Raw genomic sequence first — 72089 nt, 5'->3', positions numbered from 1 at the left:
TGTTAAACCAGAACAAAAAGCGTACTTTTTATAAATAAGAGTTTCTTTTTATCGATGGCATCCGATTTTTGAAGGGAAATATGGTGCTGTTTACTTTTTCGATTCAACAGAAGAAAAAAAAAGCGGAAACAATGCCTCTATAGAAGAAATTCAATTATCTCCTTTAAATCATCCTCATTTTTCTCTCAAAAAGAAGGGGGAAGCGTACAGAGGAAAGTAAAAAAAAGTTTTCTGGTGTCATTTATGGCTTATCAAAGCTTTCTTACAAAAAGAAAAAAAAGATCTTAGGCATTAATTTTTCTGGAAAAAAAAACAAACATCTTTTTCACTATAATTGCATGAACTTTTAAAAATTAATCTTTCGAGCGAATATAAAATTTTGAAAATAAACCGACAAATAAATTTTTTTGCTACAAAATACTTATATTAAACATTCATCTACTGTTATGGCTTATATGAAGTTAATGTAAGGTTTAAGTAATTTATTTATTTTCTTTTTTCTCTTATTTTAAATCCAAAATGTGTTTTAGTAAACTTACTACTTTCGTTTTCTTACAAGCCAGGAAAAAAAAAAATAGGGAGAACATCGATAGTCTCCACAGTTATTTTGAGTTAGTTCAAAGGTAAAAATTTGCAATAACATTGCTCTCTAAACTCAAGGTGAAATTTTAACAGTATTAAATTTTCTTAAGCTGCTTGATTACACACTAAATCGAAGTATTTAGTGCACAAAATGAGGAACAAAACACGTGAATAAATTCACACACTAATCAGATGCAATTTTAATAATACCTTAAATATTATATTTGAGCAAACGATAGTTTAAATTATGAAATCAGAACCAAATGCGTACTTTCTATGAATAAAAATACTTTTTTTATGGACAGCATCTAATATTTGACGGAAAATAGGGTGATGTTAATTTTTGTGTACCTCATGGTAAAAAGTATAACATTAAACATAAATGAAAATGTGCACATAATTATAAAACGTTATCCATTCCATAACTCTCGCTGTAAAAAATGTCATTTTTATTAATTATTTGTTATTTCTTACTGTTGAACTTAGTAATAATCAAAAGAGTTTACGAATTGCATACAAATGTTTACCTCATTATAAACTATGAAATTTATAAGAGGGAATTCATCAAAAGTGGTATTAAGTCGAAATTTCATTGAAATTTGTTAAAAATTTACAGAGCAATTAAATTATAAAAAAAAAATCTAGTTTTTAAAATTTTCATGGTTGAAAAACTGATTTTTTCAAATTTTGGATTTTCTAACTTGAAATTTAGTTTGAAATGTAAAAATTTGTGTACTTAAAAAATTTTAAATGAAAAAAAAAATTCTTTAAAAAATATTTATTGAAAAAAAAATTCTTTACTAATAGTGTTCAAACATTTTTTTTTTTTTGATTCATGCAAAATGCACAAAAAGTAAAATTAATATAAAGAGAGTTAAAATTTTTGTCTGTTCTTCTGACTCAACAATCAATACCATATTTTTGAAATTATGGTTACCCCTCACGTTTTGGTGGTCCAAAATTCGAATTCAAAAGAGAAAGAAAAAAAAAAACTATGATTATTTAGAAAAAGTGTGCTTTTGATTCGCTTTTGTAGCTTATAGTCAGAACTAAATAATTAGCATATTTCATAGGTAAATTTCTCAACAATGAGGATTGCATCTTAGTACTTGAAAATTGAATCATTAGATTAAAAGTTATTCAGATATTTTTTTACTAATCTTGTGTTTTATCTTGAGCACTGTACACAATAGAAAGAAGAAAAAAAAGAAAGGAAAGACCAGTAATTAAACCAAGACCCAATCTTCTCACAAAAACGCTTTTATTGATAATAATTTGACTTGATGGATAATAAATTTCTCAAACATTGATGATTGTTTCCTAGTACTGAAAAATCGAATCATTAGATAAAAGTTATTCAGATGTTTCTTTATTCTTCCTTTTTTACTAATCTTGTTTTTTATCTTGAGCACTGTACGCAATAGAAAGAAAAAAAAGGAATAAAAGACCAGCAATTAAACCAAGACCCAATCTTCTCACAAAAACGCTTTTATTGATAATAATTTGGGCATTAATATTTACAATAAATAAATAACAATTGAGATAAAACTCATTGTTATAAAACTGTCTAGATTTGTTTTCTTTTTTTATTACATATATAATTCAAATGCATAAGTGAAAAATATATAAATATAAAAATCTCCTAAAAAGTAATAAACTCTATATTAAATTCTGTTTTTAAACTAGTGTTCAAGTAATAATTTGTTTTGAAAACTAAATTATTTAATATATCATACATTATTATTAATTTATGATCATTAAAATTTGTGACACACAATATTAGATGAATTAAATCTGGCATTTTAAGCAAAAGCACATGGTTGGAAAATTGCAATTTAGAAATGAGGTTATTAATGTGCAAAAGTGCGACTGACATTAAAATGTTTGCAATTTCAAGAAAATTTTCGTGCTCAGAGATTTAATTAAAAAATTTTCTAAACCAAAATGGTTGATAAGAAATTAAATATTTATTGTTGTAAAATTTTTAAAATAAAAATATTTTACTAAATTGAAAAGATATTTTTTTGTTCTCTTTAAATATATTCAAACGTATTGTTTTAAAATCATTATAAATAGTATGCATAAGAAAATATAAACTAAATCAAAAGCTCTATTTAAGTTTCACTTATAATTAGTTACAAACAATAACACCCTACAAAGAAGATTTTTGATCTGTAATAACAACTAAATACTATATAAAAAAAATTCTCTTTTAAATTTAACAAGATTTTAATACAATTCTAATCTTAAGATCAAAACATGGAACAGAACAAAACAGCAATATTCAATTTCAATTCATAATAATAAAATATAGATGATCACATTTCAAATTCAAAATATAAAACAATACAATACACAACAATATCCCAGATCAATTCATAATGATAAAATGTAGATGATCATATTCTAAAGTATAAATAACTATAAAATAACAACAACAAAAGAACAATAACATTTATCAACTCTGTTTAATGCTCACATTAAATAATAGTTAAAACTTTCATAAAATAACAAAAAAATGGATACAATTATAAAATGAATTCAACAATAAAATATTCTTTTTCACTCTTTGTTGAACATTGAGAATTGAATCTTGAAAACTAATACAGCATTTAACAAGCTCAATTGAAGGGTTTACTGCAAAAAGGATCTATCTCCATTTTATTTTTTTTTCAAAAAAAGAAAAAAACCACTCCATTGATGACCAAAAAATGTTATTCGACGTATTTGTTCTCAAAATACACATAATTATATAACAGTTAACATAATAAAAAAATTAGAAATGTAATAATAACAAAAACATCAATTGATGTTTAAATAAATTATTATGATAGTTAACATATTTTTATGAAAAACTTGATAACTAGTTACTTAAGAAATACAGAGAATTTACATCTTATGGCAATGAAATAGTATCTCCAATAATCACATATGCATAACATTATTCGGAAGATTTTTTTAAAAATTAGTCACATAATAGGAGACAATAAGGCTTAATGATAATTGTCTAATAATTTATAATACATATTAACGCCTTAATCCCACCAGCACCAAAAAAATTTAATGGATCATATATTTTTAACGAACTGAGTAAGAATTAGCAGAGAATAAGGGTAAGTAATTGCCTGATCATTTATAATTATAATCCTACAAATTATGCAGTGATTTGGAAAACCGCATAATTTACAATTGTTACCATAATCGTCAAATATCAATTTAATTTTTAAACAAAGTACATTTCAAGCATTTAACAAAGGTGGTTCTGTTAATAGGGAGCTTGCCTTCCATTGTGGTGACCAGGTTCAAATCCCAGCGGTGTCAGCTTGATACTGCTCCTGGCTCACGCTGACAAAAAATATTATAATGCAAATATGGGTTAGTTCTATTATAAGGTCCTCCACGAAGGCTAGTTTGTCCCAATTCTTGATCCCAGGATGCTTTCGACATCTGGGTTGGGTTCAAAATTAAAAGGCTACCGAACATTGATAGTTTTAGAATCAGAATTAGGTCAGCTGTTTAACTAGTTATAAAATAAAATATTAATCATTAGATTTATTTTTTAAAAATTCTGTTCTCTTTTAACGATCTGGCAAAATGCATAAATACTTAATATTATTTAACATAACTGTAACTAAAGTTCTTAATACCACTAATAAAAAAGGGATAATATTATGAACTAATTACTGAAGAAATGAAGTCATTTTTTATCAAATTCAAAACATTAATGAATTGCAAAGACAGAAAATCAATTTGTCGAATGAAAAGTAGTAAATTAATTTAAATTTAGATCATAAAGCATTTATAAAAATAAATTATTTTTGGCAGAACAAATCTTTATTCTTTATTTATAAGTAGATACCCGTACTGCTATTTAATAAATTTTCGAATGACTTGTATTGAAAAAAATGTGAAGGGCTGTCAATTACTACGCTTTTTGCAAATTAACTTATTAGAGTGGTAGACAAAAACGTTTTGAATTTTGGGTATATTTTTCAACATTTCAACTTTCTGTGAGAAAGCTGGGGGAAAAAGTGACGTTTTATATGAAAATCTGAGTCATTTACATGTAGTGGTGTGGAAAATAAACCTTAAAATCAGATTTGCAAAACAAAGAATCATATATCAAAGCATAAACTTCACTAGAAGAAAATTTCCCAAAGCGCCTAGAAAGTTGGCAGTCCTGCATGTGCATAAATCTAAATGGGTATAATCGAAATATATTTTTATTGATAATAAAACAGCAAATTATATTTTACATAACACAATGAGCAATTTAAAATATAAAATGAACAATGAAGAATTAAAAGTTACACTCTTATCTACATTCAAGCTCTTGAATAAAAAAAAGAAATTTCTTTTCCTTATTTATTAACTTATTCCTCAATTCTATCAATATAACATTTATTATCAATGAGATTTGATATCAATTGTTTATTATTACTGTCTTAAGTATAATATATTATATAAATCAGTACTGTATAAATAATATTTTCCACATCAATTGCTCATTGACAAACTCTATGCAGTTCCTCTAGTACTATGATTTAAAAGAAAATCATGCGATTTAAATCAATGATTATTTTTAAATTAAGTATGTTTAAATTATGCCAACTCGCAAGAATAGTTTTTTTTATTTTTCTTGATATTTTCCGCTGCAGTTCTCAGGGGTTGTCCTCCGTTACACACACACATACTCAAAAATCAGCAATAGTTGAAATTTTCAATACAATTCATTTCTATGACATAAAAGTTCAATTCATGTCATTTTAAAAATTGCATTACTGATGTAAAAGGACATTGAAATGAAATTAAACACATTTGGAATTAAAGAACTCGTATGAATATTAAAAATAAATCCAAGATTTAATAAATGTAAAAAAAAATAAGCTTGTAATATAACCACTAACCAAATTTTGGTGGCCCTACGCGATCACCCACCCCAAAAAACAGATCTGCTTACTTTAATATTTGAAAAAATTTTATAAAGTCATTAAAATAAATAAAATGCATATTTTTGAGTACAATTTTATTTTTCAGTTGTTTTCTGGCTATTTTCAATTAATCTGTATAATTTTAAAAAATCGTAGCATTTTTGTCAGATGATTTATAGGGCCTTATTTGCAATACATAATAAAAAATAAAAAAAATAAGGCCTGATCAAACAGATAACACCTAAGTAACAATTTTTGTATAATTAGCAACAAAATACTAAGACAAAATTGTAAAGAGTTTTTGCATTGCTTCAATTATTTTCAAGTTTTACCATGTTTTTATGCATTGCATAATTTCACGAGTTACATCCTGATTTTCCTATATTCTAACATTAAAACAAGCAAGAAATTTTTCATGTGACGCTGTGGGGTTGTCTTAGTTTTTGTTAGTACTTATTGCTTGTTGAAATTTGGGTCAGGAATTTCTTATTCTAATATTTAAAATGATTTTGAAAGTTAATTAATATCAATAATTTCTTATAACTTAAAACTTTGAAAAGACAAACACTGTTAACCATTCTCTGAATATGTGAAAACTTGGAGAAACATCCTTATTGCAGTTAACTCTTCAATTGTTTCTTTATACAGGCCTGGATAAGTTCAAATATATTTTAAGTGGATGAGGTATAGGTAGCTGATTTATTTTTTGTTTCAGAAAGTGTGTGTATCTAGACAAGTAGCTCTTCTCATCATATCTAGGTAAATTTTCATTAGTGTCGGAATCACTATCGATTTCTTCTAGTTCGTCGCTGTCGGGATCACTGAAAGCGACTCTTTTGAAAATGACAGAGGAACCTCTGCAATGTGGGTATCTTCGTCTGGGGGCAACATTGTCCGAAATCACTGCTAAATCCTCTTCCGCATTTTCTTCAGCACTTCTTTTCAGATAACTGGAATTACCAGGCCTTCCATCGCTGTTTCTTTCAGCAGTTGGATCGGGAGACTCGTCGTCTTCAAATTTATCACTATCTGAAACACACTCTTCTGGTAAAGAATCATCACTGATATTGTCAATACCACTGTCGCCATTTGCAGTCAATGTTCGACGCCTGCCACTTTTACAGGCACTGCTGCACTCTCCATTTTCCTCCTGCCTCATCTCGACATCGACTTCCTCGTTTTTATCGTTTCCGGCATCTGCCAGTTCTGGGTTGCAATCCTGATAGTCAAACTCTAAAAATATTTTCTGAGTGCCTGGGTTATTTGCATGAGCAGAGTTGTCAGAATCAACTTCTTCAGCATTTTTGTCTTCACTTGTACCAGCTACTTGTATGTCCTCATCATTTGAAGCTAAATCCTCTTCCCTTCTGTCAACAGCAGGAGGTTCTGGGGTTTCAGCCCTGGCTTCTTCAATAAATGGGATGACAATCCTTCTGAAGAACCTCCTATTCTTTTTATGCTTGCTTTTTTTGATGACTCTCTTTTCTGTTAGAAATGGATTTTCCACTTCAACCGTCTGACGCAAAATCACTCGAATTGCAGTTCTGCAAATTTCTTGCAAGAGCAGAGGACTTTTCTCAGCTAAAAAAAATTTTAAAATTTAAAAATCGGACAATGAGTTTTAAGAATTGCTTATAATACTTTCAATGAATTCACAGTTCCTTTAAATCGAAAATCAGCATCTACAATCTGATATTTTTTTCCAATTCTAAAGATGAAAATTAATAAAGAAACATGCATGGGTTATCAAATAAGTTCCTATCCTTTTTTCTATCACTAAGTCAAATTAAACAGGCGAAAAAATTTTTTTTGTTTCCTGTTGCATGAGATTTTGTAATTGATCTAATATTATGTATCATGGATTTCAAATCTGTGATAGGTTTCTCTATCCAAACTAGTTCTTTTTTTTTTAATAACATTTCTAGTCCATTTTTTAACAAAAAAACGTTAGATATAACAGGGGTCACATAAATGTTATGACTTTAGGGGAGACTTTCAGGGGGAGAAACATTTTTTTTACTTAAAAATTATTAAAATTTTATAGGAACTTATTCTCAGAAATGTAGACATATCTTGCTAGTGGTGCTTCCCTATTATAAACTGCACGTCTCTATTATGGCTTGTACAGGTCATAATAGGAATGCACTAGCCACAATGACATTTTCGAGCATGGGTTCATATACAATTTTAATTCTGATGATGTGTACTAACTCTCTAAGAAGTATGACGAAATTTTTAAGTGACCTCTTGTTATATACAACATTTTCAAACAGTGTGTTCCGTAAATTTAATTCCCTGCAATAAACAAAAAACATTTTTATGCATTCAAATTAATTTACTTTATCCTTTTAATAAATGTAGATACATAGAAATTAGAATTTTAAAAACAATGGCTGTGTAATAGCTTTTGATATTTCAGATACAAATTGACATATACAATTAACTTGCCGATTGACAGATACAATTAACAGTCAATTTTTTTAATGGTAAGATCAAATTACATTTTTCAGTTTTATATAAACATCTCGTTTTTTTTCAACTGAACCTGTCCAAGAAAATTAAATTGCAGTTTCCCTTTTTCCTGCCTGTTACCATGTCCATAGTAACTTTATATAATTTAGTATTAATATATAATTAGTAAGATTAGTGCTTATATATTAGTACTTTATATATTAGTAATTATATATTAGTAATTATATATTAGTAAGATTAGTACTTTATATAATTAGTAAGATTTATTTCTCTATACACTTTTAACGAAAAGTAATTTTAGTGATTTACATTGTAAATTTCACTAGAGTGCAAATTGTCTACTGCTTCAGGTAACTTAATTTTCTATTCAAACACTTTCGAACATACACAACAGAGGGTAACATAATTGTTTAAAAAATTGTGATACCAAGATAGTGTTTTTAAGAAACACTATCTTGATAGTAATTATTGAGGTAGTGTTTATGATCCAAATAAAAAAGTGCATGACTGCTTTAAGTTTTACAGACAAGAAACTTTTAATCCATGAAGTATACTTACGAAGTTTAACAGAAGTTAATATACCATCATCAACAGTAGGAACTACTAAAGATGCAAAGGAAACAGGTAATACATTTCTCACATCAAAAGTTGTTTCTGAAGTTCTGACTATTTGCATAAGCTTAAAAGGAAAGAATTATATTTATATACATTGTAAAACAGAAATTCAAAAAAAGTATAATATTTCAAACAATTTCTGTAAAAATGTTACGTTTTACCCTATTACTAATCAATCGTACATTCTATGTTTCTTTAATAATAACATTGTGGTTTCAGATTGATTAGATTCAGAATTTTCCCGTAAGCTGATGCTGTGATCGACACGAACATCATTATGTATGTGAGGTTACGAAAACAAACAGTATTTTCAACAAAGACAAATATAAAAAGCAAAAGTAGTATAATAGGAAGAAATGAAAAAAATAAGAGGAAGAAAGATACTTAAGGGGTTTGAGTACATCTATGTAAAAAACATTCTAGATATATCTAGATTCCTTATAAATTGAAAGAATTTATATTTTAAAATAAAGTTCCTTATAAAATTTTTAAACTTACAATTGAAAAAAAAATTTAAAAGTGATCACAAAAGGATGTAATATTGCAGACTACAGTACTTATCATAGTATAGGTTATGGTACCCTACCTTTTGCACACTATATATAAATTGTTTGACAGAGAAGAGTTCAAATGTGCATCTAACTAAAACACTATATAATATATTTAATTAATATTTATGTAATTTACCTTTTTACTCAGTGCCCTTTATCGCTAAAGTAATATTCAAACAATAATCTAGAAGAAGAAGAAAGTTATTAAATAGCAACATCTAGGGTTGGTCCTGAATTTTGAAATAATTTCTCTGGAACATATATTAAACAGCTCCGAAACCATTAAATTTAAATAACCCTACTTGCTATCATTCCAGAGCAACCGATTTTCACAGTTCCTTTTCAAGTATTTTTGTAGATCCGTTTGCATTGCTTTGCAATTGGTACTCATTTCACTTAGGAGATACTAATATCACAGTAGTCTAGCGATCAAAATTGTCTGGCATTTTGACAGAACTCTGATTAAACCTATACATCCTATTGAAAGCAGCAATGCATATAAGAGTTAAGAATGAATATCGACATTTCTTTTTCATACATAAAGGCTGAACTCTGCTTGGTAAAATGCACTGCCTTTTACTTATTATGCCTTTTACGACATTTTACTTATATATAATGAGTTAGGTATATTACCTATTATTTTATCATTAATAAACTGATGTTAATATTTAAAATTGCTGCTGGATTGTATAATTCCTATCATTTCGTGAAAAATTTTAGGAATAAATATAATTTTATGATTACTAATTTTTCAGGCATATCTAATACAGGTATTAAAGAATAAGGTTCAGAGTGTATAAGGCAAAATAAATGCAAGTAGTTAAAAAATAAGCGCAGTCTATACCCATTAGTACAACGATGCTTCCATTATAATGATAGTTACATTAAGTTCTGCTTGCTCTTTCATAGACACAAAGTTATTGTAATGCCACAAACAAGCATATTATTTTTATTGCATTTTTCACCAATAAAACTACTATTTTAAAGAATATTTTAAAGTTCACAATAACATAAAAAAGTTGTTTTATTATTCTAATTAATTACCTAATTTATATAAAAGTCAAACATTGCTTTGTTAAAATAAGTCTCGTATTTTTTAGTTATAAGTAAATATTTACAACATATTTATGTACTCACAATATAACAACCTCATGTTAAAAAAAAACAAAAAAAACAAAAACAAAAAAAGCACTCAGTTCAATTATTTACACAAAGCTGAAGATATACAATAAAAACAAAACATACTAAAAAACAATATTTTAACAAAGCATTGCAAGACACATAACTTTATAAGCCTTAAACTAAGCAACAACTAAAGGATATTATTAAATTAACCCCTTCCTGCCGAGGAAAATTTCGCAATTCACCCTCATAGTGCCACCAACTTCTATAGAGTGTGCATAGTTTTGGGGTGTATTAGACAAAAAGAGGCACACTTTTCAATTTAAACCCCCCCCCCCTGTATAAAATCCTTTGAAAACACTCTTAAGATCATTATCTTGCACTCCAAAGCTGTGGGAGTAGTTTTACTGATAGCAGAACATGGCAGGCGCATTGCACACTTCACAAAGGCGTAGATATACACCAGGGGTAGTTAATGCATCGGCTTAGCAAAGCCTACAGATATGCCCATGGCAGGCAAGGGGTTAAAGAAGTTTGGATACTAAAAACTTAATTAAAAAATGATTGCTTTAAAAGTAAAAAATTAAAATTTCAATTAAAAAAATATAAAACTATTACAAACTAGAGATAAAATTATGGAACGCTGAGGTTGATAAGAAAAGAAAAAAAGCTTATAGATTTGGTGCACACGAATACCTTAATTTGAAAATCATTGAAATACTTACACTATCATTTATAGGCATTACTAAAATCCCACCCACTCTCACTAAATTCTTGATAAAATTCTCATGTTCAGTAGGGCAAGAGGCACCACAGTATACCCTGTCATACTGAGGAGCAGAGGAATCCAAAAGTAAACAATTTCCCACAACAAAAGAAGGTGGGCAAAAATCATATTTGTCCAAAGCTGGAGAGTAAGACTGAAACTCGTCTAAAATATTCCTTGCATACTCAACATTACTTTGATGTAATTCAACACCATGGTTTGTTCCGTAAGGTCCTAAAAGAAAGCAGATACTTAATAAACTTGTATAGAATAAAATCAAAAATTTATAAGTATGTATGCATATATATACATCAATTATTACTATTGTTAACAGAATGTCTCTTGAAATAAAATTCGTTACAAACTCTTCAAGACGTGAGTATTTAAGCTAGTTCCCCTAATAGTTAAGCTAAAAAATTTAGAAAAGTTTTTTCATAATTTTGTAGGAAATCGTACAAATCGCAACAAATGATAAAAAGCTTTATTTGAATATCTTAAAAATTTTAAAAGTTTCAACCAATTTTCTAAGTAGTTTGTATACTTTTTTAAAAGAAAGCTAAAAACAATAAGGGGTTATCCCCAAATTTCATCTTGTACTATTAAACAAAATTTATTAAAAATGAGACCGGCATTGTCGGGGATCACCCCTAATAAAAGTATGTTTTTTTCTTCATACCATCCAAGTTTAGTTTCCATACGATTATTGTAAGGTATAATCATTTGTTATTAAATTTTGTTTGTGATACAAAATAAACTTTTGGGAACAACCCCTCATCGTTTTAAACTTTCTTTTGAAAAGTACAAAAACTACTTAGAAAATTGCTTGAAACTTTTAACATTTTTAAGACATTCAAATCAAATATTTTTTTATTTATTTCCAAATATGATTCACAACAAAATTATGAAAAAAACTTTTAAAAATTTTTTCAGTGCATACGTAGTATAAAAGAACTAGCTTAAATACTCAAAAGTTATGCAGTTTTTCGCGAATTACTTTAAAATTTTAAATCGACGATTTTGCAATTAATCTTAAATTGCAGCAAAATTTTTTTTTAATTCCATTGGATATCTATAAAGTTATAATGAAAATATGTAGGGCGAAAAAATTAATATTTTATAAAAATGTCCATATCTCCATAAATATTTACTCTAGGTTCAGGAAACTACAGTTATTAAAAATAAGAATTAAAGTAATAGTAAGTTACAAGTTTATTGCTTTATTTTCTGGCATAGGGTGTTCAAAAATATTTGTTTTCCTTCGTAATTTATTGTACGTCTCTCAAACCTCTGAAAGCTTTAAATTTTATTGCTAAGTATGAAAAATTGCATGAAGTAAAACATCTCTAAAGTTAGAAAATAATCTTTTAAGCATTTCTTGAGAAATTTAAAAAAATGTCATAAACTGAAAGTGTCTCCTCCTTTATTGTAGGGTAGTGTATATAAATATATATACATACATTCTTGCATTAATGTAGACTTTATGAATTATGTTAATCTTCTAGATCAACTGAGTAAAATTTAGGGATTTTTCAAAAATTACAATCATAAAACAAAAATTATATCTTAATCTTTAAAACAAGAATTAAATCTTAGAAACATGTTAAGTGCAAGACAAAAAACCAAATTTTTATCACTAACAGCTTATTAATTACAACATAAAGTCTGAATAAAAATATTAAGGAGAACAATTTAATAAGTAATTATACTTAACAAAAACTAATGAAGTTTGCCTTTAACTGTCAAGCCTGATCAAAATGAACTTTCTTGACATAACAAACAAGTCATTCACAATATTTCAAAACGAACAAATAATGCTTTCCTAGAGACTTTTTAAGCAAATCTGCTTTATGAGCTTTCAAGCTCAAAAAATAAGAAAATGTAAGTGAATTAGGCTCATTCCTTAGAAAGTAAGAAAAATGTACCTAATTAAATAAATTTCTTAACAATTATTCCATAAATAATTTTTAATTATTACTGTGCTTGGATTAATTGAATATTCATGAGTTAAAGAGATCGGAATAAACATTTTTTTATATACGAGACTGTTCAATAAATAATAAGACTAATTTTACTGTCACGAAACTACTCATCGGAATCATGATTTCTGAGGCATAAAAAAAGTTTGTTGTTTGTGTTAGCAAAAGCTACCAATAGATGGCTTGTACAGACTCATGTTGCTGAGTATCACGTGGTTGAAATGAAGCATGTTTGTGGGCACCTACAAGACGTGGCCAGTTGCTGAAATGCAAGCATCGATGGAACAACGTTATGAGCAACGTTATATGCTATTAAATTTTTTGTTTGTCAGCAAAAATCAGCATCAGAAACCTTTCACGTGATACGCGAAGCTTTCAAAAATGAAGCAATCTCGAGGGCAAGTATTTTTTGCTGGCATAAAGTTTTCAAGGAAGGCAGGCAAAATGTGGAAGATATTGAACGTGAGGGTGACCTTCCACGTCTATCACAGAGACAATGATTAACACATCTGCCGCTAACACACCACAGAATGACAGTATGTCAGCTGCATGCTCTCCTGAATATTTCTGTAGGAAGTGTTCACTTAATCATGGACGAACATTTGCAACTGAAACGTGTTTGCACATGATGGATTCCGAAATTGTTGACACCTCAGAAAATGCAGCATCGAGTGGATGTGTGTACAGAATGGAAAGAAAGAGTGGAACAAGAAGGCGACAATTTCTTAAAGCGCATCATCACAGCAGACGAAGCTTGGTTGTACCACTATAACTCGACCATGAAACAACAAAGCAGTGAATGGAAGCATACGTCTTCGCCTACTCCCAAGAAAGTAAAAACTGTGAAATTGGTTGTTAAAGTTATGATCATAGTTTTTTATTATTATGAAGGAATTGTGTATCAACACGCTGTCGAACCCGGTAATACCGTAAATGACTCATACTACACGAATGTGCTACGAACAATGGTACAGCACGTTCAAAGGAAACGTCCATTGCTCCGGAATGGCTTCCGATTGCACCATGACAATGCCCGACCACATATTGCTCGTTGCGTACAGGATGTTTTGCAGCAGAGCAACATAGAGATTTTACCACACCCTCCATACAGTCCTGATCTCGCTCCATCCGATTTCTGGCTGTTTTCTAAGATTAAGAAGCCATTACGAGGCAAAAATTTTCCAAGCAATAAATCATGTGTAAAGGCTGCGGAGACGGTTTTTAAAACACTCTCAAAAAACGGACTTCTCCATGTTTTTAAGAAGTGGGCAAAAAGTTGGGATAAATGCATTATGTGCCAAGGTAGTTATTTTGAAAAAGACCATGTAAATGATGATGATTGAAGGTATTCTGTATTTTTTATAATTTTAGTCTTATTACTTATTGAACAGCCTACATAGAAATATAGATTAGAAACTTAATTTTTTAAAGTAAAATACAAGCTCAAGTCAATACAAAATACATGACATTTTTATCTGTATTCTTTTAATCCAATAATATTGGACTGAAGGATAATTTTTATGATAAACTTTTCTTGTAATCATGAAATGTATAGCGCAAGAGCTATAGACAACTATAGTGCACGTAAGGGTAATACTTCATTATATACATTATTTAAGATAACAAAATCAATAACAATGTGACAAAATTAACAACATGACTAAAATTAACCTGGACAAAAAATGTAAAAAGGCAAAGAGAATAATGATAAGAATATAGGTAATTCTAAAGCATTTTTGCAATCTTTGAAGCTGGACTTGTGTGAAGATAAGTTCCCAAGAGATTTTTTTCAGGTAGTAGAAATCAAATAAATACTTCTGGAGAAACACAAAGTTTATCACAGTAAAATCATTGTGCAAATCTTTTTAAACAAAATAAAATAAAATGTGTTGAAGAGTCTATTTTTTCGGCCTACTTTACCTAATAAAAGTCCAGCCATGGTGCTAAGATAGCCAGTACCACTTCCAAGATTCAAAAAAGACAAACCAGGACCCAATTTCAATGACTCCATTACTTCTGAATAAATGCAAGGGGCAGATAAATGAATATTTCCATTCTTCCATGCTAGATCTCGATAAGCATTCTCCCGGCATTCTTCCAGAAAATATTTTCCCCGATCAACAGCGCGGAAAGCTTTTTCAATTACATATGTCTTAATGTATTCTCCATTTACAAGATTATCAATAAGTTCATCATTATCTTCACCGGCACTGACTGCACCACCCATATCAAGAGGTCTCCAAGTTATAGCTACAAAAAATAAAAATTATGAATTCAAACAACATTTGCATTATCAAAACTAACTAACTCTCTGATCATTGAGCCTCACTGCAAAATTGTATTGAAATTTCCTTACCAGACACTTTATTATTGAATAACATGAGTGAAACAGTTTATTTCATTAAGGAAATTTAGCAACTGAGGAGTTAAAAAGCTGGAATTAATGCTCAGAGAGTTTAAGAATATCAATGAAAAGGACTTTTTTCAATTAATCTAAACTACTGTTTATCTCGGTGTATGAGTCAATCCACTATTTTTGATTAAAACATTGCAAATTTCTGGTATGTCGGGCATATAAGTCAACCGCTGAGAAAGCCTAATATAAAAAATATTAAAATTAAAAAAAATGGAATTCTAAAACTTAAAAAAAAATTTTTGTAGAGAAAAATATTTCACATTGTTTTCACGGAATATGATACATTTGCTCTCAAATAACAATGCATAACAATTATTGAATGTGACACAGATTATGTTCTAGATTCATTAAATTAGTAGTTTTATGGTATGTTTTTAAAGTTTTCATTATGTTATATATTTAGCAATAATTGTGAATAAATTATCTTTACTTTTTTTTATTCTTATTTTTCTTTTGAATGTAATTTAAAGTTCTTCTAAAAAAACATATATGTTAAGAAAATATGAAGGAAAAGGCAAAATTAATTGCATATAACTTATTAAAAATAGATTTTTAAAGGGGTATATTGATACAGAGTTATTCATATCACATTATTTATATGGCATCAACATTTCATGAGCAACAAATGTCCATGAATTTATTACCAGTTTTTAAGTCTACTTCCAAGTTCTCATAAAATTTTGGAGGTGTGAAAAGTTGACAAATATACCGATATTTATGCAGTGCCTAATTGTAATTTAAAAGTTATTATTATTGCAATGCTTCAGCCAATGATCTTTTAGTAAATCAGTGTAAATGTTTCTCCTCTTTACAGTTTTTCAATTTAAACCCGGTTTAATTAAATATGTTGACCCTAGTATGGCATAAACGTCACATGAATTATAAAATTTGATGAAAATTCTTCTTTACATCAAGCAAACGTTTTTTATTCTTTTAAAAAGCAAATAATAGCTATCCGAAGGACATATTCATTTAGTTAAAAAAATAACTTTTCAAATAGGAGCTTTGTTGCATCACAGCAAATAAATTCAGGCGTTAATGCGTTAACATGAAAAATACATGATTTTCTAACAGCAGGATTATAAGAGGATGAATATGAGAATGATACAAATTAACACATGTTTAAAAGAGTCATAATATAAATATATTGGGATTTTAAAAACACATGGTACTTTTAAATGCCAAAAAAACAATCGAAACATGGCTTGGATTTACAATGAATCGACAAAAATAAAGCAAGTCAAAAAATTATTAGTAAATTTGTCGCATCAGAATATCGTATTGAAAATATTGAGATTTTTAAAACCATGCAGAATTTTGTAGAAATAACCATTGAAAAAACGATTGATAAGCAACATAGATTTACAATAGAGCCCGTGCAAGTTGAGCACATCAAAAATTGATAACTCAATTGGGAGATTCAAAATGCTCTACATTGTCTTTTATTTTTCAAAAAAAAAATATTTAAAAAATTGTGTTTTGAAAGTGGGTTGCATGTTGTGCACCCACCTATGTTAAGCAATATAAAATTGAACTTTGGCCTATTCAGTTACACTGTTATCTTGCCTACACTTTAGCCAAATTAGACCGCTGATTAGACTTGATTGTCGAGAATCAACTGTATTTTTAACCTTTCCATATTCTATATAAACCTCTTATGTTGCGTTATGTTGTTGTTTCAGAAAAAAATTGAACAAAATGAGAAGTTAGATTACTACTTCATATTATGATTGGTATCCATTCATTTGTAATAATTTTACTCTTACTTTGAACTAAACTTGGTATTAGATTAGTTCAATGCAACTAATTAAACACCGTAATTATCTGAAAAGAAAAATTAATTTTTATAACATTAAAATTAAATATTTAATACAATGATCCAAACATTTTTGAATGAAGATTTAGGTAATGAAGTTGAAATTAAGCAAGTTATAAAATAAATTTACTTTAATAAAATATATATATATATATTGCTTAAATACATATGATGTTGATGAGCGAGATTACGAGCCGTAATTTTTAGTCTTTGATGTATTTCCTCATACAATATACTAGAATTTTATGATCTTATCAATTAGAGACAAATGGAAAAATCTTTCCGAATTCACTTAAATTCTGTATCAAAGTGATAAAAATTGTTTGAAATCTAAAAAATAAGACATACATTCTGAGTAATAAATCTAAGTTTTAAAAAAAAACTTAAACCATGTATTGAAAGATGAAGTTAATACATAAGTTTAATATAACTTGATGTCCTTACCAAGAATGGTGATTTTTTGTATTCCTTTATCAAGTAATTAATTCATAATAACCAAAGGATTTAAACGATGATTCAAATCAACTGCAAAAATAAATAATTTAAGTGCAAATAAAAGACAAACAAATAAAATATTATAACTAGCAAAACAAACTCAACTAATTTATTTTATTGATATTGTAATAAAAATTTTGATTTGCTTTTGTTTGATAATTAGCATAGATAATTTATTTTTCAGTAGAATATTATAGATTATAGCTTTATTATGATTCTTTAGTCAAAGAAATTATAATAACTAGTTTAAACTTTAGAAGAAAATTAATAAAAAAAAACTATTTCATTATTGAAAACATCTTAAAACTCCATATATAATTACGTATTAAATAAAACTCCTCATTCTTATAATTGCATATTATTTGGGAGCAAAAATATTTCAAAAATTAAATTTTCAATGCTTTCAATTAAATTTTCACTGTTGGAAGGGCAATTCAGAAAAGTATAAACATAAATTCACTGAATATTAAGTCAGCTGTACTAAATGATAAAAAACTAATAAATAAGTCAATAAATTTCAGATTGAATTATATACAAAATAAATTTTCAAGTTAAAAAACCAGTATGCTTGGATAAATTAATTAAAAAAAAACTAAATTAATATAATAATTTAATAAAAAAAAACTATTTCATTATTAAAAACAATATTTTAAAAGTCCTTAATATTACAAATAGTTTTAAAAATAATACCTCTTATTCTTATACTTGCATATTATTTGGAAGAGAAAATATTTCAATGCTTAATGGACAATTCAGAAAAGCATGAAAAATAAATGTCTCACAATATTAAGTTGACTGTACTAAAAAAATAAAAATCAAATAAATATATTAATAAAACACAGATTAAATTAAATACAAAATGCATCTTACAGTTTAAAAAACAATATGTTTCATCTTTGGATAATAAAACCATTATTATAATCCAATTATAAAATTCTTAAAAAATTATATATTTACTAATTATAAAAAGATCAAAATTAGAAGAAAAATCTAGTATTAAAAAAGTGAACATTAATATTTATTAAAATGAGACATTAATTTATAAATTTCACAGCTACTCATTTTTCTTACTGGACAAGAAATTGTCCTAACAAAATATAATTTTGGTTATTAGTCTATGGTTTGGTTATTAGGCTAGTCTATAATAATGGTTATTAGTCTCAAATATTATCAGCAATTTCAAAACTCAAATAAATTAAGTATTTCAGATATGAAAAATAAAAATATTTAAAATGAAAAAAAAAAAAAAAACATACAATTTTGAATCCAGTGAAGTATATTATAATAAGTTAATGTAGACTTTCATATAAAATAAAATATTGATTACAATAGATCATTAATAATTTCCAACACAAAAATTAAACATTAATAAACTAAACACACAAATAAATAAGTATTTATAGATTATTTCTGTCCATACATTTTCGATGGTTTTCAGTAGTTGTTCTATTAAATAACCAATATAATTAATAACGAGAGAATAAATAACTTTAAAAATGCTTAATTTATAGTTAAGAAATAATTAAAAAACATTTTGAAAATTCAAGATAAAATTAACCTTATGTTCAATAACATTTTATACCTATGGTATGAATAAACATATAAATTTTTTGAAAAATGAATTTATGATTAATATTAGTTTTATGAAACAACGAAAGGGAAAAATTAACAATCAAATAGATTATTTATTTCTTGAATTATTTTAGGAAACAGATTAAAAAGTAATGAGCAGGTTTCTTAATATTTTACTCCTGAACTGCGCACAAAAGGGTGAAGGAAACAAAGAAACATAAATAAGAAGAAACTCTTAAAATTGAAAATTTATGACATACAGATTCAAATCGTGACGAAATATTCATTTTGAATGTAAGTAAACCTATGCAAATAAAATTGATAATATTGAGCCATCTGTTAATTTACATCATTGTTGGCAAACATTGTCTGAAATGGAAGACGTAAACAAGAACAAGCGTCAAAAAATGCTAAAACACTATTTTCATAGAAAATTTACAGAAACGATATGATTTAATTCTAAGTGATCAGTAATACAGAAAAATTAGCAATTACTTTATCGATTTTTAGAAGATAAAGACAATTAACTAATAGCTGCATTTGTCATAGAACTCAGAACCTCGTTTGCTGCTTGTAAACTGTACGTGACGTCAGATGAAAATATTACAATGGATTATGGGTAGGTAGCGGATCAGCTGATTTCAGACAACACACCGCAACAGAACAGGGTTTCTGCTTCAATCCGTCAGAAATAAACTTCGTCCTTCACTCACTCAATACAGGTTTTCATAAAGTAGGCCGATCACACCTAGCACGAAAAAATTAACGAAATGTGTAATACAAAATGTGTTTTTTTTTGTTACGGTCCATTATTTAACTAAATAAATAAAAAAATTAAGGTTTTAAATTTTTTGCGGATATTATTGAATACAGAAATAAATTTAAATCATATCCCATTTTCTTTATAAATTCACATAAATAAATTTTTTTATGGTGTTTTATACATATATATATTACTGAACAAGTACAGACGATATCCAACTCGTAACATAACTTATTCTTTCTAAAACTTTTTTTTCTTCTTTTTTGTAAATACATTGAAGTATTTAATTTTGCATCAAGTTTTTTTTTAAAGCTTTAGTTCGATAATTAATTTTTTTGTTTAATTTCTTGAATTTTTAATTCAGTTTAAAAAATGCACTGCCATGAAGGTTTAAAATTTTTACAGTTCATATTTAGAGCTATTTCATTCAATAAATATCAAGTGAATATTTTCTATTCAAATAAATTTCAAGTATTTTTTCAAAACGTTCAAAATATTTGATGATAATTTGATGAATGCATAGCAAAAAATATGTAATAATTGCGTTCTGTTTCTGACAGCTGCCCATATAATAGCTAAGAACATTTTTTTTTATTTTCATCGTGCATAATTTTCGCTCTTTTGAAATTTAATTTTTCTCATGAGAATAAATTTTTTGAAATGTATCGCATGGTTCCTGAAAGAAACAACAACAACAACAAAAAATATGGTACCAAGTTAAAAGTTTTTTTTTTTTAATGATTCATCTTTTTCTATTTTTACATAATTTAACAGAATAATTTGTCGTTAATGATAATGAATATTTTCATAAAGGGACAAAATTAAATTTATAAAAAAAAAAAAAAAAAGCGTACATATACTTGACTTGATCTTCACAAACTTGAAACGCGCTTTTCTCGAAAACCCGAGTGTTATAACTGCATATCTAAAACAGTATGCTTTATCATAACATTAACGATTATATATTCACTGTACATAAAATCAACATAGAAGAATTTTTTCTAAATTAATATTATTTAAAATTTTTCGATCGGCAATGGTAAGTCTAGAAATTATTTTTTCCCCTCATTCAAAATGGAAACCGAAAATTTCTCAAAATTGTTTTAAAAAGATTCTACAATTCAAAATTATCATTAAACATATCAGTGCGATATCCCGTAAATACTAATAAGTACAGCAAAAATAGGATTTAAATATGTTACCAAGAAAAGTTTTACCCAGCAAAGAAACGTTAAGTACTTTCCTCTTAGTAAATGGTAAAAAGTTGCACTATTGCGTGCGTCAGGTTTTGCAGGGAGGGTGTGAATGAAGGAAGAAACTTGAATAATATTATCTAAACAAAGGCGATATTGTTTCCCTTTTTTTATCCTGCTGAATCGAATAAGAATAAATACTAGACGGTTAGTAGTAAAACCATTTTAAATAACTACCTCGAAAACAGATAAAGTATTATGTATTTTGTCTGAATCAAATAAGATGAAAAACGAGTCAATAGTTCAGAAGTTGAAAGAATTTTTGTGCTTAAAAAGTACTGTTTTATTTACACTATAGTCATATATATGAGGTACTGTTTTTGTGCGGATGTATCTTCTCCCCCCAGCCCCCGTTGAAGCAAATGAGACCAAATTATGTTGATAAATAGTTTAGAAAAAAAGTGTAAATAATTTCAAGACCCGAAAATTGGGTCGGCTGTTCAACGGCGGTTATAAAATAAAATAATTACAAGAAAAAAATTATATGTTTTTTAAACATAAAAACGTTTGCAATTTTAGAATTGACTTATGTTTGATCTTAATCAATTTCGAGTAAAAAATACATGGATAGCAAATTTAGATGTGTAAAATAATACAAGACAAGCTTTTTTTTTTATGGCAAAACATGCAAGAATTGTATTCTCCTGACAACTGCTCAGAATAATTGCTGAGGTACCGCTAAAATAGTATCTTAGAATAAGGGAAACTATAGAAAAATTTTATCTATAATTTTTTTCTCTCCTTTGAAAACCAGTTTTAAAATAAAATTTTTTTATTTTATTTTAAAAACGGAAAAAGTTCACCATAATTTTCTTGATAAAGCCATTTTTTTAAAAAAATTCTTATTCACGATTTTATAAAATGCTGAAAAACATTTGGTTAAAACTTTTTCCCAAACGATATAAAGAAAGAAATATCAAAGTCTTATTCATCATGTTTTTTAATTACTACCTGAGGTCGTGAACTCATTAAATACGCATCAAATTCAGCAATTAATAAGGGAAACTATAGAAAAATTGTATCTCCAATTTTTTTTTCCCTTTGAAAACCAGTTTTAAAATAAGATTTTTTATTTTATTTTAAAAATAGAAAAAGTTCACTATAATTCTCTTGATAAACCCATTTTATAAATTCTTATACACGATTCTATAAAGTGCTGAAAAACATTTAGTTAAAACTTTTTCATAAATGATATAAAGAAAGAAATATCAAAGTCGCATTTATACTGTTTTTTAATTACAACCTGAGGTCGTGAACTCATTAAATACGCATCAAATTCAGCAATTTCGATCCTTTCAGTATAATTACGCATGATTTTAACTTGCTTAAAATGTCAACAAACTAAGGGTAAATTAACGATTTTCAACTTCCTGGGTTTTATTTACGTTTTCAAAGACGTACTTTTCTCTCTTTTTTTTTTCTTTCTTAAAAGATAATGTATGTGTTTGTCTGCTATCTCCTCTCCAAAATTCAGAAAGGAAGTTGAACTTATGATTTAGATAGGAAACTATTTTTAGAATTATTATGATAAGAAATTATAACCGAGGCTTACAAGTGAATTCGCTGTTATTAAATATCATAGAGTGTTGACAATAAAAATGAAAGTGTTATGTGGAATATAGTCGGAGCTTTGATGTTTTCAATGCAGCGAAAACTTTTAATTTGACCATCTATCTTAGATGATCTTAACTGACTAAAACAATTTAATTCCCTTTCATGAAGTGACTACTTGTCTAATAGAACAATTTAATTGTTAACCCACAACTTACATTGGTTTAACTGAAATTGCATAGATGCCAAGTTCTATTTTTCCTGCGGACATTACTATTGTATTTTTAGCAATAGTTTACTACAGTGGTTACCAACTGGCGGCCCGCAAACTAAAATATATTATTTGTCATTTTTTTTGCGGACAATTTTCGTAAAAATTCCATATGGGTTTAAAATACTTTTCTCGTTTAAAAAAAACTAATTTCTTCATTTCTATGAAATTTAACATACCAGCGGTGCAAAAAAATTTATTTCTCAGGTTTTGTTTCCAAGAAAATTCTTAAATACAAAAATAATCATGTGTGTTGCTCTTTTTTATTTCGTGTTTCTTTTTTTTTTTCTTTTTTTTTTTTTTTTTGTATTTTGTGAATATAATTTAGCATGTGGGTATCGGAAATTTTCTCGAAGAAATTCTCCGATTTAACATTTTGAAGCCACTCATTTCGTACAAAATTATTTATATCTGTAAATTTTAAATTTAAAATGTAAATATCAATTCTCTGGTGGTTGCAGCATACGAACCTCAATTTTCTCATTGAACATTTTGCACATTAAAGTTATTGTAGCCAGAACTTTTTAATATCCAAATAAATATTTTCAAAAATCTACTTATTATTTTAATTTGTAATTCAATACTTTTGTTTTGCACAACTAGATAAAAATCTGACAGTAATATTTAATGTTCCTTCAAGCATAAAAGAGTCCTATATAAAATTTTAATAAAGTTGCCGCCCGCCATTTGACTGGTGTTTTTAATTGTGGTCCCCGGCCTCATGTAAGTTGGAAACCCTTGATTTACAATATAGTAATAGTAACTTATAATTAAAAGTAATTGTTTAAACCATTGCTAATAGACATTAACAATTGCATTTCCCCCCCAACTATTTTGACCCGCTGACAGAGCCGGATTATACCTTTCGTAGGCCCTAGGCATAGCCGCTTTTGGGCCCCCCCTCCTTCCCCCACTCCTCCCCTCTTTTCAAAATATATGCTAAAATTTTCTTGCATATTTTTTTTTACATTTTTATTAATATGGATTTTAATTTACAAATTTGTTTATCGAACTTTATCTGCAATACCGACATACTGCCGATATTGCAGTTGATATCGATAATATTATGATTAGTTCGATCGATAACTATGTAAACACTTCACGTCAACAATACAACAACAAACCAGCAAAGAAAACAGTGAAATTCATAGTGAGATTAATTACAAGAAATATTTATACTACAAATAGCTTCATAGTTTTCATGATACTACTATGATAACTAAGTGAAGGAAATTAACATTGTCAAAAGTAAATCTTTTGAAATTATTTATAAATAAATTTGCAAGGTAGGTTAAGTGTTTACTAATAGAAAAAAATTTATTTAATACTATTTTAATAAAATGTTAGTCACGTTTTATTTTTGTCAAAAAAAATTTTTCTCCCAAGTTTTTCGTAGGCCCCTGAATTTCGTAGGCCCTAGGCACGTGCCTAGTGTGCCTATAGGTTAATCCGGCCCTGCCTGCTGATCACCATTTGTAAACCTTGTTTTTTGAAGTAGAAATGATCCAGTGTGCATGCACGATCTCATGTGAATTACTTTACGGCCTATTAAGCTAAATCCACAAATAAACTGATTTTATTAGATGATTTTAATGCAACTTTGCATTCATTGATCCAATTAGTGAATAGTCATTAATCAGAAGTTGTGTTTGTACATTCTCACTTAAACATATATTCTCATTACTCACTCTCATTACTTACTAAAAATATTTTTTCATTTAAAAAAATGCCATTTCTATTTAATTGGTATTTTACTTCAAATAATTTATTAAAGGAAATCAAAAGATTCTATAAAATATGATTTATAGGTTTGATCTAAATATAATCAGAGATTATAAAGACTACTAACTAGAAGCTATAAAAGTATTCATCACCGGTTATAAAAAGTACTAATTCGTGAAACCTCTTTAACTCCCTCTGGAACCCTAAAGTTCCATAGAACATAGCTTGGAACTGCTAATCTAATGAGAAGTTATAACCAAATTGCTGCAGAAAACAATTACTCTGTTTTTTGGTGCTCCCATAAGTGCCGTAAATTTTACTACATTCTAATAGTTTTGACCATACTTTTTTTTTTCTCAGAGTGCGGTCAGAACATGGTTCACATGTCATAAAAGGTTTATGGTTCACATGATTCACATGTCATTATTGCCACATGCAAACAGGTGTGTTTTTCTCAAAATTTCAGAGGGTCTTCTATTTTGACACCTCAAAATTTTAAAAATATTTTTCTTTCGCAAAACAGAAGAGAAAAAAAAAAGCAAAAAACTCGTATCTAATAATTTTACATAAGGAACATATCCGGAAATTTTCAACAAAATCAAGAATGTCAAACACCCAAATGACTCTTAATTTAATATATTTAAAAAATATAAATAAATAAAACCGCAGGTGTATATATTTCGGGCTGATGATTGTGAAATCTAACACAAAACTGAGAGATCGTGGGTTCTATTCAACTGATGACAGCTTTTAATTTTTGTTTCTTAATGCTGAGAAATGTTTCTCGAACTTTTTTTTTAAAGTATGCAAGTTAAAAAACTAATAATTTAACAGTTATTAAAAAAAAAAAAAACTAGAAGGCTCCCCCCTTGTTCACCTTGCTCACCAACCCTCGTGGTTGCTTGTCATTAATCATTGCAGATTAAAAGGAAAAACGGTTTATTTCCATTTTTTTTTAAAACAAAAATTACGATTGAATTGCCATTGAAGAAGACTAAATTTAGGCAATTTAATAAAATTGGTACCAATTAATAAAATTTGAATATTGATTCCTCCCGCAGAGTTATTACTAAGGGATAGAGCATTCACCTTCAAATGAGGCTGATGGGATAGAGCATTCACCTCCAAATGAGGTAAACCGGGTTCGAATCCCAGTGATGGCTGAAATTCCACACCCAGTTCGCACCGACCACAGTGCTGGCGTAAAATATCCTAAGTGGTAGAGGGACTATGGGTTAGAGTCCCCTTGCTGTCAGACTAACCGTGGGAGGCTTTCGTGGTTTTCCTCCCCATGTAACTCAAAAATTTCTTCCACTACTTGATCCTGGAGTTCCTTTGTCTGCTAGACAGTGTTTAAAATTACAAGGCTACGGAGTTGAACATTAGTAGTCGTAAACTCGAAATTGGATCGGCTGTTCAATGACTGCTATAAAATAAACTAATAATTTGGTCGGGATAGCCTGGTTGGTGGTACGTTGAACTCCCATTCTTGGTGCGTTGCTCGTAAGAATGGGAGTTCGATAAAACTGCTCCATGGGAGACACATAAGAGAGATGTTACCACTTTCGGACTACAAAGAATCGGATTTTTAGATTGTGCTTACTTGTGCGAAGGCATTCTCTCTTCTAGGAAGTGTTGTTTTCACCCACTCAACTAGGTTTGGGACTCCAAGTTCTACGGTAAGTTTTCCTTTTCTTCTTGCCAGTTATCACCCTTTTGAATAAGTCGAATTTTTGCTTACTTTATGAGATTTAAAAAAATGAACACTAATATTATAAAACTTAATATCCAAGTAGAGTGGTGCGGGGTAGATTGCGAAGCAATCCGAACGAAATTGAGAAATGAGTTCCTAAGTTGACAAGCAGCGAGTGTGAGTCTTATTTCAATTAAATCGGTCCCATATTGTGTCTTCCTTCAGCAATTCTTGAAAAATGGCACTGTAGTGTCATTTGTTACTATATCTATTGCTAACACAGACACCTTGACAGCTCATCATGGTAAAAGCAACATGCGTGGAATCAATTTAATTAAAGACTTATCCACTTCTTCTTTTTCTCTTACATTTATTTTTTTGACCATTAAAATAAAAGCTCGCTGAAGTATCCTTCGTATGGCCTCCTAATTTATTAAAAATGTCATCGTCAAAACAGAAATCTTGTTAACTCAGAAACTCGCATCTAACGACTTTATAAATTAATATATTTAATTTATAAAGTGATTCATTAATTGACTTTCTTCTTTTGAAAAATTACCATTGTTGTATGGAACTCTGAAGAGTTTTGTCTTTGAAATTGGTAGTACAAGGTGGCCAAGTCTGGAAAGAATCCAATAAATCATTGCATTGAGGAAACAGAATGTATTAACTAATTCTTATGTAGAAAAAAAAATGCTGGTAAATCGTAGGAAACAAAGTTATCAAGTTGTTATGCATATAATTAAAATAAAGTTAAAGCAAAAACTTTAAAATCTCCAACAGTCTTATCAAACATTAATCACCACTTTTTAAATATCCCCATACCAGTGCCGTAACTTCACCCCTCGGGGCCCTGGGGCAAAAATTTTTGGCGGAGGCCCTTTCAAAAACTTTCAGTACTCCATCTCTAACCGTCATTTCAGCTATTTATGTATTATGTTAGCGAATATGTTTACGAAAACAAGTTATTTGTTCGCATATAAATTGGATAACAAAACATTGTAAGTTTTCCACATGGCAAAATACAAAATTTCAGCGAAATCGATTAATCCTGAGAAATTAAATTTTAATAAAGTCGTACTTATAAAACTCAATTTCTCAAGAACTAATCAACCAATTTCGCTCAAATTTTGTATTTTCCATGTGGAATTGGATACTTTAAAATGATACAAAAAAAGAAGGGGAAAAAATTATATGCCTTACGACTCAAAAGTTTTCAAACTATTACTGTTCCGTAGTGGACTGATCGTTAAGACACGGTTCTCAGCAGATCACCGAAGTCAAGCATCACTGACTGCCGTCAGTGTGCGGGTGTGTGACCACTTGGATCAATCTGCGTAGGGACCGAGGGTGTGCAGTATTGGTCCTCGTTAAACTGTTCTACCGTGAAGTGCTCGACTTCGCGTGCAGGTCACCGGGCTACCGAATCGGGGGTGCCATCCCCTCTGCAGAGGATCAAACTTCAAGGGATGTTTCCCAGACCGTCGCCAATAGCCTATTGTGTAGCACTAGTGCGACGTAAATGATCAACAACATCAGACTATTATTAAATAAAAGATAATAAATATTCACTAAAAGTTATTTTTTGCATGGAATTATCTTTAGGTAAAAGAATTTTATAATAGTGTGCAAAAATTTGTCAATTCCCTTAACATTTGGGGGTCCAAACTTTAGATAGCTCACCCGACCCAACTATTGGGACCATATTTCCCAGATTACAGCGACCTCCTATATAACGGGGGTTAGAAAATCGAATCAGTTGAACAAAAGTTATGTTTATTCAGGGAAAGTATGTTTTTGTGTCTGATTGCGTAACTTAAAATAAAATATCGTGCACTAATTAATTTGCATATTTGAAGTCACACCCTCGAATTATTAAGATGAAGTCCTAGAACGTGAAGATCCGATCATTAAATCAAAACAAAAGTTATTCAGGATGGTACTTTTTTGGTTCACTGTGCGTAAATGTTACCAATTTACGACATCTCACCGAGGAAATATGACTAGGGGGGAAAAAAGCTATTCATGTTGTCTACTCTTGTCCCCCATGTCCACAGTAGCCTCCTTTTCCTCTAAATATAATGCTAATAATAAAATAAAAATTTTATAAATCTGTTGAATCCGGTTACTATACCGTTAGGAAGGTCTTTTCAAGACAAAACCATTATAAAAATTTAAATTATTTTTCAGTTTCAAATCTAAAAGTTTTTGATCGCGTTATGGAAACTGGTGGAAATTATAGACTTTTTTTCTATCGGCACATATATCCACATTTTAAAAAGCCCTAATTGAAAAAAAATACAGAAATTTTTTCTCTATATACATCGATTAACAAAAACAAAGTTGCCTTACTCCAATATGGACAGGTCCCTAGAAAATATAGCTATATTTTGAAAAGAATTCGTTCTTGAATATTTGGCCCATGTATTCATGACGCCATGTAATCATATGTGGCAAAATTATGACAAAGAGTAATAGTTTTTTTTATGAAAGAAAAATGAGAAAAAGTCAAAGCATATTTACTAATTAAAAAAAAAATTCTTTTTAATGGTTTGTTATAGCAATGAATTTTAATTGCTACGGATTTCTAAGCTGATGTTCATAGCTTTTTTTAAAAATTAAATGCGTTTTTTTATTAAATTAAATATGATTTTTTTTATATAAAATAAAGACTGCATTTCATTTTTTAATGAAAACAAAGTACCCTAAAAATTTGAAGATCCAATTCAAAAAATTTAAAGGTCTTAATAATTTAAAAAATATAAAATAAGAACAAAATCCATGCACAGAATAAACAGTAAAATTATCAATTAAAGTACTATACAAATTAAATTTTATATACGAACATAAAAAAATAAAAAAACTTTATGTTACCATTCTTATAAAAGAATTCTAACAGTATATAAATATAAAATTTAAATGTATTAAATGAGTTAATGCGAACATTTACTTACCTCCTTATAAATAAATTTACAATTGGTTTTCTTGTTTCAAAGAAAATTTTTATTAGGAATGAGAATTATTGATATCACGATTTATGTTTGAAAAAATGAAGTTGCAAATAATTTTGAAAAAATCTTAATTAAAATTAAATTTTAATTTCAAAAATTGAACAAAACAAAAGGTAACAGAAAATTTATATCTGAATTAAAAATGGTTAGTTTAAATGAAGCAATTAAATGAGTTAAAATCTGGAATTTAACTGCAACGTTTCATTACGTTTGTCTCAGAAAAAATCTCTTGACAAAATGACCTAAGTAAATGTTAACAAGAGTCATCCCCTTGGATCCCTTAAAAGCTTACATCTGCTTTCCTAGAACATCTAGATAATTGTCAGTTTAAGACAACTTAAGGGACGTATGGATGGTACTGTAAATATATGACATTTTATAAAAGCACAAAAGAGCCCTAAGTCGTAAAAATGATAAAGGCAATTTAAAGAAGGAAAAGGTCATTTTCCCATGGTGTAAAAGGAGATGGCTATTTTTTGAGGAGTCAGATAACTGTGGGTCAACTCTGGGGGTGGTATAAAGGTTTTAACACCTTCGTACCACCCACAGTCGAAAGATGCTTTCAAATATACATATTTCTCAGTCAGTCATATCCATGGTCTCAGCATAGAATGCATTTTTCAGGATGCAAAACAGTGGTACTTATTTTAGTTTTCTAAACACTTGTTATGTTTTTTATGATGTGCTCCTCTTCTCTTTTCTTGTTTTTGTTTTAAATTCTTTTTATAAATAAAAAGTTGTAATATGTAGAAAAAATTGAAACAAAACCGAAGTATTTTTCTTGGGGGGGGGATTTCTATTTCAATTTGAAAAATAGCTATTAAATTGGAAAAAAAAGTAGTTTCTTTTTCTAATATTCTCAATTCTGTTTTACTTTATTGTAGCGAATGTCAAATTTTCAGAAGGGGAGGCTAAAGTTTTCGATTTGGAAAATAGCTTTAAAGTCGAAAATAGGAGTTAAATATAAATTTTACTCTACTTTATTTCTGCGAATGTCTGAAATTCAGAAAGGGTGAAGTATATTCTTCACCCCCTCACTTTAAGAAGAAAATAAAATTTTCTTTTTGGAAAATAGCTTCCATTTTTTTTTTAAAACAATTTTACTGGACTTTATTATTTCAAATGTCTAAATTTCAGAAGATACAAAAATTTTTTTAGCCCCCCTTACGTTATATCAGAAGAAAATAAAGTTTTCTATCCCCTTACTATAATTTAAGAGAAAAATGAAGTTTTCTATTTGGAAAATATCGTCGAAGTTATGAAACAAAACAATTTTTTTCTTCTAAAATTTCCAACTTTACGTGATTTTATTCTATTAATGTCTAAATTTCAGAAGATGAGAAGCAAATTTTTCGCCCCTCACTTTTATTTCAGAAGAAAATAAAGCTTTCTATTCGAAAAATAGATTCAAAGATGACATTTTTTTTTAGTTTCCAATTTTTATATTTTTGAGCACTTTGAAATTTCAGAAGGGGCGAAACACTATGTTCGCCCCCTCATTACTATTTCGGAAGAAAATAGAGTAAAAATTGGAAATAAAATACTTTTTCTACTTTTACTTTACTTTTCCAAAAGTCAAAAAACATATTAATCGCCCATAACAGAATAACTTGATGTATATCTTCAAAGCTGAGAAAGAATAGCTTTTTTTCCCTCTCTAAAATTACCTATTTTACTAGACTTCGTCTTGGCGAATAACTAAATATCAGAAGAGGCAAGGCACATAAATGTTAGAGGAATATAAAGTTTTCTATTTCCAAAATAGCTTCAAAATTGAAAAATTTTTTTTTTTAATTACTGATTTTACTTGACTTTATTTTTGAGAGTGTCTAAATTCCAGGAGGGGCGAAACGCATCGTTTGCCCCATCATCTAAATTTTAGAGGGGCCCTCTGCCTCCCCCTGGTTGGCACGCCACTGGGTCTCACGCAATCAACTACATGCAGCTGTGGCCTTTCCCCTTCTCTACAAAGCGTGTTTGTTCTTTTAAAAGGGAAGTAATTTGCGAAAAGGTGTTTTACCGTTTTTTAACCTTCCCTTTATCATCAACTCTATCTAAACACAATTTCTTTCCCGCATATATATAATTAGAGTGCTTTATTTTGAAAAAAAAAAACATGATGTGGTCTCTTCATATGGGGCCCCCTTGACAGTCGGGGCCCCGGGGTGGTGCCCGGGCGTAGTTACGGCCCTGCCCCATACGGTGATCACCCTGTAGTAGCCGTTCTAATCACAACGTTAACCCGTTAGTATTAGTACTGTTGCTACCACTTTAAATATAAAAATAAAATCTGCCTGACTGAACAGCTATAGTTTATGACTTTTAGACCTTGTTTGAATGTTTATTTATGGTGGGACAGGTAGTATTTTATTTACATCGCACTAGAGCTGCACAATGGGCTATAGGCGGCGGTCTGGGAAACATCCCTGAGGATGATCCGAAGATATGCCATCTCAATTCTGATCCTCTGCAGAGGGGATGGCTCCCCTGCTTTGGTAGCCCGACGACCTGCGAGCGAAGTCGGGCACTTTACGGTAGAACAGTTTAACGAGGACCGATACCGCGGTCCCTACATATGCTGATCAAAGTGGTCACCCACACGCTAACTGACCGTAGCCAGTGATGCTTGACTTCAGTGTTCTACTGGGAACCGTGTTTTTACGATTAGTCCACTGCGGAACAAATGTTTATTTATATGTTGGTAACTTAATTATTTTATTCCTGAAATTTATCTTGGTAAAACAAGTCATTCAATAAGTGGTAGAAAAATATAATTGAGGAAACATAATCCTTTAACTTATTTTTCTCTTCCAAATAATGTTTGTAAACTGAAAGAAACAAACTCATCTAGATGTTAAAATCAAATTGCATAAATATTTATTTAGACTTAAATTTGTTCTTGTTACTCTGTACCAGCCCTGGCGGGGTCTCACTGATGCATTAGATCTGATATGACTCAATAAGAAATGGCTAGGTAATAGTCGACTATATGGCACATGATTATTTATTAGATGACTTCGAATTGTTCTGGTAACTCAGTACCAGCCCTTGTGGGTTTTCACTTATTCCTCGGATTTGACATGACTCTAAGAGATATGACATAGCTAGGCATGGTAGGCCAGGCTTTACAGTCGCAAGATTTCAAATCCAAATAAATGTTGTTTTTTTAAAAAATTAATCTTTAACTCTTATCTCCCCCACAGGTCTATAACTTATCTTGAAAAGATAAATTTTTTTTATTTCTATCTTTTTTTCGGGGAAAAGGGGACTTTGAGTTTATCGAATCCAATCCCATAACATATGCTGCACGTCATAACCATAAATTATTAAAATGCTAAATATAATACAATTAACTTATTTTGATCGAAATTAATGCAAAATAATATAAAAAGTATGAAAAATATGTTTAATAAAAATTCTGTTTTAAAGGATTAGTTAATGGTCTAAAAACTTTTTAATTCTCGTTAAAACTCAATGTAACAAAATAAATTTTAAAAATAAAAATATAAATCATTATGTTCGTCTTTGTTGGTAATAGAAACGTTATTAAATTTGAAATCAATAAAAATTATTATTTTAAATCAAAATATTACTTCTTATATATTAATACTATTTGGTGAAAACGAATTTCTTTTTCACGGAAATAAATTTAAGGAATGAATTATTTAAGTTGGCAATTTCAATAAGCATTTTTTTGCAAAAGTAAGCAAGAGAGAACGAGAATTTTGACAAATTATTGTAATAATCACGGATAGTTTACTTCTGCTCTAAAAAAAAAAATATAAAATTTTTTTTTTTAAATATTTGTATAATTTTTTAAATTTTTTTCAAACAAGTACCACACCCGTGATTATCGCAGTGAAACAAATTTTGAATGACTTATTATATTTTGTTCGAAAATTTTATGACTCGTTATTCAATATCGAAATTTTAAGATGCGTTCAATTTACGAAATAAAAGAAACAGTTTAAGAGGAAACAAAGTATAGCTTGTTATCTGCGACGTGAGGGTGAAAAACTGCTGAATTATTTATTGAGAAGCTGCCAGAACAAAGCAAGCAGCGTTAGACGGCCCTGCCATCCAAATATTTTTGTATGATTTTTGTGCAATGTTCCATTGCGCAAGTTGTTGCCATTCTGTGTGTCTAAAATAGTCATTAAACTCTTCTTCCATTGGATACAGCAGTGATGGAGGTTATTGATCGCAAATAAAGATCCTTTTTGGTTTCGTTGCGCAGATGTTCTATGCTCCTTAATGTAGTTTTTATTTTTTAGTCATGATAACGTATTTCTTTTAATATACAGGTTACTTAAACAGAAGTCATAAAATAAATAAATACCGTCTAAAATAAAAGTCTAAAAGAAAAAATATATCTTCTTTATGTAATTGAGATGCAATCGATTTAATTATTAGATTAAACGCAACCATTTTAAAATTTGAGAAGGAATAAAATGTGTAATAGAAAAATAAGTGGTTTTAATATTCGTGTAGTAGGTGTATATGAGTAAATGTCATATTTGCCAACTTAAAATCTTTTCGAGGAGAGTTTTTTTGGAGGATATATAAATATATAGGGTAAACTAACCAGTGAAGGAACACTTAAGCTTCGCTTGCCTTTTAAAAAATCATATTAATTTCAAAATTCATAATTATAGTTAAATGACAGTGTCAACATATTTGTTAATAATTAAAAATTATGTAAAAAAATTGTAGAGAACTTACATAATATTGTTGTTTTGGAGGTTCAAATAACAAGCAGTAAGAAGACCAAGTGAAGGAACAGTTCCTACCAGTAAATGAACACCCAGTAAAGGAACACTTACTTTTGGTTATTTTTTAATGCTCTTTATGAATTTATAAGCCATACAAATATTTAAAAACAAGCCTATTTTTGAAATTATAGCATATAAATACTTGGAAAATGTTAACTTTTTTCTGTAATCATGAATTGAAAATTAAAGTGTCAACATATTAACACATACTGTTCATTCACTGGGAAATCTGTGCCCAGTAAAGGAACATGCCTGCTCCCTCACTGGTTAGAAGTTGTTTTTCGTATTTTTAACATACTTTTGATGCGGAACATCACTAGAGGTACAAGAAAATTAAAGTTTATCTTTTATTTTCATTAACTTAGAAAAAAACCCAGTAAAGGAACACTTGTTCCTTCACTGGTTTTTCATCATTTGGTAATCGTCGTCAATAACTATATTTTGAATTCTCTTTTTCACAATGAGAAAAATAAAACTATTACATGCAATTAATTCCACTTCAAACATATAAATACAAACACTCACCTTATAATTCTTTCAAAGAAACAAGGTGTTGCAGAGATAATAACAAATTCAAAAATGTTTCCAGAGAAGTCTATTTGACCAGGTATTCCAAAACATTGCTAGATGACTTCCTATTGTTTGGCAGTAAGCTATTGTTACCAATCAATCTAAAGAAAAGCTTTCAAATTCTTATTTTTGATCAATATGCACATGAAATGTTCCTTCACTGGTTGGTTTACCCTATATGCTAAATTTACTTTTAAGCAGTGGTTTTCAAAACCATTTTAAATAAAATTTATAATTCCAAGATAAAAATAGGTTAAATTTGCCTCCCACTTTAAGCATAAAAAAGGAAATTGTACTCAAAATGGGTCAAAGCGGGCAACTATGAAATCGCATTTTTCTTTCGGATTTACTCTTGAATATGTCCTACAGAATCCCTTATAGACCAGAAAATCATAAATAAATTTGTCCGTGTAAATGATGATATTTATCGTTGTATAATACTATTCCTTAAAAAGTATTAACCTTTTGCTCACGGCGCTTAGCAGGATAAAGCCATTCTGGTCCACGTATTGTTCCACCCTTAAGCAAAGGGTTAAAGGGCTGTCCAAAGATGTCAATCAAGGAGGAGAAGGAGGTTTTAAGAAAGGGATTACAAGAAGTGTGACAACACAGTACACATAAGCCGAGGTAGTTCAAGTGATAGAGCGTTCGCCGCCCAATGAGGCGATCCAGGTTCGATTCCCAGAGGTTACTGAATAATACGAATTCTGCTCCCGGCTTGCATCGACAACAGTGTAGACGTAAAATATCCTCAGTAGCAGACTGATCATGGGTTTTAAAATCCGCTAGCCACCGGCTATTCATGAGAGATTTTCATGGTTTTCCTCTCAACGTAGTGCAAATGCGGTTAGCTCCATCAAAAAGTCCTCCACGAAGACAAGTTTGTCCCAATGCTTGATTCAGGAATTCTCTTGTTCTCTGAGTGTGGTTTAAAATTACAAGGCTACAGATTTGAACATTGATAGTCGTTAACTCAGAATTGGGTCGGTTGTTCAACACCTGTTATAAATTTATAAAAAAATAAATAAATAAAGTACACATGAGCCTGGCACAGAGAATAGAGCGTTCACCACTCAATGAGGTTATCTAGGTTCGAATCCCAGTGATGGCTGGTTGATAAAAATTGCCTGCTGTCGCAGGAAGTTCCACTAACCGTGGATGGTTTTCCTCGCCATGTAACGCAAATGTTAATAATTTATTATCAATAAGTCAACAATGAAGGTTAGTTTGTCTCAATGCTTGATCTAGGAGTTCCCTTGTCTTCTGGTTTGGGTCCAAAATTACAAGGCTACAGAGTTGAACATTGATAGTCGTTAACTTTAATTTGGGTCAGCTGTTCGACACTTTGCGTAAAAAGGTCGTCAAAAATATTGAAAAAATGTGATATCATTTATGTATCACATTATTATCTGATTATCCTAAGTAATAATACAAATCTTTTCATTTTTCATATGGCTAAAAATGAGTATTTAAAAAAAAATGTTTACAGCTTAAATTGCGTAGCTAAAAAAGTGTTGATAGCTCAAAATTAGTAGTTAATATAATCGTCATAGCTCAAAATACGTTGTCAGAAAATGGTCATAGCTCAAAATATGTAATTAAAGAAATAATCATAGGTCAAAATGCGTATTTGAAAAGATGGTTATAGCTCAAAATAGTTTAAAAAAATGGATGTAGCTCAAATTACTGTTTTGGTTGCTAACGGCCCACTAGAGCCAGTGATCGCCAAACCATCGGGTAAAAGTTAATAGTTCTTTTGTTTGGTAGCTCACAGTTGGATTGAAAAACGATACGGCAGCTCAGTCATAAATTTTGCGACCACTGTACTAAAGATATACTATTGAATTCATGTACGCTTATAAAAATGGATTAAGCATTTGATTCTAATCTTCAAACTACTTTTACGACCATTGTTCTAAATTACTTAATGAAATCAAACAAACTCCACCGGTATAAATCTCTTAGTATATATTTTTTTTATAATTTAAGCCTTTTTTCAACAGACTTTAAAAATCTATACTTCTCTTTCCTGAATTCCACGGATCTTTTAAAATTGTAATAGTAGGAATTCTAATAATAGGTTTGAGTTTTCTTTTCTTTAAATCCTTCACCTCTGCTTTTCATCCAACGACTTTGACTTCTGGAAATCATTCCACATTTTGAAAAATTCTGATATTTTAGTTAATTATCTTTTTGAATGTTAAGAAATTTATTCTAATTTAACTTTTACATTTTGTTCCCTGGGCTTCCCACCCAATTCCTTCCTACCTGTTTCTTATCTCCCTTCTTTTATTCAAGCTTGTTCTTTTTCTCCTATTGATTAAACCACTTTTTTCCGTATTGTAATGTGTTTGTCTAGTTACTTTTTTCTGTCATTTTATACTTTGACAGACAGGAAGGTTCTAGTTTATATAACTAAAGCTATAGTTTGTCCGGATTTATTTAAATTGTTTTGCTTTATTCATATGTATTTAGCACAGAGAAAACCCTTCTTTTATTTGGATATAATAACAGTAGTAAATATGTATTAATAATTGGTAGGAATTTCATCATTTTTTTAACGTTTAAAAGTTATGAAAGTAAAGAATTTCCTTACAGAAATATTTCCTACAAAAATATGTAGTGGTGGTGATGAAAATATCTCCCATTTCTTTCAGAAAATTTAAAAAAAATAAATAAAAATTCACAAAGAGAAAAACTTTTTAAATGAGATTGTTACATTTCTAATATTCTCAGACACTCTGACCTCATAGTCAAGGACTTTGCTCCGTAATGATTACGCATAGTGCGTAAAAAAATTAAGCAAAATTCTAAATTAATTTGGTTGGTTTATTTTTTAATATTGAAAAGGTGAGCCGTGGTGGCTTAGGGGACAGAACATTCGCCTTCCAATGAAAACCAGGCTCAAATCCTAGCGATGGCTGATCGATACAAATTCCGCACCCAGCGACCACAGTGCTGACATAAAATATCTTTAGTGGTAGACGGACTATGGGTTAGACTCACTTTGCCATCAGGCTAACCATGGGAGGTTTTCGTGGTTTTCCGCTCCATGTAACACAAAGGCGGGTTAGTTCCATCAAAAAGTCTTCCACAAAGGCAAATTTCTCCAAATATTTGAACCAAGAGTTCCCTTGTCTTCTGGATTGTGTTCAAAATTACAAGGCTACTGAGTTGAACATTAGTAGACATAAACCCAAAAAAACTGGGTCAGCTGTTCATCGCTGGTTATAAAATAAAACATGGAAAAGGAGCATTTTGTGCAGCATCTTAACATGGATTTGGTCTGGTCGAGTATTTTTTTTAAAACACACATTTAGGGCATAGCCATTTTTTAAAGACACAGTTAAAGCTATGTTCATTAGAAATACTTATTTTGAGGTATCCATTTACTTAAATACGCATTTTGAGCTATGTCAATTTTTTTTAAAATTAAGCACTCCGTCCTATGTGCATATAAGTGTATTTGAAGATATTTCCAAAATAAAAAGCTCACTGATACAAAAATTGGATTGATGACTTTAAATTCCTTTACTCTCAATTACCATTTCTAAATGTGAGTTGCCATTTAAATTCGAAAATACATAATAGATATTTGAAATAGTACCAATATTTATGCTTTAATCATTGATTTTATAAATTTGACTTGTACTGATTGTAATCACCATGGCATACAAATAATTCAAGCATGTAGGTAAAAGATCTGATAATCATAAGTGCTTTTAAGTGAACGCCAAATTAAGAATAATGATTTGACCAGCACTTTCAAGTTTTTTTTTGCTTAACTTTATACATTTCCGGGGATATGCAGTTGAAGTATTCAACCTCAATATAAAACAATTGAATTTTCTATCTGATCATTAGGATCCTGTTTTATAAAAAAGATAGATCTAATCATTAGGATACTGCTTTAAGAAAAAGGTGGATGTAATTATTAGGATATGATTTTACTAAAATGGTGGATCTAATCATTAGGATGCTGCTTTATTGAAAATAGTGGATTGTTTAATGCTGTTTTATTGAAAATAGTCATTAGGATACTGCTTTATTGAAAATGGTGGATCTAATCATTAGGATGCTGATTCAATAATTAATTCCTTTTGATCAAATGCTCTCTAATAAGAGGTATTTCTTGAAGCATCACTATCAGCAGTCAAACATAGGTTTCTGAGCCACTTCATTTTTGATTTAATGCTAAAATTCATAAGTACTTTATAATTTTTAGTAAAAAAAAATGGAAAAGTTGACAGGTGTGGTGTTTTTTTATTTTCTTCCTTACTTTATTTATAAATATATATATTTTTTTGTATATTATATACTACCACTCAGTTTTTGTGAGCAAAATAAAATTTAAAAGTTAAAATATAATAAGCTTTTAAGAAAATGGTTAATAAAAAATTACAAAGGCTTCTCATAAGAGAAAATATATACTTTATTTACTGATTTAACAATTATTACAATTATCATAAATCTTCCGAAACTAAAGAATTATTTACAAATTTATAAATCTGTCCTTTTGTAAAAGGAACTTGAGGACTATTTAATACTTTTTTCAACAGAGGAAAAACTTTGTTGTAGAAAAGTGAAATTGCTTGATCACATTTTTCTGATTTTGTAGTTAGAGAATGAATATATATGTCAAAAAAGCAATCCAGCTTTGATCTGAATTGCATAATAAGTTCAGCTTCCTCTTTGGAGCAAGTAAAATTCAACTTTTTATGTTCATCTAACATAATACATACATTGTCACTTTCTTTATGACTAGATGGCATCTGTTAAAAAAAAGTATATTACACTTTAGAAGATATGCAGAAAGTTATTTTCATTACTTTAATAGACTTAAAAACAAGAATTATGAAGAGAAATTTTCACTTTCTAAGTATTTGACTACAACAAGAGACTGCTTTTCTGTAATCCAGTAATCCACAAAGTTATGACATAACTTTTGTCATAAAAACATTATTTAACACAATTTACATAAGTTGAATATATCAAAATAAGTACATATTTTTATGCGTTTTTTAAGTCTAATTAATAAGCTTATGAAAAATTTTCGAATTTTAAATTTTAAGGAATCAAAAGGTTTTTTGGAATATTATAATAAAAATATATATATATATATTTAAAATAACACAGATAGTAAAATAAATAGTCTAATATCAGGGGCAAGAAAATGCGCATTTATTTAACAAAAGTCGTCCACTGATTATTCAAAAATTGATTGTAAATATTTAATATCAATGTTTAAAAGTAAAGTAAAGCATTCCCACAACAGCCCGTTGTGGGCCAGGGGGTTATGGAGGTTAAAGCTTCACAATTTCGTGACCAAGGGCATGATTGCGGTAATGTGGTCAGCACCGTGCACAGACCGTTTTTACTTCCCAGACAAGTTGGTACCCATAGATCTGAAGTTGGGTGGGCTTCAAGTCGCCACTGGGGATCGAAGCCTATTTCCTCACTATGACATTTCAGGGCCTTAACCACTAAGCAATCGCGGCTCATCCATATTTAATACTGAATACTGAAAAAAAATTGGCAAAACAAAACGCATAGGAATTTAAAAGAAAATTAATAGCTATGTAAATCATCTTCTTCCTTTTTCGTTACTGTATCGAATTTTTGCTAAATTTTTGAATTTAGTTTTCTTGATTTTTTTTCCTACTTAGCAAAATTTGCTAATGAGTACTGTTAAACAGCACTATGCCTTTCAAAAAGAGGTGGAAAATAAATAAGTTGTTAAACAATAGTAAGAGAAATAGCACTTAATAATTATTCAAACTTCCATGGAATTTTCCTCAAAAATTTAAAATAATAAAATTTTGATATATGTAATTAAGAATTTAATTTAAAACTGCACGTTTGTCAGATTTCAAATTTTTTAAAATTTAGTTTTATTATTTATATTTAGCTTTTAGATTTTCTAGTTAAAACAGACAAAATATGATTTGGATAATGCTAAAAATTTCTTTTAACATAATTTCCACAAAAAACATTCATATAAATATACAAACAGACAAATGCAAAATATTTAATTATCTTTCAAAAACTGTGAATTGCAGAATTGAATTTAATTTTGTGAATTGCATGTGAATTTAATTCTTGAAAAGAAATAAAAGTATTTTGACTCTAAAAATTATTGCTCGGCTGTTTCTAGAAATGTGTATGGAAATTCTAATCTCAAATGATCAGATAAGAGATATATTTAATTTTTAGTAAATTTTAGAAAAAGAATGAGATGATTTTTGAAATTGAACTGACCAAAATAGTTGTTGATAAATGGAATAAACCACTATTTCAATGAGTAGATTGCTTACAGTGAAGATTATGCATTTAAGAAATAAATTTACAAATTGGAAATGCAATATTTATATTTAAGAATTTTTTAAGACCATGTAAACTTTGATTATCTGTTAACATAAGTTGATTTTTTCTCAAACTTAGAACACTATTTCTCATTTATTAAAGGGATATAAAAGATGATGACACATATGATGCATTGTATAATCTAAAACACTTGAAATTTTAGAATCAATATTCATACTGGTGATTTGAGAATTCAAATGATATGCTTATTTAAATGCATTGACTTAAATATATGTTACAAAATGCAACACAGTGTGCCCTAAAGTCCATAATTTTTTCAATCTACGAATAGAATTTGTGATATAACTATAATCTTATGTAGAAAATAACTGCTTAATAATTTGTACCAATAAATTATAAATAGATTAGTACTATGGCATAATTTTGAAAATGAACAAGCTCAAATGAGTAAATTTAACTATCAATCTAAATTGATTTTTCATGTATTGATGAAAAGGGGTTGATTATGATGACACACTATTAAGGTGATGAAGAATGGTTCATAAAAAGTTTAAAAATTGAAGTAAATGACTTTAGCTGCAGATGATTGTGAGGGTAAATAATTTAATTAAAAGATGAAATATGTTGATAAATCCAGAACTTAAAGAAAAAGGTAAAAAAGTCTATTTGCGGAAAAAATATTCATATGACATCAGCTGATGATGTTCGATAAAAAATAAATTACAGATTAAAAAACTATGAAGGCTGTTTTTCTTTAACCATTAAGTTTTTATTATGTCAGGAGCTTCATGTAAAAATAAATGATGCATTTTTAAGAAAAATAGGTTTTAAAAATAAAATGTTCAACTTTATTAAATTGAAAAGAAATATGACACAAAAGGGAGCAGCACAACAATAGAATTCCTCCTGTAATAAAAACAGAAATGCAAGTGTAATAAGATGCTAGTTTATCTCTTGCCAAGGGAAGTTAAGAAATCTATGCATTGGCTATGAATTGTTGCAAAATATGGCCAAGGTCATTGATTAAAAGAATTTTTTCCATTTTTTGGCTTTCAAATTTAAAAATAAAGCAGTTATGAGAAATAAAAAAGACTTTTTAATAAAAACAAAACATTAAATCAACAAAGCAACGGTTTCATGAATTCAATGCAAATGATTAACACAGATGTAGAAAGTAATCAACTCAGAGATTTGTTTCTGTTTGCATGTTGCCAAAAAAGAGATTACCAATGTTTTGTATAAAACTAAAAAAATAATATATATAAAGAAAATTACTAATATACATTATATTAATAATTATCCTTCATTGAGAAGAAGATTAAATGTAATAATAAAGTTTTTATATGATAGAAAATATGTTATGCTTAATTGTGTAGGGCAGGGAGGGGCAAACTTTTTTGATCGAGGGCCAAAAATCGAGAAAAAACAGTTTGGTGGGCCAAGTCAAAACTTCTAAAAAAAATATGATATACGTTTTAATTTAGATATTTGATGAGATTAATGAAACTGGTATTTCATTTCCTTATATTGGTTCCAAGTGAGATGTGCTAATTTTAAGGAACGAGGCTAACAATTCTAGTTGTTCAAACGAAAAACAATTCTAGTTGTTCACATGGCACTCTAAATCAACTTTGGGTTTTTTAGTAGCTTTTTTGGGGTTAAAAAAGTTTACAAATAAGTCAAAAAAGCACTAACCATTTTATAAATTTAATAATTTCACCATTATTTACATTACGTGTGCAATTTTTCCATACCCAATAAATGTTAGAACTCACGCCGGCAGAAAAATCCACTCGTTGGAGCTCAAAATGCGCAATCTGCCATACGTGAAGTGCAATTCACCTACAGTAGATTCCATATGTCTGCTCCTCGAGAAAGACAGACCCTCGTTGGAACCAATCTACGTCTATTCTATAAAGAACTTCTACTTTCAACATTTTACCAATTGAAGCTGTCTGTGCTAACTATTTCCATCAATTTATGCTTTGTAGAACAAAAATAGAGAAAGTAAAAAGGTCATCAAAACTTTGTAAAAAAAGAAAGAACAAAAAAAAACTTTAAACAAAGTAGACAAGAAAATGGAGTTAAAATTCTTTCTGCGGGCCGGATAAAACCTTCCGGTGGGCCACAGTTGGCCCGCGGGCCGTAGTTTGCCCATCCCTGGTGTAGGACAACCACTATCTGAAAATTTTGAGCATCCAAGATAAGTTTAACTTCTACAACAGTATGCATAAACTTCAGATAATCAAGTTTCTACAACACTTGTACCCATGACTTTATATCCCACCTTTACTTAAAATTCAAAACAAACAATAATTTATTTTGCAGTGGGCTGACTTTACCGAATACTGACTTAAATAGCTAAGAATAATATATAATAATTTCACTTACTTTACAGACAGTTAACTGCTTTCCAGACACAAGAGGAAGTATAATACCAGGGATAGCGGACACTGCAGAGGTCATCATAAGTCTACGTGCCTTTGATTGCAGAGCAGAAAAATAGATAAGCCATGGACTGGGCAGTTCACTCTCATTTGAAGCAACAGACTCTTTCTGTATGTAACCTTTTTGTCCCTTCCTAAATGAAATTGAAAAGCTTATTCTGAGGTACATTTTAAAATCAGGTTGCATTCTGTATAACCTAGCAATAGCTAATCTTCCTCTAAAGCAACACAACTTTAATGAACTTTTCTAAATTCTCCTATTGTTTCAAGGGGGGTTTTATGTTTTGTTTTTAACTAACATGGCATTGTGTAATGTTTTGACAATTATCTTTTTTACTCTTATACTTTTACTCATTTGCTAACAAGCAAATTTTCTTTTAGAGAGGCTGCCCTTTCTTTAATTACCAACAATTGTTGTGAAAAAATAAAATGCAATAGAAAACAATGGAACAAAAATTTTAAAAAAATTTCCAAGTAAAAAATAATTTAGGTAAGAAATTAATTATTAGACTATTATTTATTGATTAGACTATTATAAATAAGAAATTATTGACTGGACTTATGAAAAAAATCTCGTCTCTGAAATATTTAGAATGCAATAAAACACAAATAACTACATTATAAAAATTAACTTGATTACTTTTTTCCACATATTTTTTGTTTCCCATTAAAATAATTTTACGTAATTAAATATACTACTATGAAGCCAACAGTTATTGAACCCTTTAAATAATGATGCAAGTTAAAACTACATTCATAATAAATATTATAAGATAGAATTTGCCAAATTGTATAATAATTTGCACAATTGCAATTGCAAAGTTAAATAAAACTTCTGACTGCATAAATGTGTCCAATATTTATCTAGATAGCATTTTAGATAATTTTCTCAGTATAGAGAATTTTTTAAATTTAAAAAACACCTGAGGAATAACTATAATTTATTCTTTTATGTGGCATAAACTGTACGAAAAATTATATAAATATTTTTATGAAAATAAAGACATGCAGTAGCACATAAAAATATTTTAGGAAAAACAAAAGTATATTTATAAATCTTACATTTTTAAAGCAAAAATGTTGAGAAATGGTTAATAACCAACAAAGATTATGAGTTAGGAATCAAACATGTTTGGAGAAATGCCAAGCAGTAAAAAAAATAAGAAATTGTATAAATAAGTCAATAAAAATTAATGAATGCAAACTACTTACAGAAGAGAATAAATGATAGCATCTTTGTTTATTCTGTTTTGGGATATTTCACCTTGAAGAACTTTCATAACATTAGGATGAAATGCAACAGCAAGTGCAGCAAAAATGCTTGGAGCATGGTTACTGTTTTCATTACACTTACTTTTAGGATCACAAAAATCATCTTTAAATTCAATTAGTCCAGCAGTATGTAAATTTTCAGCAAAAAGAGATTTTAAATCTAAGAAGAAAAAATAATAATAATAATACTTAAAGAAAGTAAAATAAATAAAATTAAGTTTAATTAAATATTAATTTTCACATTTGTAGAAAGGAAAATACAAGAAACAATATAATAAATAAACAATCAATTTTGCAATTAATATATTTCCTCTCTGCAAGTTACTGAATGTTTAGTTCAATTATGAAACACTGTTTAAAATTTTTAAAAAAAAACTTAATAGATCAAAAATAGCTGGCTCAATATAATAGATAGACTGTTATTAATTTCAAAATGTTTTTATCAATACATACATAAATCATATAAATAACTTATTTTTTAAATGGAAAAACTTTTAATCCTATAAAGAACATTTTCAGCTGAAATATTTTTCAAATCACAAACTTCTCTTCTTTAGTATTACATGAAAGTCCTGTTTGCTACTCTATAGGACACAATTATATTTTAACCTACATTAGAAGGTTTGTGTAAACGTCTATGCATTTAGCAACTAAACTTTAGCTCCATACTTTTATGCTGTCCTTTACAATGGTCATTTGATTTAGCAAAAGTTTTACAGAAGTTCTTTAATCCGCTTAATGTTTTTCTGTTTGCTTTACAATGCATTTTAAATTCATTTTGAATAGCGAAAGAGTGACACAACTACCTAGAATCTTATATTAGGTTGTCCTGATCAATTGTCAAAAAGTTAGTTAAATACATTTTTTTAAAAGTCAAAATATGCATAGTAGATTCTGCATGATGCAGAAATTGATATTAAGTCCCATGCACATTCATTAGATTAAAAAGATTACACATTCTTTGTAACTTTCCTTTGTGCAACAATGTGCTGTAAATTTTTATTCACTCTTGTGAATTGAGAGGTCTCCTTGAGAGGTTTATTTATGAGTTAAAACATGCAATATTCACATCCTGACTTCTGGAACTTGTTAATGCTTAGACTTTGCAGTAATCTGGACATGTTTATTTACATTTATAGCCTAGAACCAGTTTATTATTTTTAACCCTTTGAACCAGATAGGACACCGATCTTACTATATATCTTTTTATCTGAAGCTCCTACAACAAGCAAAAATATATTTCGGCTCTTTTTTAATATGAAAAACCGTCTAATAGTTACCAAAAAAATCTATTAGATTACATTTGTACCAAATTATAAAATCCCCCCCCCCCAAGAAAAATAGTAGTTTGAAATTTTTTTCATTCATACTTAAACCTCAATTTCACAAAACTTGTTGAATATCAAATATTTTTTTACAATTTAGTCACACTAACAACTGCAATGATATTTTAAAATTATATAACATGTTTTTACTTAAAAAGGAAAAAAAAAATTCCAACAATGACAATATTTTTGCTTCATCACTTGATTTTACATTTTACTGAATTTCCTTTGTTTTATCAGTTTTCTCTTCCAAAATGTCTCCTGATGCTGTAACCTCTTTTAATATTTCTGATTCTTCTGAATCATCACACACTACAGGATTATTATCTATGGTAACTACATCTTCATCAGCATCGATTTTTTTCGAATTAATTAATTTAGCAAGCTCTTTTGAATTCTGTGGGAGGTTATTCTCATCTGTGCACACATATCCTACAAATTTACTTCCTTAAGAATGGATGATTCTAAATGGTTCAAGAAATGGTTTACAAAATTATCCCAAGAAAAGTCTTTAAAACTTGAAGTTCAAGAAATATATTTAAATTCTTCAGAAATTATGAAAAAATATTGGGTAAACAAGAATATTTCACGAAATCAAGGGGCGCCTAAGAAATGTATTTGTCTAAAAGAGGTTTTAGTTCTACTATCAGCATAGAAAAACACAGGAAATTTTGAATTTTGTGGGACATCAAAGTTCGTAATTTCAAGGATTGACTGCATAACATTGCTTTGTCAAAACTTAGTTATGAGTTCATTGTGTTTTTATTTTTTTTTTGCAAACTCATGATATAACCATCTGATAATGTAAATAATGTAACCTTTGAAAAACAAGTGTTGTTATATAGAACAGGAATTGTATCTCATATTAAGCTCTTTAAAAAAATTCCTTCATAATGTAAAAACAAACTTTATAAAAAAGAAATTTCATAAAGAAGAAAAAATTATCTTGGTAACTAAAGAATAATCGCAAAAAAAGGAATGTTAAAGAAAAATAACAATAAATAGACTTAAAAAAATAATTATATTACCTGATATTACATTTAAACTTTGTTCATCTAGGAAATTCTGCTCCATAAACTTAGAAAGGTTAGAATCATTTTCCAGTCTTTTCCATTCATCAAATATTTTAGCTAATGCTAAGTGATCACTTAGCATTAAATTATCAAAAGATCTTTTTATCTGGAATTAAAACAGAAACATTAATAAATTGTATTCATTTTTACTAAACTTTGTAATTAATATTCTTTGTTATTCAAGCTAAGCAAACTTTAAATATATCAGACAAAACACACTGCCCTTCTGTAAGAGAAAAAAAAAGAAATAAAAATTTGATGCACAACCATTTAATAAATTATAAGAGTTAATTATAAGTTATAATTATTAGAAGAAAGAAGGTTAACTGTTCACTGCATTTTAATTGCACCACAGTTCAAGAGTGAGGTCTTCCAAACATAAATAAATTGGACGTAATTCATTTATTGTAATAAAATATCTGATTCATGAAGAAAACTTTTTGGGAGTAGGGCACAAGAGGTTATTTATTTATTTATTTTTGAAGAAAAGGTTTGATACATTAACAATTCTATCATTTTTAACATGTTTGCTTATATGCAGAGGAAATATGACCTTTTATCAATCTGATGTCAAATTTTTTAAAGTTATTTGATAAACTAATAAAATGTTGATAGCTTGAAGCCCACTAAGCTTCGGATTGGTGGGTACAAGCTGGTCTGGGAAGTAAAGGTTGCCTGTGTGCAGTGCTGACCACATTGCCACAATCATTCTGTAGGTCACAAAATTTAGGAGCTTTAACCTCCATGTCCCCTCTGGCCCACAATGGGCTGTTGCAGGAATGCTTTAATAAAATATTGAAGAGTTCATTCTATTCAAATGTGTTACAATTCATGCACTCAAAATAAATATTATTAATATTAAAAGAAGTATATTCCATTTCAAGTAAAATTCCTAAAGTTATTTTAAAGGTTAATTTTAAAATTTGTACAAGAACTGAAACACTTAAATTGCCAATTAAAGTTAACTTACACAAATTAAACAAAAAAAAAACTTTCAATAAGTGAATTTGAAATCTATAATGCTATCATTTTTTAAGGCATGTTTAAAGAATGTAATGAAATGATAAATCAGTAAAAGCAAATTAAATATGAAACAAATTTCAGTTAATTTGTAACAAACAACAATAAGAAAAAAAATTAATCAAATGCAAAATGCTTACATTTTTATGAAATTACTTACATTTTTAACAAGAGATTTATCTTCTAGTGTATTTAGGAATGGTTCTTTACCAAGAGTTAGAATTGAACAAATGGTCAAGACAGGATCAAGACATCTATTTAAAAATATATATTACCATTACTATCTATTCTAAAATAAAAGTATCAAACACAATAATTGGAAATAAAATGTTAAATTGTTACTGTTTCAAAAAATATAATAACTTTAAAAGCAAAATAATTCTTTTGTTATTACAGTATACTCGCAATCCCTCAAAGTTGAAGGGACACTAAAAAATTTCGAGAAAGCGAGCTTTTGAGATAACTAATTCAGAACTAAATATGTTCTATAAAGTAGAAAAATATATTCTAAAATAGTACTCTAAAAAGTAGAGTCAAGAAATTTAAAAATAATTACTAATAAATATGGATGTAATGATAGTTGACTATATAAGTCTAAATAAAGTAATGATAATTTTATTTTTAAAAGTAAGATAAAAATAATTATGAATTAAAAAGAAAATAATTGGTTTACAATAAACTTACATTGTGATTTTCTGAAAACATTTCACATAACAAGGTTTTGAGAAGAAACTGTTCATCATAGGAATTTAAATTAACATTAAATGTAATGTCAAAGTGAATATATTTTTTAGACATAATGAGGTTTTCAAGATATGGAGAGTATACTGTATAAGAATAAAACAATATATTATAGAAAATTTCAAAAAGCTATTTAACTAAGAAAGATTAGTTATCTAAGTATAAAGAAAAGTATACTTCTACCTTAAAAATGTTGCATAAACCAAAGCAACAGACAATCTAGGATGAGTTCCGAAATTGACTACAACTTTTCCCAAATCGGTTAATTGTTCATTTTTATCAAGTATACCAACAATTTGAAGCTCCTCAACACCAGCTTGTACAGATGGTTTGCTAGGTGCATGCAAGGCAGATGAAAGAAAGTCTTCAGCTTTAGATTCAGGGCAATAACGCTGAATAGAGAGGGTTATATTTATTTTACAGTGCAATCTACATTTGAATGTAAGTACAATAACTATAAATAAAATCAATACATTTATTTTGTAAAATAAAAACGTATATGACAAAAAGAGCACAAAAAATTGCTGGTAATGGAAAAACTAGTTTTCATTATGTCTAATTTTATCAAGTATAAATTTTGTTAATGCAAAAGAGTATAATATGGAGAAGTTTATACTGCTGCGACTGCTTTAAAAAAAAAAAAATACATCTTTTTCCTCCCTACTTTGTAACTGTAACCACAAATAGTTTATTCAGATTTCTGACATTAAAATATAGAGTAACACTGAATCTGGAAAATATGCTTTCTGACAGACAGGAAGGAGAGCAGGTGATATTAATGCTAATTTTACTTTTATGTAAGCTGCCATATTTTAGGAACTAATCAAACAAACCAAAAAAAATTTCGCTCACAATTATAAAACTTGTTTATTAAGGATAAATCCATGGAAAAAATAATTTTTAATAATTATGTCACAAATATTTAGTTATTAAATAATAATTATTTCACAAATATTCAATTTCATAAATAATAGTATCAATTTATTTTTAAATGCACTAATCTGTTAAAAGCTTCAGTAATTATATTATCTTCTCTAATTAATTAAGTTTTCAGACTAGTTCTACACATAATTTCTCCACATTTTTTAAAAAAAAATGCTGTTTATTCAAAATAAAAACAATTAGGAATACTGAAGTTAAAATAAATACAATAACTAAATTAAGATATAAAATAATTTAAAACATAATTTACAATAAAGAATCACATTATCAAGAGGAAGTGAAGTTAATGATAATGGAATGATAGTTGATGATGATAAATATGAAAAAAGAAAAACTACAGATAAGAAAGTTGAAGTAAGTACAAAAACAGAATTAAGATATAAAATACTTCAAAAACATACTTTACAATCAAGAATCACACTCTCCAGAGGCATCCTTAAGAGTTCAGGGAGGGGATAATCCTCCATCTTCATCAACACCTTTCTTGTAAACAAATGATAACAAACACCAGGCTGAACACGACCAGCTCTTCCACTTCTTTGCCGAACATTGGCCTTTGTTATCCACTGAGTACCTAAAGAAGCAACTGCCTGCTCACTATCAAATGATGTCTCTTTATGAAGGCCAGTGTCCACTACATAAACAACATCATTTACAGTTATTGACGTTTCAGCAACATTTGTGGCTAAGATGATCTTTCTAACATCAATGGGAGGTTTATTAAAAAGCCTCCTCTGTTCTTCATGAGGCAACCTTGAATGTGCACAGCACACCATCAATTTGGATGGATTAGGATGATAAGTTAGAAGCTTGTTTTTTACATTTAGAATATCATTCCAGCCAGGTAAAAAACACAAAATGGCACCAGGTTTCTTTAATTTATCAATATGACTTAAAATGTCTACCACTAGATCGACATCCAAAATGGGATCTTTCTTTTCTAAATCTTTTTTATATTCAATTTTGTCGGTTAACAAATCATCTAAATAGTAATCTCTAACAGGGAAGCTTCTTCCAGGTACGTGAATCACTGGACAGTTATTAAAATAATTAGAAAATATAACAGTGTTAAAAGAAGCACTCATAATTATAAGTTTGATTTTATTATTAGTTTCAAGTAGCCTCTTTAAAAGGATTAATAGAAAGTCAATTTGGATGCTTCTTTCGTGAACTTCATCAACTATAACGTGACTAACACCTTCAAGATTAGGGTTGGAACATAATTTGCGAAGCAGCATACCGGTTGAGCAATAAAGTATGGCTCCTTTTTGTGAAGGTAACATTTTATTCAACCGAACTTGATGCCCTACAGTTTCACCAACCTAAGGAACAACGTTAAATGAATTAAAAATTATAGCAATGCCTTTATCTATTAATACTTTCATATTACTTTAGAATTGAATCAATGATTTTTTTTAAAAAATAAAACAAATAATACAGATTTCAGTTTTTTATTAATGATATAACTGGAATATTGTTTGTATGTCCTTAAAACTTAAGAGATCAAAATTTTAAGTACAAAATTTAATCAATTAAAAAATTCTACAAAAGTCACAAAACAATAAAAGAAAACATAAAAATTTATTTACTTGTTACCTTTTCTCCTCTTTCTGCAGCAACTCGTTCAGCCATAGATATAGCAGAAATTCGTCTTGGTTGAGTAACAACTACATTGCAGTGTGCACCTTCCATCTTGCTAACATAGTGATCAAGAATAAATTGTGGAACCTGAGTAGTTTTACCACATCCTGTTTCTCCAGAAATCACAACAACTTGATTTTTATTGACAAGTTGTATGATGTCCTCCCTGTAATATTAATAATATTCATTTCATGAAATACGGTAAAGTATGATTAAGTTTAATAATGTATTTCATTTACATCAAATGACTTTTGCTTCAAAACTAGAAAAAAAGGTCAAAAACTGTTTGCCAACTACTTTTACCTGAAAATAATAAATTAATCATTTATTAATTTTGTAACTGAACAAGCCCATAAATTTACAGTATATATTGGGTTTCTAAAAAAAGGACCAATGGTTTAAAAAGTCAATTAAAAAAAGGAAGAAAATAGAAATGTATGGTTTTCTGTAGTCTGCTTAGGAAACCAGAATTTTGACTCACTAAGTTACAAATTTCAACTAAGAATGGGCTTATAACTGGAAAAAATGATAAAACTATGCCCTTCAGCAACAAAATTAAAATAGTCACATATATATTTCAGTTGGAATGGTCTAACATGCTGTAGAGAGTTAGTCTTTCTTGTCAGTGGTGCCATTTGTTAATGAACTTTGAAACAAGTTTTGAAAGTTGGTTAGAAGAAATTCTCTAATTACTTTAGTAGAATATATCAAACTATAAATTTTTCTTCTCTCAATTTTTTAGTTGATTTTTTAAATCATAGACCGTTTTCGTTAAACAAAATATAAGTTACCTTTTATTAAAAATAGGTAGCTGCAATCTTGTCGATTTTATTTCTTCCAGAAATGGATCCTTGCATTGCATAAGAGATGTATTTTTATCAAACATTTCTTGACATCGTTGATGGATTTCCTTTTCTGAAATCTCTTGCATTGGCTTTTCGGTAATTATATCATAAATCACAGAGTTACTGTCTTGACACATTTTATCAGGTGTTTCATTAAATATGTCATCAGAGAAAACTGTAGATCTATCCTGACAAAACAACAAATTAATAATTTTAGCAATACTGAAAAAGTTATGTCCAGAAATATATACATATTAATTATAAAATAAAGAGTCTTACAATATAAATGAGTGTAGATTTCAAAGTTTGAAATTCATGTAAGCAAATAAATTAAGCTATTTTTAAAACCCAAAGGAAAAGCCTGATATGTTAAAAAAAATATACCGCAAAACAAAAAGATTGTAAACACTTTTATGAAATTTCACAATGCTTAAATTATAATTAAAATATATGCTAGTAATCTAAACCAACTACATAACATAAAAACCAATGGAAATGTCAAGTGATATGTATATGTTTAAAAAAATATTCTGCAAAATAAAAAGATTATAAACACTTTTATAAAATTTTATAATACTTAAATTATAATTAAAATATTTGTTATTAATTTAAACCAACAACATAAAATAAAAAAAATCCAATAGAAAAATTTAATATATAAATGTTACATTAATATGCCACATGATATAAAGACTGTAAACAGTTAGTTTACATTTCATGAAAGTTAAATTAATCTTAGAATATTAGCTAGTGATCTAAGCAAACTATTTAATGTAGAACAAAGTCAAATAAATAGCACTTCAAAGAAGAATATTATCTTTCAATAAGAATAAGAATTCTTTATTTGAAGACTTTTTATAGAACTATTGAAGAAAAAATACTTGATTGAAAAAACAGATAGTTAATAATAATAATAAATTAATAGCATTTAGGTTTTTTTTTATAAATACAGCAATGAGAAGAACATACATTTAAAGATTTAAACATAGAATTCATTTCATCTTGCAACTCATGAGGAATAGAGAGAGAATATGGAGACGAATGAAGTTCCAAAAGTTTCACATCATCATCGCGTGAATACAGAACCAATCTTTTCTTCTTATTAATAAGTCCTAATTCTTTCAGCCAAGACAAAGCTTTGGCAGAAACGATTCTTTCAGCATCCCTTAAACGTCCAGCAAAAGCTTCAAACGTCTTTGGTTCTGGATAAGTCAAAGCAAGTTCCGATCTCCAGTATTTCTCTTTACCAAAAAGACCTATATATTGCAAAGGAAAAGAAAAAAAATAATCATAGTTCAGTTAAGAGAAAAATAAATATACACATTTCATGCATATACAGTGAACTCTCTCTACTACGATATCCGATACAACAATAACTCTTTCTATTACTATAATGTTTCGTGGTCCTGATGAAATTGCATATGAATTAATGTTATCCACCTCTCAATATTGCGATATTCGTTGAACCCCTGTAAAAAGATTCTTTTTTTAAAATTTCAACCTTATTTTCTCCATTATTATTGGCTTTCAAATAATGTGAAAAATCTTATTTTATCATATTTTGCCATTCTTCTCAGTCTTTTTTGACAAGAAAAGACTCACTGCCGTTTATGTACTTATGTTATTTCTTTTCAAGACAGTAAATGGCTTCTGTATTCATGTTTCAAAACCCCATCCTTGAGGTACATAGACCACCCCAAGACCTTCCCTTCTTAGAATCGCCTCCCTTATCTCTTAAGAAGTCACTGATGTAACATTCCTATCTGATTTCGTCCCGCAGTGGACTGATCGTTAAGACACGGTTCCCAGCAGATCACCGAAGTCAAGCATCACTGGCTGCGGTCAGTGTGCGGGTGGGTGACCACTTGGATCAGTCTGCGTAGGGACCGAGGGTGTGCGGTATTGGTCCTCGTTAAACTGTTCTACCGTAAAGTGCTCGATTTTGCGTGCAGGTCGTTGGGCTACCGAAGCGGGGGTGCCATCCCCTCTGCAGAGGATCAAAATTGTGATGGCATGCCTTCGGATCATCCCCAGGGATGTTTCCCAGACCGTCGCCAATAGCGCACTGTGCAGCTCTAGTGCGACGTAAATGAACTAATACAACCCTATCTGATTTCATATTTAACCATAATTATCACGCTGCAAATTAAATTTTCACATAATATATAAATAGATTTATAGTTAATACATATATAACACTAAAATTTAAAAAAAAAATCTCATTGTGTCCCCAAAGTATGTAGGCCTTCGATATAATAATATATCCCTCTACAACAATGTATTTATTTGGTCTCCAAAATTTTGTTACAGCAAAGTTTTACTCTGCAATACATTAGAAATGGGACTTAAGATGAAATTTTCATGAACTTTTTTACTACTTTCAAACAAACACTTAGTTTATTAAGTATAAAAGATGTAAAATTTATAAGTTTTAAGTAACTACAGCAATCTTCTAATTCTGCTTGGTTGTTTTGCTTTGAAAGACTAACACCACTAATTGACTTTCATTCAAAGATTTTGATTTTCTTTTTTAATTTTTGTTTAAACCAACTTGGAGCGTCAGTCGGTGCTATACCAGGCATTTTTTCCTGATGGATAAAGTGAGAGAAATGTGAATAGAGTTACTGTGGCAAACTTACTGAATTTCAATGAAACACAGAAAGACTCTATTAGCAAAAAGTAATATTCAATGTATCTGAAATGTATAGATTTTTAAACTTAATAAATTCTTATAGATTTACAAAGAGGTTTTTCGATTGGGAATTGTACGGATGATAAAATACTTGAATGTTTGCCGTATTTGACAATTCCTCTTAAACATTTCTGATTCACATTCACTTTTAGATTTTTCTCTTTGGTTTTTGTTTCTCAGGATAGCAATAGAAAAATTTTTAATGACTATTTTTCTTGTTTAGACATCAAAGGTCAGGGGAGAAGAAATTAATTCACAGCTAATATGAAGACATCATTTTTTACTAGGATGAATGATCACTCACCAATGAACTGAATAACAAATAATTTGGTAATCGGTAAATCTCGCTGAATACCGAAAAGGAATGAAATATTCTTGAAATCCAGTCCTTCATTAAAATACAATTAATAAAAAATAAAATTAATAAAAATATCATAATTTTCTTGCTAATAGTTTCTACTAAACTCAATTATGTGGTGTAAAAAAGAAATCCTCAAATTTAATGAAAAATTACCGCAGAGTTCTCCCTAGGTATAAAAAAGGGCTGGGTGCTTCCTCGCACAAAAGGTGTAATATTATGAAATAACTGAATTTGAAATTCAACAATTTTTAAATTACTCTCTTAAACTATTATCTATGCACATTTCAAAAAGTAATTCTCACTCACTATCAAATTAAGAGAAAAATTTGTAGTTTATAAAAAATAATTAAAGACATGATAAAACAATCTTTATGCATAGATTTTTTTTTTCTAAAAGAAAAAAGCAAACTTAACCTTAAAAGAGAAACTTATAAAAGTTCAACCAGTTGAGAATAATCGTAACAAAGTAAATATTTGTACTAGCAATCAGAATTAAACCTATAAACACAGATAATTTTACTAGAGTATGATTATCATTTAAACAGTGAAAATGGATTTGAATAAAAAGGCAGTATTTTTCAGGGATGGCAGCTTATTTTTACGAAAAGGGCACATTTATAGGAATCAAAGGGCAGGCAGGGGAGGGGACTTCTAAATACGTTTAGAGGGAACACTGGAAACCGCATTAATAACATTTTGATATCAGACTGTTTGTTTATATTTTGACATCAGATTCATTTCTCTTAAAATTTGCAAAATTTCATACTGTTTCATGTTAATGAAGTTATAGTATTGAGAAGCATACTCCGTAAAACTTTCTGATATAGGTAGTTTGACAGCTGCAGTGACTTCACTCTTTTTTTTCTTCCAAAAAATACTTCCACAAAATAAACATTCAGCTTAGTATAGTTATATACTCAGTATAGCACAGTCTTTTAATTGCAAAATTTTTTATACATTTACAAATTAAGTTTCAGTAGTATGTAATTAAACTGATAATTTTTTTTTAATTTGTTCAACATTTATATATATTTCTAACCAAACTATTATTACCAATTTACTGTCACACTTAAGTGTTTATTTTTTTTAATAAAAGATAAGCGATGTTTTTTTTATGAAAAAAATTAGTTCATTGGCGTGTTTTCTCTCAGTTTTTGCTACCTTGTTTGTACTCGGAAAAAGGAGCTCCATGGCGAGTGATAGAAAAATGGTTTTTCAATAACAAAAAATTCATTTAGATTTATTGAGTGAAGTTCTAAAAATTGCGAAATGGATACCTAAAATGATATATGTGCACAACAACTTAAGTTAAATAGAGGGGTAAATTTTTTTGATTTCAATTGAGTTTTCTAAAAAAAAAGTTGAGAGAGAGAGATTTGTAAATATGCCAAACTGCCAGACAAAATTTGTTGAAGAGGGAAAATTTTTAGGAGGTCACAGCAACCATCCATCCCAACATTACTGATTAACATCATGATTTTTCAATAAGTACTCTCCTATATCTATAATATCAGAGAAATGTAATATATATATGTAATATAAAGTATCGAAATAAATTTACCTACCATCAGTTTGTACTGTTTTGAACTTAGGGATATATTCTTTTTTTCCATAACGTGTCCAAATACGCTCATAAATATTACACAGGACAGATTTAGAATTTTCAACATTATTGTCATCAAATGCTACAACTTTTTCAGGGAGAACAGGATTATTGTCTTTGTCTAAAACACCTAAATCCTACAAGGAAAAACAAGCAATCTATTAATAATTTTATTATTTAATATAAAGACAAAGTTTTTGTATAAATTACAAAAAACTACAAAAATACAACAAAAAATAAAATACAGCAGAATACAATACAAATAAGAAGTCGATAATTCTTTTTAAAGTTTTTCTAGATATAATTCTATAAATAAACATAAATTCTAGAGTTTAAAATATTAGGTATGCGTCAAAAGTGTAAATGAAGCTTTCATTATATTGGAGTAGGAAAAATTGTACTGACAGAAAATATAATTAAACAGAGATCTTTAATTTTGGAAAACAAGTTTTAATATTTGTTTAATATATTTGCTACTATTTTATGATTTAAAAATATAAATGCATAGTGTGCAAAAAGAAACAAAAAAAAACTAACCACTTTGATTAATTTTTGATCTAAAGTTCAGATCTTTATGTTCTAGAACTTAAACTTAATTGCTCGAGGGGGTGACTTCAAATATGGTTATTAATATTACAGATGATATCTTAAGTAACTAAATCAGACACAAAAATGTACTTCTTTTAATAAACATACCTTTTTGGACAAATACGGATTTTTGATCTCAAAAATTTAAGCGGCAGCAGCAATTTGGGAAATATTACCCCTTAATGTTAATTTTACTTTCTGCGTTCTTCGCTATATCTCGAGAGCTTTGTAAGCAAATTGAAAACTTTCTGCACACAATTAGAAAATTCGTTTAACCAAACATAATTCCATGCTTTTTTTTGGTGCATTGTACAAAAAAATCATAAGAAGAGGCTTGCAAAATTGGTAATTTCAAAGAATTTATATATTCTTATGTTTATACAATATGACAGCATAAGATATCACATAAAGAACACAAGACACTAGTACACAAACTCGAGAACAATAACTCATAAAATGCACACATGGGTGAAATATGTTTTGCTAAATTATTTGTAAAAATTAGCTTATAAAATATGCTATTTTTAACAAATTTATATTCAAATAATAAGAAAAAAAAACTAACTTTCATTTTAAGACAAGCGAGTAGAAAAGATTCTTTTTCAGCATCAAGCTTCCTGCTAGCAATACTTTCAACTTGAAACTTACTAGGCCATGTCATATTTATTGTAACTTGCCACATTTTTTGTTTAGTTTCACCTAAAATGAAAGTTAAAACAATGATAAATTTACTAAAAATTATCAATATCAATTAATTATTAATCAAATATATTATTAATTTTATTAATTTAAAAAATAAATTAATAGCTATGCATGCTAAAAAGGTTTTAAAATAAAACTACACAGTAAACTTTAAGTTAATTTGTAGCTTTGAAAAAGTTTAGCCAGCGGTTAAACTTTTTTAAAGCCACAGAACACTCATGTAAATTTTTTCCTGATAGCATACAGCTTTATATAATCAAAAATGAGTTTCACTAAGAGTCATTTGCATGTTTTCAATAATTATTCATTGTTGGTTCTTTACATTAGGTGAACACAAATAAATAAACTTGTATTTTGTATTTTTTCTAAACTTTTATGGAATTAGTTTTTTGAAAGCTATTTAAAGCCTTGGTTTTATATTGTTTATAGTCACACTTTTTAAATGCATTTTTTATAAACCTAAATAAATTTAAGAAAAATTTTAAAAATTTAATAAAAAATTAAGTTAAGTGCTATGTGCAGGCTCATCAGAAAAATTATAAGGCTGACATAAAATCTTGAATATCACAAGTTAGATGCAATCAGTAACATCAATAACAATAGCTGAACAATACTGTGTATAATAAATATTTCTGTTAAACCTCTAAAAACATGTTTTGATGAATTTAACAAATCCCAGAAATGGTAAAATAAAATTGAGATAATGCACTAATTTTGAACTTGTAGCAGGGCAGAAAAAAGATATTTGTAAATACTGTGAAACCTACAGCACAAAAAAAAAAAAAAATATCGCAAAAATAGTATTATTAGTTATTACCCATGAGAATTATGATTGCTGCAAATCTTGATTTTTTTGAATTAGTATTAAGTAATCTTTAAGTAATCAAATGTTTTTTAATGATAATTATTCTTCAAAAATTTGTTTTAATAAACAAAGTAACGTGAAGTCACAGGTAAAAGTGAAAATACCGCTAAGTACTAAGAGCTAGTTGAAGGGAAAATTTATAGGCAGTAAAAAATTATAAGAGCATTTTGCAGTAAGCCCTCTCAATAAAAAATTAGTCAAACTTGCTATATGAGTCATTTTAATAATGTCGGAGTTCAACAGCCGCTCTTGAATAAGTGGATAAAAAACCATATACAATAATTTATTTTTCAGCCTAATATTACACATTAATAGGAAATAATAATTATATTTTAAATAAAAACAAACAATTTTGTTTTAAATCTATAGGTTACAAAATAATGAAAATATGTTATAGAATAATAAATGTGTATATGAGCAGGAATATAAGATTTACATTTAAAGATGCTTGTTAATAGTCAAGGTATTTTTTTCAATTTTATCCATTTAGCAAAAAAATTTACATTTAATACAAACTTAATAATTAGCAAAAAAATTTAAATAAAATATTTTTTAACAAAATGGCTGCATTTTAAACAAAAAATTATTTTAAAAAAAACGTTTTAATTAATAAAAAACAATTAATACAACAAAAAAAGCATATGGGATGGAAACTATATTAAAAATATGCATGTTGCTGTATTTGTTTTTAAATTTGATGAAAACTGAAAGAACTAAGATCTCAATTTTGATAAATGTAATTTTTCTCATTAAACTGAGTTTTGACAACAATTTTTAGAAAATGATTCCTAATATTCCATAGAGTCAAATACTCATTCTTATTTTTTATTTTTGTGAAATTTCTCAGGGAAAATTCTCCTGGGATTCTCACACATAACTTTAATTGCTTATTGATATTTAAATCCTCAAGAACACTTATTCTTTGTTCACCTACACCAAACGTGCCTTAGAACATCAGTAGAAGACTACTGTAGTAAATGTTTATGGTATAATCTTAAAAAATAGATATAAAATTGTACATTAAAATAAATCTTAAAATACTGTGATGGCAAAATGTAAAAGAAATGTTTTTTGTCATACTCTCTCTTAAAAAATGAAACTTTTGTTTTGTAAATAACACCAATTTTTTCAATTAATTTTACTCAAGAAAATTTCAACAGAGAAAAAAACCTCCCAAGCTCATTTTATTCATGTAAAATAAAAAAACTTAATTTTAAGGATAATAAAAAATTTTAAAAAATTTCAGCTAATATCCATAAAAATTTAAGAAAAAAACTGTTTAGAAGGATGTAAAATCTTCAATTGAGTATTAAATAGAAAAATATTAAGCACATTAGTAGAATATTACTTTTTTTTTCTTCTATACTGATTCTAAAGATAATGACTATTATTTTTAAAAAAATTCTTCCTAAAAGACAATGATAGTAAAAATTAAAACAGGTACAGTGAAAAACTAAGAAAAAGTAAAAAAAAAAAAACATTCATAAAGACAAGAAAGAAATTATATATGAATGAATTAAAATATACAAATTTATATCATTTTTTTTATCATACCATGTTCAATTTCTTGAATTGACACAGAAGGTTTAATGTTGGGATTTTGGTGAACAGCAAATGCTTCATTGACTACTTTCCACAGAGTTTTCTTTGGTTCTATTATTTCTTTAACAGATTGTTTATCTTCAAAAATAATAACAATATTAAAATATAAAGAGATAAGAAAAGTAAATCAGTCATTAGAAATACAGATTAAAACAAGAAACTTAATATAAGATTAAAACATCATTCTAATAATAAAAATTTTAGTTCAACAGGTTACGTTAAAACTATGATTTCCCTATAATTTTGGTAGATTTTTTATGTAAGTTCACTATTGATTTTTATGCCATTTTAGTAAATATTATCTATACATAAATTAAAAATATGGAGAAAACATGGAAAATAATAAAGATTAATGAAAAGAGAAGAAGACAAATTATTAAAATAAAATATTTTCAAAAAATTTTTAAAAATTTTTTTATTTAAAAATATATACGAGGGTTGTAAATTAAATAGTGGCAACTTAACCTTGAAACTCACAAAAGGGCGCGCATGCGTAAATAGGGTATGGGTACGGTGAGGTGGCGCTGTCTTCGATGTGTAGAGTGCAAAAAAAAGTCGATTTGCTTAGAAGGGTAGTTGTTGCGTGCCGTTAAAGTGAGGAGTTACGTTTCCATCACTCTAAAGCATGTTGTGAAAAGGCTTAATGATGAAAAAAGACGAGATGCTTGAATCCATCGTGCTACTGTCCTATATGGTAAAGCATTTGCTCCAAAGGCTTCCACTAATCCTCGATAGCATTCTGTTGCATTTTTGCCACGGGCAACCTTGTTGTAAGCCACGACCGCTGATCACCTTTTGAAAACATGCCTTAGAGCGATGGAAACGAAACTCCTCACTTTAATGCCACACAACAACTACCCTTCTAAGCTAATCGACTTTTTTTTGCACTCTACACATCGACAACAGCCCCACCTCACAGCTCCCATATCTAATTTGCGCATGCCCGTCCTTCTGTGAGTTTAAAGGTTAAGTTGCCACTATTTAATTTACAACCCTCGTAAATTAAAAAGCAGAAAAACAAAATAATGAAAAGATATAATCTGTTCATCAGCTCACACGATTATGTTTGCAAAAAGGAGTACATTCTAATATTGTATTAATATAGCCAAAAAATAATAAAACTTATTAATTTTCTTCGTTTTTCTCTTTTTGTCTTTATTGTGATATATATATATTGATCTGATAAAAAAAAACTCCATGAAACAAAAAATTTTAAAGAATGTTTCAGGAAAGATATGTATATTTTTATGAATGCCTATAACAAACGATAAACATTTTACGAGTAATTTTTGCTTGAGCCAGAATACGTAGGTAAATACAGTTTCATAGCTGCCAACGCATATAGGAAAAAATCCATAGATTTTACAAAATATTATAAATTTCATGATAACTGTTGAAAACTATACTAAATATTTAACGCATAGGGAATTTAAGGGATTTTTATAGTCATCAAAATTGAAAAACTGCAATATTTTCCAGTTATGATTTCACATTAATTGATCTTGAAATGTTATGCATTATGTTTATTCATAATTTTTAATAGTAATAGACATTCAATTCATCAAAGACAGTTAACTGAATTTTTTAAATGAGTCTCGCTTCTTAATGTATTAGTGATATTTATTTCAATATTCAAGCAAGCAATGATCGACATAAAAATTGCATCTTAAAAGGGATTTTTTTTTTTTTATTGAAACTTAGTAATTTCTGAAATCCACAAGAACCAGGAGAATTTTTAATAAACCAGTAGACCAGGAGAGTTGGCAGCTATGCAGTTTTTTAGTGAAGTTAGTGAATATGGAAATATGGTTTGATAATTATGGAAAAGTAAGAAGTGGCAATTAGAAATTTGCATTTTGCTGAAAGTAATTATTGAAAAATAAGAAAGATTTTTTTCTACAAGACTTTTTTTCTACATAGAAAATTTATAATAGTTCTACACATTAAAAAATGATAGTTTAATCACATTAAAAACTTTTTGGTTTTAAAATAATAAATAAACAAAATTTTTTAATAATTAAGATTAAAAAGTTAATACCATTTTCAAAATTCTGCTTGACAGATGAGAATGAACTTGAAAATGTGGGACAAACATTAAACTTGTTTAAATTATGGAAAGCGTTAAAATTTAAGCAAGAGAAAGATTTTGTATGTTCAACATAACTCGCAATTCTTGAAATTTTGGGCAAAAGTGACATATTTATCAGTTTCAAAAAAGGAAAATAGTAAAGAAAAAGATTTTAAATTATGATGAAATTCAGATCTGCATTTCACTCATGTTTATGTTTTCCAAAAAAATCTTAAAATTTCAACTTTAAAGATCTTAAAACACATAATAAACCGAAAAGGATTTTCTGTCATGTAATGGTAAAAGTTTTAAAACGAAAACTGAATAAACAGTTTGATCGGAGTGTAAATATTGAGTTTAACAGTCAATACTTCAAAAAAAAATGTAAGTTTGGGTGTATGCCACTAATGAACCTAAATCAGCGATATTGTGATCTGAGATTGTTGGATTTTTCTTTGTAACCGTCAAGTTGAATATTTGTATGTACGAAATGTTACTTCTCTTTAATCTGAAAAATCTTTCGGAGTGGTGATCAGGATTGTTTGGTAAGGAATAAATTAAAAAACTGAATAAACTTTCTCGACTGTTTGGCCTGAATTCAATTTTTGTTCTGAATATATGTTAGGTTATAGAAGGTACGGAAGACCAGTAAACATAGTAAACATTTTGATCAAATTTGTTAAATATTTGATCTTTTAAAAAACTTCTTTCTTATTTTTTTTCGGATAATTAAAAGTAAGTTTATTTGTTGATTTTCTTTTGCTGATAGAAGTCAAAGATCATGATTCAATCATAAGATCAGATAATCATGATTTTGCCTTTCAAACTTCTTGTTTTGAAAGACAAATTATATTTTGACATGTTTAATTCTTTTTTATTTTGGCTATAAGAAGTTAGAATTATTTGTATTAAAAGCTTTACTAAAGGATTATTTGTTTTCCAATCTGTGCCTTTTTTTTACTGTTTCATTATTACAAAATTTTGAGTACTATGTTGTATTTTACAGTAAATTCTTATAACATAAGAAGATTTTTATTCTTATTTCAAATAAAGCGTAGAATAATCTACGTTCTTGTTGGATTAATTTAACACTTTTCAACTATACTTGTAAAATAACAATTTACTCAAGAATGCAATGATTATACTCATTAAAGCAGCTCAACTAGGTTTTTGTTTACTAACTTTGATTGCTGGTCTAACAGACCACCAATAATTCATTTTTTGTAATATGAGTCATGCTCAATTATTCTCAAAAACAATCTATGATTTTGAATAATTATTGAAAAATATGATAGTAATTTTGAAACACTGTTATTTATATTATCTCTAAAAAAAGTTATATTAATCACAAACATGTGTTGCAATGTTCATCTCATGATGATAGGCTTCTAAAATAAGCAATGAGAATTGTAAAAAGAATAAATAAGCAGTGAGAAGTGTTTTTTATATAGGGTGACCTGGGGTAATTCCTGATCAAAAAATGCAAACATCTATTTTGTGAAAAAACTATTCACGATAGAATTTTAATATTTTCTGGAAGTTTGAGGCTATATGAGATGAGTCCTATGCTACCTTCTTTTGTTTGAAAATCTAATTAGAATTTAAAAGATTTTAAATTTTTAGTGATCAGGAATTACCCCTTCTCTTGATCAATTCTGGGGTAAATCCTGATCATTTCTGGGGTAATTACTGATCACCAGTTTTTATAGTAAATGGGCTGTTTGAAAATAATTATACAATGGTAATTAGCAAATAAGACATTAAGATCAAACAAATAAACCAAAAAGATATGTTTAAGCAGCTAATAAAACTGTTTATTTAAAATCAGGAATAGAGATTAACACTTCAGCTCTGGCAGCAGCTCTCACACTGAAATTTTCATTTTCAATCATTAAAAGAAATTCACTATTTTTGCTATCTAGAAGCTTAGTATCCTTTTTAAGCTTATAATTTCTCACCATATTTATATTAGGTTAATTTATCAACTATAAAATTATTCTAACAATGTACACACATAAATTTAAGATAGAAGCAAGGTAAGATATGCTAGAAATGGTGCATATCAGAACACATTTTTCTTGTATACAGTTAAAAACAAATTTTGTGATTATAGTTAAAATATATTTTATAGTTGTTCCACTTAATAAATATGAACTGTTATTTAAGAAAAGACAATTGACTATTTATTAGCTATTTTTTATACTATTTATAAGAAGAAATGACAATGATCAGGAATTACCCCAGTGATCAATAATTACCCCATCTGTAGGGGGCAACATTTGATATAGTTTCCTATAATCAATTATAATGTTTACAGTAGATGTGAAATAATTAAGCAAAAGCCTACACTATTTTTATATCAAGGAAAAAGAAAGTAACTCAAAATATTTATTGTTAAGAGAAGGAGGGGGATCTTTGCAGAAATGTGCACATTTTGAAACCCATCTTTGAAATGTAAAATACAGAAAGCATTTTAAAAGATACTTATTTTGTCAGATTAAACAAAAAACTGTTATTAAGTAAAAGTAGTTATACTTTAGTAAAGTGAACAAGCATTCTTGTCCATGTCTCAAACTTAAAAAAAAAATTATTTTTTTAAGTAAAACTCAGGTGATCATTATTTACTCCAGAAACAGAGTGATCCTGAATTACCCCGGGTCACCCTACTTGTAAAATTACTTATCTGGCAAAAGGTTTAACTTAGTCACTATTTAAGATACCATTCATTTGAAAGTTAATATTGACATTGTAAGGCAATATTTTATTTCATGAATGAAAAATTTGTTTCAAGATCAGAATATATCATCGATCGAGATGAAATTGCTTCATGTTTGTGAAGTAAAATCAAAAAACATTTCTTTTACATAATCTTAAAATAGCATGGTTGCAGCAAATAGCTAAGACTCAATCCAATTCAAAAGTTTACTGACCAAAAAAAATTAGATTGTTTTCAATGTTCAGAAAAATCGAAGTGTATAAGGGAAATTAAATATTAGAAATTAGTGAGTCCTTGATTATTTTCTGGTTTCTTCATGTATCCATATTTGTTACCTAAGCATTTTCTAGTTTTACTGTTTTTTTTTTTTTTTTTTTTGGTTTTTATTTATAGAAATTCGGTTTCTATTTTTAGGTATAAATCGTAGGATTATACCTAATAAGATTTTTATAAATTATGTATTTTATTCATTTCAGTAGCACTTAAAGTATTATACTTTTCACAATGGGTTATCCAATTCAGATGCTTTGATAGTGCTCTCCCCAAGCGTTTTTAGAAGGGCAGTCCGCTGTGCCTGTCTATTCATATTCATATTTTATTCATACTTTTGTTATATATGTTCATTCATATTTTTTTCCTGGAAATGGTGGACTGATATTATAATAATGTCTGAAATTAGAGCTTAAATTGTAATATGTGAATTTAAACAACTTTGTTGATAAAGTTGTTCTGCTAAAAGTATATTTTTCACCATGTCTTTAAAAATTTACTTACAAATGAGCCAAGTATGTTTATAAAGTATAAGTGAAAAATCTGGCTATATATTCCTATTTAGAAAAAAATACTGAATAACCCTGAGATTGGATTTTTTAAAAACCGGAAATCTGACTTGTGAATAGAAAAAATCTAGCTAAATTTATTTTAAATTCAAGACCAGATTTTGTGATTTGCCTGTTATAATATCATATTTTAAAAAAATTTATTTTTTAGAAATATGTGGAAATCTGTAGCAATAAAATAATGATACATGGCAAACTGCCCTACTTTCCAACTGAAAAGCAGTATACAAATAGAACATTTGAAAAAAAGAAAAAGAATTAACTGTCATTAAATCTGTCATTAAATTATATTGAAATATCTGTTAAATTATATTGAAATGTAAAATCTGTCATTAAATTATATTGAAATATCAAAATTTTAAAACCAATGTGTTATATACGTAGTATGACCTCCAAAAAATTGGCATAAAAGACTAAGTGGATTCGCAAAATAATTAAGCACTTTATTAATTTTTTTAAACTGTGAGCGTGCAAGTTTGAGATCTCTATTACTTTGAGTTAAATATCAAGGATCTGGAAATTTCTGAAATTTGGACCATCCAAACTTCCGAGCAGTCTGGACATCCGAGGTTATATTGTAATACATAAACTGTTTGAAGGTATTTCTCAGAATCAAATATATACGAGGCATTTTATGAATGATTTCATATTTGAATTTTTTCCTTTGTTTACTTATCGTTTAGTCTGTAAGATAATGCTTCAAGGCATTATCTTACAGACTAAACAATAATAAACTGACTTACCCTAGTGTATTAAGACCGGTATTTGTTTCTGACTACTTTTGCATTGAAAACTTTGGCCATAATTTCATGGAAAAGTCTTTTGTATTTTTGTGTTGAATCTCTGTACCATCTAGCAGCTGCAATCATTTTAACAATATTCCAGTTAGATATGAGCTAACCTGCATGCACTTATTCACATGCAATCTTATTTGCACAATTTTTTTCCTCATCAGCTCATTATCTTTGCTAAAAATATTGACATAAACTTAATAAAACCCTACCCTTACACAAAATGTTAGTCTTATCACTCCAAATTAAGTTATTTTTAATTGACACAGAATTCTATTTTAATTATATTTTATTTTTAAGTTCTTTTATTTTATATATAAACAGGGCTGCGAACTATCTACGCTTTTCGGAAAAATTTCTTCTAGTGATAGCTAAGTTAGTGCTTTAATGTATGATTATTTGTTTTATAACTTTGATTTAAAGTTATTTTCCCTACCACTTACCACTACGTGTGTAAATAATTCAAAAGTTCATATGAAACACCAGATAAATCCCAATCTTTCTAGTCTATGAAATTTTTTGTAAAAAGCATAGTAGTTTGCAACCTTGTATAAATATGTATTCGTCATTATGAATTTTATTTATAATATCAAATTTTTTCCTCTAAAGGTTTGACAAATCCAAAGCTTTCTACTGTGTTGCTCTTACAAAGTTTAGAAAATCTGAACAACTGATATAACTTGATATAGCTATGACTTGCAAATGCGAATCCAGAATACCAAGTGCGATATATTAAGTGTAAGTTTTTGTTTTCATATTTAATTCAAGATACTGCTCCTTTAATAACCAGTGAAATAAATAACCCAAAACCAAAATGCCAGCTATAAAAGACCTAAATATTGTCAAGATAGCTGTTGAGATGGATGATCTAATGCCACAACTTATGGAGTTCGACCAGAAGCGTCCTTTAGCTGCCATCATTCAAGACTTGTGTACAACGTGGGGTCTCACAGATCCTGATCAGTATGCTCTTCAATTTTCAGATAATGCTCATAATTACATAACTGAAAAAAATAGAAATGACATAAAGAATGGAAGTGTATTGAGATTAACCTTCTCTTCAACCAAAACAGCTCAAGAAATTTTAGAAAAACTTAACTATGGTGCAACAGATGAAAAGAAAACAGCCTTGAGAAGATTGGCTAGGTTATCTACTGATTACACTTTTGCACTTGAATTTATCAACAAGCAGGGATCTAATTTTTTAATTTCTATGATTGAAGGAGGTAGCTTTACTGGAGAATTAATGGCACTTACTCTGCAATCATTTGTGGAGTTAATGGATCATGGCATTGTATCTTGGGACAATCTGCAAGATAAATTTATTAGCAGAGTTGCAAATGAGGTGAATTCTCAAAGTTCAAACCAAGATGCTAGAGCATTACAGGCTTCATTAGCCATCTTAGAATCTCTTGTTTTAAACAGCTCTGGCAAATATCCTCTCGTTGAACAGGAAGTCACATTACCCTTTTTAATCATTCATTTACAATCCAGTTCACCTGAAATTCAACAAAATGCTATTGCCCTGATAAATGCCTTATTTTTGAAGGCAGATCAAGCTAAAAGACGAACTGTGGCTGCCACATTAACATCCAAACAAATAAGAAATGTTATAATGACACATATAATACAATTACAACATGTTGGAGCAGAAATGGCACATCAATTATATGTACTTCAAACATTGTTGTTTAATTTGCTTGAAGAGAAGATGAAAAGGAAATTGGATCCACAAGATCCAGAAGCAAGAGAGAAAATCCTAGAATTGAGAAAAATAGCTTTTGATACTGAAACAGATATGAGTTCTCTACATCCTCCTAAGAAAGGTGGTGGTTATATAAAGGATTACAAGAAACTTGGCTTTAGAAATCATGTCAATCCTGCTGAAGATTTTTCTCAAATACCTCCTGGTATGTTAGCTTTGGATAATATGATATATTTTGCTCGTAACCATACAGAAAGTTACATCAGAGTTGTGTTAGAAAACTCTTGCAGGGCTGATGAACACGAATGCCCATTTGGTAAAACTAGCATTGAACTCACAAAATTGTTGTGTGACATTCTTAAAATTGGTGAACCTCCGACAGAGCAAGGAAAAACATTTTATCCCATGTTTTTCACTCATGATAATCCTTTTGAAGAATTCTTCTGTATCTGTATTGTTCTACTTAATAAGACTTGGAAAGAGATGCGAGCAACAACGGAAGATTTCGCAAAGGTAGTTTCAGTCGTAAAGGAACAGATAACGAGAGCTCTGAACACTGATCCACCTCCTCCAGCTTTAGAAAAATTCAGATTGAAGTTAGCGACACTGACATATAATGAAATTACCAACTTATGGCAACAAGAACGCTCTAACCGTGAAGAATGGGAAAGCCAGGCTAAGCCAATTGTGGAGTTGCGGGAGCAAATCACTCCAGATATTAGAAATCTTATTCAACAGCAAAGACTTGAATATTTATGTGAAGGAACCATGTTTACCAAATATTCTAACAAGGGCCAAAGAATAAAGGATAAGTTCTGGTATTGTCGTCTCTCACCCAATCACAAAGTCTTCCACTATGGAGATTGTGAAGAAAATCGTGGTGTTCCTTCCATGGAAGAGTTGCCGCACAAATTGCAAGTTGTTGAAGTAAAAGCTCTTGTCACTGGCAAAGAATGCCCACACATGAAAGAAGTTAAGCGTACAAAATCTACATTATCTCTTGCATTCTCTTTAATTCCTGATTCTGATCAAGAACCTTTGAACTTTATCGCCCCAAATGAGAAAGAATTTGATTTATGGACGGATGGGATTAATGCTTTGTTGGGTAATAAAATGATAAGCAAAGAAACAAAGAACGATCTTGAAACACTCTTAAGTATGGATATTAAACTACGATTGCTGGATACGGAAGGTGTTGACATTCCTGAAAACCCTCCTCCTATTCCCAAAGATCCTCCAAATTATGATTTTTGCTACGATTTCAAATAAATTATCTTTGTTATGAACTTTTTTAATATTTTATTTTCTTAGCTCTATTTATAAAATGCTTTTTTTTTTATTAGAAGGAATTTATTTTGTATATATTTTATCTATTATGTTTATTCATTTGTTTATCACCATGTTGCAAATTTTTATGTGTTCTGAGAAAATATAATTTTAAAGCTCTTAATTTTATTAGTTTATGATTTTTTTTTAATTAAATATTTTTGTAATTTGGTTTTAAAGATTAAATTTTAAACTCATACTCTTAAATATTTTTTTCTTTGCTGATCATTCATTTCTCATGGTTGTCCAAAGATGATATGATCTTGTATTACATTTTTGAGCTGTTTGGATTTCACAAATTGAATAGCTGGTTGAATATTAAATGCAGCATTGTATGAGAAGAAAATTTTTTAGTATAGAGTAGTATTTGTCTTAATGTTATGTGGATTGTAGCTTTGGAAAAAGCTTTAAAAAAAACTATGTATTGAATATTGTATACAAAATTCTTTTCAGAATTAAATAGATTATGCATATTTTCTTTATTATTTCTAATCTTTGTTGCATATTTGTAAGTCAATGAAGGTATTCATTGATATTCTTCTATGCGAATTTTATATTTATATTCTAAATTACTACCTACTAGTAATTTTTTTAAAAAGTTAATGAGGTATGACCAGAATCAGATTCTAATTATAAATATTGAATATAATTCTCTCTTCTTTTTTATTTATTTTCTTTTATAACCAATAGCAATAGTTAGCAATTTACTTCAAAGAAATATTACTGTGATATTAAATTCGTAAGAAATTGAGACAAATTGTCTTCGTGTTGCAAATAGAATTGTAGTCCAAAGCTTTTCATTTTTCTTAAATGAATATTTATCAACAAAAAAAAGAAAGAAGGAAATTCGTTCAGTATCAGTAATATTTATTAACTGACATTTTTTTATGACTGATAAAATGTTATTTAAAAAAAAGCTCTAATTAAATTCAAAAAACTTAAATAAAAATTCTGAAAAATTATAATTCCAAAATAAATGCATTGAAGGAACAATTCTTCTTTTAAAGAATTAATATTGTTTAAAAATTATAATCTTTAACTTACGAGAAAATACAGTGGTGTGAATAACTATATCAATTAATTTTCTTTTCATTTTAGGCAATATGTAGTTATATTTTCTGAAGATTTTTAATTTAATATGCGAGTGTAATATGGAAATAAAAACGTCATTTTTATTATTTATTGCACCTATATTAAATTAACTATTGTAAATCTGTATTTTATAAATTGTACCATTAGTTTTTTTAATGATATATATTTATCGAAACTTATTTGTCGATTTATATATGAAAAAAATGCTTGATTACATTTATATTTTAAATGGTTATATAAAAGTTTTATTCCATTTACATTGTAATTAGTATTTCCATTTTTAATAAAGTCCTTGTGTGTGATAATGATTTTTAGTCTTGATATTTTTTTACATTATAATTTTTTAGAGGCCTTTTATAAAATCATAGTAAATGAGTGAGTCCCTACAATTAACTTTCTTGTTTGTATTGACAGTTGCAAATTGTAATAGAAAAGTTTTATTTACCCACTTGTATTTCAATATACATTGTAAGAGACAGTTATTAAAGATGCTATCAGGGTTTAGTGATTTAAATCAACTGATTTTTTTTAAGAAAAAATTCTTAAGCATTTTATCATGAAGTTGTGTATTTTTTTTAAATTAATTTTT

The 72089-nt window shown here is 28.5% G+C and overlaps 3 protein-coding genes across 7 annotated transcripts; 1 reads left to right on the top strand and 2 right to left on the bottom strand.

The window, feature by feature from the left end:
• Positions 1-5593: 5593 nt before the first annotated feature.
• LOC107443159 (protein-L-isoaspartate O-methyltransferase domain-containing protein 1) lies at positions 5594-19974 on the bottom strand. Of its 5 annotated transcripts, none has more exons than XM_016056936.5 (7): positions 19810-19947; positions 18433-18542; positions 17692-17772; positions 14936-15265; positions 10999-11273; positions 8544-8664; positions 5594-7094 (listed from the first exon to the last, which is right to left on the bottom strand). In XM_016056936.5, the coding sequence occupies exons 4-7, from the start codon at positions 15240-15242 to the stop codon at positions 6154-6156; spliced, it is 1644 nt and encodes a 547-aa protein (XP_015912422.1). In that variant the 5' UTR covers positions 15243-15265; positions 17692-17772; positions 18433-18542; positions 19810-19947; the 3' UTR covers positions 5594-6153. The 5 variants fall into 5 exon arrangements, with proteins under 5 accessions (XP_015912422.1, XP_042898954.1, XP_015912421.1 ...); XM_043043020.3 differs by lacking the exon at positions 19810-19947 and adding an exon at positions 19575-19694; XM_016056935.5 differs by lacking the exon at positions 18433-18542 and having other exon boundaries at positions 19810-19974.
• A 19360-nt stretch (positions 19975-39334) lies between these two features.
• Positions 39335-63375, bottom strand: LOC107443160 (ATP-dependent RNA helicase DHX30). The gene is made up of 14 exons (XM_043043021.3): positions 63002-63375; positions 60916-61041; positions 58360-58493; positions 57169-57343; positions 53520-53806; positions 52497-52738; positions 51661-51871; positions 50466-51386; positions 49306-49514; positions 48542-48635; positions 47317-47467; positions 44904-45123; positions 43636-43825; positions 39335-39692 (listed from the first exon to the last, which is right to left on the bottom strand). The coding sequence occupies exons 1-14, from the start codon at positions 63159-63161 to the stop codon at positions 39384-39386; spliced, it is 3429 nt and encodes a 1142-aa protein (XP_042898955.2). The 5' UTR covers positions 63162-63375; the 3' UTR covers positions 39335-39383.
• A 210-nt stretch (positions 63376-63585) lies between these two features.
• Ced-12 (engulfment and cell motility Ced-12) lies at positions 63586-71805 on the top strand. Its single transcript, XM_016056940.4, has 2 exons — positions 63586-63766; positions 67987-71805. Exon 2 carries the CDS (start codon positions 68192-68194, stop codon positions 70349-70351), a length of 2160 nt encoding a protein of 719 aa, XP_015912426.1. The 5' UTR covers positions 63586-63766; positions 67987-68191; the 3' UTR covers positions 70352-71805.
• The last annotated feature ends 284 nt before the right edge of the window (positions 71806-72089 follow it).

The sequence above is a fragment of the Parasteatoda tepidariorum genome, chromosome 1 (genome assembly GCF_982258835.1).
Source record: "Parasteatoda tepidariorum strain Cologne lab strain chromosome 1, Ptep-v5.0, whole genome shotgun sequence".
In the NCBI taxonomy this organism is placed as follows: domain Eukaryota; kingdom Metazoa; phylum Arthropoda; class Arachnida; order Araneae; family Theridiidae; genus Parasteatoda; species Parasteatoda tepidariorum.
This window is presented reverse-complemented; position numbering and strand designations above follow the sequence as displayed.

Excerpts from the sequence above, each read along its gene's own strand:
- Ced-12 (XM_016056940.4), top strand. The coding sequence starts at position 68,192 with ATGCCAGCTATAAAAGACCTAAATATTGTCAAGATAGCTGTTGAGATG.
- LOC107443160 (XM_043043021.3), bottom strand. The coding sequence starts at position 63,161 with ATGTCACTTTTGCCCAAAATTTCAAGAATTGCGAGTTATGTTGAACAT. Across the intron at positions 52,739-53,519 it reads CTATGTTTAAATCTTTAAAT|GATAGATCTACAGTTTTCTC; the intron begins GTATGTTCTTCT and ends TTGTTTTGTCAG. Across the intron at positions 48,636-49,305 it reads GTTTATGCAACATTTTTAAG|ATGTCTTGATCCTGTCTTGA; the intron begins GTAGAAGTATAC and ends ATTTTTAAATAG.
- LOC107443159 (XM_016056935.5), bottom strand. The coding sequence starts at position 15,242 with ATGGGTGGTGCAGTCAGTGCCGGTGAAGATAATGATGAACTTATTGAT. Across the intron at positions 8,665-10,998 it reads TAATGCCTATAAATGATAGT|CTTATGCAAATAGTCAGAAC; the intron begins GTAAGTATTTCA and ends TTTCCTTTTAAG. Across the intron at positions 7,095-8,543 it reads ATTAACTTCTGTTAAACTTC|CTGAGAAAAGTCCTCTGCTC; the intron begins GTAAGTATACTT and ends AATTTTTTTTAG.